Raw genomic sequence first — 72,089 nt, forward strand, 5'->3', positions numbered from 1 at the left:
CCAAGCAACAGTGGCAGCAAACTCCTCAGCTGATGGGGTGTGCAGCTCGGGAATAGTTAGGGAGACGCCCTAAGCATGTCAGCATTGGCCATCCCCATCCGGTATAAGGCTTGCATCTGGGGTTCCAGGAGCTGAAGGTGGTCGAGCTTGGCCTCCAAAGCCTGCAACCGCATGTCAATAGTGGGTGTTGCCTCGGGCTCGGGCTCTGGCTCAGGCTCTGTGTGAGATCCAGGAAATTCATAAAAATTAATAATTAATAGAGTATAAGAAATGAGGGGTTGAGACTACCATAAGAGAGTTCTTTGATAAATCCTAAACAAGAAACAACGTTAACCTAAGTGGTTTAGAGCACTTGATTATGTTGAGGGGACTTGGGTTCAAGTCCTGAGTATGTCATTAGTAGATTTATTTAATTCTGTTTTATTTTACAATTATATCGTGAACGTGAAAGCATGATTTAGGTTCATACGAATATGTGAATTAACAGGAATCATGTGATAGTTTGTTGGTGTGCATGTGTTTGATGGGTAGGAAGGATATGGGTTCGAATCTCGGCTAGAGTGAATATTATCCTTATGTTTTACTATTTTGCCAAGTGGTTAAATGATCTAGAAATTGTAGAAATTCTCTGGAAATCAAAAAGGTAGCAGTTTAGGTGTAGTAATGGCTATTAAACTTTAAATTTAAATTAATTTCATTTTTATAATTTTTTATTTATTTTGGGCTGAATTGGTGAGAGGGGGAGGAGTGAGTGAGAAAACAAAGAGTCATATTGTGTGGCTAGGGAGTTTTGAGAAATTGCAATCCAGAGAGGGAATTAGAGTGGAGGCGAGGAGGGGAGCTTTGGGAAACAAGGAAGAATTCATTTGGAATTGTTGAAGCTAAAACACCAGGTAAGGGGAGCTGATTTGCTTGTCTTTGAAATTGCTGTGTGATTATTCATCTCTGTGATTATTTATCTGCGTGACGATGCTTCCATGTTAACGTCACATATGCGTGCTGTGGTTGTTGGATAGAAATCGCATGCCATGATGTGTTGGACTCATCTTGTGTCTCTATCTGTCAAACATGAATCAATTTACCAGAAATATATGTTTTCTTTAATTTTGGGTATTTGATTGCACATACTATTTTATTCGGCAACAATTGATATGCTTCTGAATCTATACGATTTCATAAATTCAAATGCTAACTTATTTTTCCTCTCATTAACAAAAGTAATGTTCATTCCTTTTTTTTCTCTTTCTTTCTTGTCACGTTCCCTCAATCTGGGCAAGGATTTTGTTAAACACAAAAAATCAATCATGAATTTCATGTGAAGGACGGGAAAAATACTTTTCTATGCTATAAGAATTTGGAGTTTTGGGGGATTGTTCATTTGATCAAAGTTTGCAGAATTATTATATATATTGAGTATATCAAAGTTAAAACTTCATGAATTCGTATAGGGTTTTGATTGCAATGATTTCTCATGGATTTTAAATTGTATAACCTATTAGTTTCTGGAAATGGTGAAAAGTTGGGGTTATCGGGTTTGGGAGTGAAAAGAAAATTTAGTTATATTTTTTAATGTCAGGTGTGGATAATGAAAATTATATACATATATATATATATATATATATATATATATATATATATATATTAATTAATTATTGGATGTAAATCTTATGTGGGATAATAGGTAGTGAATATGCTATCATGTGGCAGGTAAACTTTCTATGTATGTGAAAGTGCAAGGCAATGGGTACAATTATATAAATATTATTTTAGTATATTAGTAGTCAGGGTTGCCTAGTTATCAATAGTTAATAGGATGTATATATAATTCATAGGCTTTTAGTATACTGAGTGTTGTTAATTCACATCAATTAAGTTGACTTAATTTTGAAACAATATATAAAGTATATAAAAGTTAAAGTTTATCTTTAATTTATACGTATGGCTTGTTTTGGATTTGTAGTAAAAGTGCAGATTTTTTATTTTGTGATGCTTGATAGTTTAATTACGTGTAAAGGGCAAAGAAAAATTCGGGTTCAGTAGTTTTATAGATCAGGATAGTGCATAAGAAATATGTCCTTATAGTTTTTTTATTACTGTTTATTTGGAGGGAGGTATAAGATTTTAATAATTATAAAAGTAACCAAGGTATATAATGTATATGCAATGATGGAAACTTAAAGTATTTAAATACTATTATGTGGACTACATCGGGTTAGATGCAGTGAGTATTAAAATGTGTAATTCCTAAAAGTTAAAGATTATGCCTTATTAGGCGATGATTGCGACTTTATTTAAACTATCGAGTATGATTAACTCTTGAATAAACTCAAGTGTTAGCATATTCTCAATTGTGAATGTATACCTCTATGTATGAATAATTGATTTATGAGATAAGTGCTATGATTTTTGGAAGTGCCTAGCGCTTGACGGCGAGAGGTTTTTGCCAAGCGGTCTGCAACGTAATTTTGGATGGCAGTGCCTAGGCAACGCCAGGAAATAGCGTGCGAACAATATATTATTTTGTAGCATTTTACATCGATGGTCTTGAGGGTTTGGTCAGGGACATGCTGGATTAGTTACGAGCGGGGAGGTTCGTAACGGAGATTTGAGATGCGTGATTGATGCAGGCGGGGAGGTCCGTATCTGTTGTACTCTTGTGTGGGGATACGAGCGGGGAGGTTCGTATGTTCCATGCTCACACTTGAGGCTACTATGAGTGGGGAGGTTCATAGTAGGTGTTCACGCATGTTGGACTACGAGCGGGCAGGTTCGTAGAGTTGGACTACGGGCGGGGAGGTCCGTAGAGTTGGACCACGAGCGGGTAGGTTCGTGGGAGCATGATAATCCCTAGGACCAAGGTTGTGAATGGATATTTCTCATATAGGTTATGAGATTAGGGTATAATGTTATAAAAAGGTCAATAAACTAAAATTGACTAAGTTAGATTGGGTGAGGGTCAATTCTTATTATCTTATTATTTGTATAATTTTTCTTTCTCAGCTCACCCTTGCTTGTTTGTGTGTTTGTGTTTGGCGATGATCACGTGACTTGTTACGTGGGAGAAGACGTGAATTCAGGTGATCATGCTGATGCTTAGCAACAGAGCGAGGCTACCGATGGGGGATTTTCTTTATGCTATGCTTTCCTACCTTTTGTAATAGACATTATGATGTTTTATCCATTATGAACTTGTAATAAAGATGAGACAGTACAAATGGATTATAGCGAGACAAGTTTGAAATTTCCCGCGCTTGGGAATTTATCGAAATGTCTGATTTTCTTAAAGTATATTTTGTGAAAAATCAGTTTTATCTAGTAATATCCATCTGGGGTGTTACACTCTGCATGTGGCTGATGGCGCCTCCTGGGTCTGGGAGCAACTGAGCAGAACCTCTGAAAATATGAAAAGTCCAGGTCCTGCGTTGCTTTCTCCAACGGGGGTACAGAAATATCCACCCTTGCCAGGCTGCAAAGATGGGTGATGAGAAAGGGATGGCCAAGAGCGGCTTTGCCAGCGGTGTTGGCACACCGGTGGATCTCATTTGCAATAAACTGCCCTACATCCATCACCCGACCTGTCAGGATAGTGTATAAAATGGTGGCTCGTCCCTCCGTAAGATCAGACACATGGGAGCACGGGGAGATGTTGACGTGCACAAATGCTGACCAGAAGCGGGCCAAGGGGTGAAGGGAACCTCTCTGAATCGTGCCCTGTGAAATCCTTCACCCGCCAAGCAGAGTGCTTGGATCAGCTCTCCAGGCGCCACGCCCTCATCATCCAACACTGAAAACTGGCACTCCACATCATCAGCCAGCTGGGTGCCCAAAAACTCGTTGATCGTGTCAGCATCAAAGGGCACCCTTTTCCCCCGCACATAGCTGAGAAAGGTGGGAGTTGTTGAGGTGGTAACCTTGGCATTAGCATAGAATTCTTTTACCAAGGTTACACTAAAAGTGCTAGGGTAGCTACCCAGCCTTTCCCAGCCACGCCTGATCAACTCCAGCTAAAATTCGTTGACCTCCCCGGGCTTGAGAATCACTTTCCTCTCTGCCACCAACTTTCGTTGCATGACCACTTGGAAGCGGTCCTCATTATCCTTTGTGAGGAAGTAGTGAGAGTAAATTCTCTCCTTTCGCTTTTGCCCTTTTGAAGGGTTGCCAACGATGGTCTTCATTCTTTTGGGATTTGAGGAGGATGCCATCTGCAAAATAAACATTGGTACAAAGAGGCAATTTAAAGTTAGCATTGGAGTGAGGGATTCAATCAAAAAGAGAGTTAATTGCATCTAAAGACTAAACTAGAACAACAAAATGTCAAGTCATTCAGATGCAAAAACCATTGTAGCATTGGTGCCTCATAACCCAAGCTAAAATCACAAGAAAAGCAAAGAAAGAGGCCAAAAACAGGGGCCACCGCCTGGCCCCTCAAAAATGACCGCCAGGCGCCAGCTCGAACCAGCGAGCTCTGCAAGGCGCCACCGCCTGGCGGTAAAACAGGCCAAATTGGCCACCGCCAGGCGGTACATAACAGGCCAGCCATGGATTGTGGTCAACAAGCACAGAACAGCAGGGGATTATCACAATGACAGCCCAAAAACAACAAGCACGAGTTTATCATCACAAAAAGCAATATAAACAACAAGTATCAAAGCAAGGGAACCCTAATCTAGTCAACCAACAATTAGATTATTAATCAAAACGAGCATGACAGTGCGAAAATGCAATAAACAAGACAACATTACTTGGGTGGAATGCAAGAAGTGTTGAAGCGTGAAGAGTGGTGGATGGCGAGAGCAAAGTTGAGTGGTGGGAGTAGATGTGCATGGCGAGAGTGTGGCGGCAGTGTGACTGGGAGTGATGAGAACAGCTGCGCCTAGCGGGATCAATGGTGAATTGTGAGTGAGGGTTAGGGTTTAAATTTTAGAGAGATTGGGTAATTAGAGAGTGAGAGTGAGAGTTAGGGTTTTGAGAGGGGTGAGGAATGAGAGTGAGGACTGGATAGCGGCGCCAGGCGTGGGTATATGTGAGAATTAGGTTAGCCAAAACAGATTTAAAATGCCCAAGCCCGTGCTGCACAACGATACCGCTTGGCGGTAGGTCACTGGCCGCCAAGCGGTATACCAGTAAAATGCCACTGACGCTGTTTTCTGGTGTGGCGCCAGGCGGGCGCTAGGGGGCCGCCAGGCGGCTAGCTCCAGGAATGCTCCTAGGGGCTGAATTTTTCGCTGTCGCCAGGCGGGAGAGTAGTGACCGCCAGGCGGTTAGGCTACAGTGGTGAAATTTCATGTTTTTGGCTATTGGTTGGGTTGGTTTTAACTCAATTGTGCTCCCACCAACCTTTCACTCTTGCACACATACTTTTTCAAGCTTTTCAACTTCAAACCAATCATTCACACTCAAGCAAAACATTCAATTCACTTAACAAATGCACAACTTAATTTAAGACATGATTTCACTACACAACTATGCTACTCCTATTCTCACAAACAACCAACTTTACACTACCACAATCTATGATGCATAAAGGTTAAACTCCATCCAAAATGCAACAACAAGCACATGCTATCACATCCTAAAACTAAACATGCTTAACAACATTCTAGGCTATGCTTCCACAAATTCACAAATGCATGCAACAAAATTAGCACAAAGTTCAAATATCAAATCAAACACAATAATCTATGCTAACACACTTCACACATGCATAAAAACACAAAGCTATCTTAAAAACGAAATTTAAAAGCTAGAATGAGTTTAGAGCACTGGGTTGCCTCCTAGGAAGCGCTTGTTTAACGTCACGAGCCTGATGGATAAGGCGCTTAAGCTTTGTTGTTGCTTTCGGTGTGCTCCTTCCCAACCTCACACCTATACAACTTCAATTGATCACTAGTCACCAATTTAGTCCTTCTAGAATAAGGAGCTTCAATTTCAATCCTTCCATCAACTTTGATGTCTCTAATAATCCACAACCTTGCCCATTTTGACTTGAATCTTCTAGGAGAAATCTTCAACTGTTCCTTTCTCATCACAATTGGTTGGCCAGGTCTAAGTCCATTAGTCCCCATCAAAGAGTGGTGGTGAACTAGAGCATCATCTTTCTCTTCCCTCTCTTCATTCACCTTCGCAAAGAAACAATTGGAGCACTTTTCAAGCAACTTTGAAGCTTGCCAAGGTCTACTAGTCACAGATAAGACTTCATTGACGACCTTAAGACTAGTTTGTTCATCAGTCGATTCTTGCACAGCTTCAAGAACATTGAATGTCACCTCCTCATCTTGGTCTTTCAATTTTAGCGTTCCATCATCCACATTGATAACAACCTTTGCTGTCTTCATGAATGGCCTCCCAAGAATGAGTGGTACCCCTTCATCTTTCTCCATTTCCATCACCACAAAATCAACTGGGAATTTAAGATTATCTATTTACACCACCACATCTTCCACCACACCATAGGGGTATTTGACGGAGCTGTCTGCTAGCTGCAAGGTCATCCTTGTTGGCTTGGCTTCGAGACCACCAATCTTTTTAAGCATAGATAGGGGCATAAGATTAATGCTAGCCCCTAAGTCAACAAGAGCTTTCCCCATATCTTGATTTCCAATGGTGCAGGGGATGGTGAAGCTACCCGGATCCTTGAATTTTGGAGGAAGATTTTTCTGAATTATGGCACTACAATTCCCTTGCACTTCAACAGTTTCCTCTTCTATGTACTTCTTCTTTTTGCCAAGGAATTCCTTCATGAACTTTGCATAAGAAGGTATTTGTTGCAGTGCTTCAAAAAAGGGAATCTTGATCTCAAGCTGCTTGAATATGTCTTTGAAGCGAGCTAATTGTCTCTCTTTCTCTTTTCTTGAAGGATTTTGAGGATAGGGAAGGGGTTTCACAACAACTTTTTCTTTTTGTCTTTTCTCTTTATCCTTCTCTTCACTTTTATTCTTTTCTTCTTCTACAACAATCTCCTCATCAACTTCTTCCTTTTGAATCTCTTCTTCATTCTTTCTCTTTTCTCTAGCCTCCACCTTTTCTTTAGAACCTAGTCCAACCTCTTTTCCGCTTCTAGTGAAGATGGCCTTACATTGCTCTTTGGGGTTGGCTTCGGTGTTGGCGGAAAAAGAACTTCCTTGTTGATCATCCAATTGCTTGGCTAATTGCCCCACTTGCACCTCCAAGTTTTTTATTGATGCATTAGTGTTCTTTTGATTTTGAATTGACATCTGCAAGAACTGTTGCATCATGTCCTCAAGCTTTGAGGTTCTGTCAGTCAAAAAGGGATGTTGGTAAGTTTGTTGATGTGGGGGCCTATTGGAAGGTCCTGCTTGGCCCATGTTTTGGTGAGGTTTCCATCCTTGATTATAGTTCCCTGGTCGGCCTTGATTGCCCATATAACTAACTTCCTCTTGAGATGTGCTTGGCATAGCACATTGCCCATTGGTATGGTTTCCTCCACTTAACTCACAACTTTGCACTTGTTGGAGTTGAGCTATAGAGGCATTTTGAAGCTCTTGAGGAAGTTGTGACAGTTTCTTCATGAGGGTCTCCAGCTGCTGAGTCATAATCTTGTTTTGAGCCAATAGAGCATCTTGAGATTGAAGCTCTAGAATACCCTTCTTTTGAGAATGGGCTCTCTCAGTATAAGCTTCATTATCATTAGCTGCCATGATCTCTATTAACTCATAAGCTTCCTCTGGCGTCTTCCACTTGATACTCCCACCAGCAGAGGCATCTAACATCAACCTTGACTGGGATTTAAGGCCTGCTAAGAAAAAAGTAAGTTGTGTAGGTTGATCAAACCCATAAATGGGAGTTTTCCTCAGCAATCCCTTGAATCTATCCCATGCTTGGCCTAAGGACTCATCCATATCTTGTTGAAATGCCAAGATTTCTTGTTTTCCCTTATTAACCTTGGATTGGGGAAAATATTTGCTCAAGAACTTTGCAACCACATCATCCCAGTTAGTGAGGCTATTTTCAGGAAAGGAATTCAACCAGGCTTTTGCAGGTTCTGCTAGTGAGAATGGGAAGAGACTCAGGCGTATGGCTTCATCAAGAACTTGATGGATCTTCACAGTATTGCATATCTCCAAGAATGTGGCCAGATGAGTGTAGGGATTCTCATGAGACAGGCCATTGAACTGATTACTCTACACCAGATGAATGAGAGCTGGTTTCATCTCCATGTTGGTGGCATTGACGTTTGGCCTAGCAATACTGTTGAAGTTGATATGGCCTGTGAACGCTGCATAATCTTCCAAAGTGCGTCTTTCACGACCTCTACCATCCCCATTAGGATTTTCAGTCATTTCTTCATCTGGAAAAGAGTCAAGATTCTGAGAAGTAGACGGAAGAGTGTCTGAAGTAGAAGAGTGATGAGCAACTTGTTGTGCTTGAGCTCGTCTTCTCCTTGTGGCACTATTGTTTTTGCGGGCAGTTTTCTCTATCTCGGGATCAACAAGGAGTGGTTCTGAAGATGCAGTCCTCCTTATACGGATCCTACCCTGCATAAACTATAGAACAACCACAAAAACAAGCTCAAACTGCAAGTTAGCCCAAATAATGTGTATCTATAAGTAAACCGAAAGCAATAAATATGAACAAAAGAATTTAATCTAAATAAGTCAAAAATCACACAAAAGTCTAGTATTAGACACGGGTCCCCGGCAGTGGCGCCAAAAACTTGTTAGGACTTTGGCAAGTGTACCAAGTCGCGCAAGTAGTAACTGGTATCGTTTCCCAATAGACTCGTGTATACTAAATATTTGCGTAATTAGTGACTAATTTAAACTAATGAATGAATTCATAATTTGGGTTTTTGTATGCAAGGAAGTAAATATTTCATAAATAATTAAAATTGAACTTGGATGTTTGAAGACTCTAGAAAATGGTAAAGACTAGAAATGCAATGGATTGATATTGTTGGAGTTAGACTTCACCTACTTCATTCTCATGTATTTTACACATTAAAACTCTTCTCCATTAATTACTAATGTCAACCCACAAGTTTACTCAAACTCTAATCCCTTAGTTGAATGAGCCTAGGTTTCCTTATTTAGAGTCAATTCCTTGAATCCCTAAATAAACAAATTCGCTTTACAAATTAGGGTTTAAGACAACTAATGGGTCAAGTTTCATTCCTAGATACGAGTTCCATTAGGTATCTTGTTCCAATTCAAGGTTTCAAGAGATATTTTCCAATACCTAATGACCCAAATATCATGCAATGAATGGGTAAAACAAAGCAAGCTTTACATAAACAAGATACTAGAAATCAATGGAAGAAGCATATATATATTCAAACCATTCGAAAATACAATGAAAATTCAGTGGCTACATCTAACCCCAACAAAAATGGGTTTAGCTCTCCATTGTCATGGAGAGCTCAAGCTTACAAAATGGAAATGGAAGAGGGAGGAGACACAAAGAGGAAGATGGAGTTGTTCCCACAAGCCCTAGCAGACCTCCAAGCGCTCCAAGACGTGTTGTTCGAGCTCCCAAAATGCCCAAGATCCTTTTCCCCTCGCGAAAACAGAAGAAAAAGAGCCAACTTGCCACATCAGCGAACACTGACGCTTGGCGGAAGGGTCTCACCGCCAGGCACAAGCCACCAAACAGGGGGCAAGTCTTCCCGCTACCGCCCGGCGGTGACCAAGTGCTGCCAGGCGGTGACTAACAGTAGCGCTTGTCTGGCGCTTGGCTGGCGCGTGGCTGGCGGTCTGTTCCGCCTGGCGCTGGCTTCGCGTCGCCAAGCGCTTTCTGTTGACATTTTTCTTCTTCTCTTTGCTATTCCAGGTCACTCATTAGTCTGGACTTTTGGAACAAAGCTTCCCATCTACAAAAAGGACACAAAAATGGGGATTAGTGGTATATTTAGATCAATGTAACCCACAATGTATTTATTTACAAAAGTAAGGTAAAATTGAGGATTAAGTAGGTTAAAAGCTTTGTAAGAGATGATTTTGCTAATGAAATATAGCTTGGATAATGGTAAAAATTAACATTATCAGCATCATCACACAACCCTTATAGTAAAGTATTTAGATCATACAAGCAAGCCACACATCAGTGAGCCATTCAACAACAACATCAGACCTGCCCGCAGCCTCGCTCAAGCTAGCAGGGCTTGCCCAGGCGAGAGGGACCCTCTCGCCCAGGTGAATCCCATCTCGCCTAGGCGAGGGCGCGACAAGGGAGCAATGGGTTGTACGACGTCTCGCTCAGGCGAGACCCTTCTCGCCTAAGCGAGATTGCACCTCGCTTAAAATGAAGCCAAGTCGCGTGAGCGACCATTCGTGCAGAAGTTTTTGGGCGAGCCCCCTGTTAGTCTCGCCTAGGCGAGGCATGCTCGCTTGGGCAAGAAAACTAGTGCCCGCCACTGTTCATACACACAACAAATACACATACACCCAAACCCAACAGCCGAACGACATTCTTATCACATCACAGCAGCATATAAACCACAGAATCATACAATAGCAGTAGAACAAGCAGAAAAACGATATAGACAAATGGACCCTAGCTTCCCTTACCTTGAACTAGCTAGAACAGGGGTTCGACTCCAATAGTGGGATGCAACAGTACCTGGAAGGGATGAGCGAGCTGGAACAGAACCACGAAACAAGTCTTAACATCAACTTACAACGAAACTCTAACTGGAAAAGTGAACAATGAAAGGAAAAAGGGCGTATGAGTCGCAGAGTACCTACATGAATCAAGAAGATGAACTGAGCTCGCTTGATTGAGATAGAGTAAACCCTAGCAGAACTTCTGGGGAGAGGTTAGGGGCTTGACGGCTGCGATTTTTGTGAATGAAGAGAAGATATTAGTCTATGGCAGACTTAGGGTATGGTTCCCCCTTTTTGGGTCAGCCCTAGGCCCAACCAACTTTGGGACAACCCTTAAGGATTTAGGCAGAAATAAATGGGCCTTACATTTGTTATGCATTAATATCATTCTAATCAATTACAAATATTTCTTTTACAAAGTTTTTAGACGAATAATTTTAAAAATGTCACCATATTTTAAAAGGTTTTACTCTTTTTTTTAAATCATGTTAAATGATTTCAAAAAAAAAAATTCACCGGTGAAATATGTCTATTATGAAATTTTATTAAAATAATATGATCGTGTATTAAAAAAAAAGAAAAATCTGAACAAATAAATATGTATTGATGTTTTAGAAAAGAAATATATATTGACATTTTGAATTTTATTTTTATTTTCAATTGGTGTAAAAATAATAGAATTTACTATGAAAAACAAAATTTGTTTTAAAAAAACTGTAAATGTTGATGTAAAGATTATGAAAATGTATATTTAGATTATCTTGTTGTTATACCTAAGCGAACTAAGGCAACTATACGCACAAGCCCCCCTAGACATAGCCTCACAAATAAAAATTAGTACGCAGGTAACCAATCAAGCAGAACCATATGGCTGCAAAGGGCAATACATAATAAGTCGATGATTCCAAACTTAGAATGTCGCAAACAGGGTCCTTAGTATCAACAAACGCCAAAGATGGCAAGACATAATTAATAACTCTATAAATACGCGTGGACCCCAGCAATTAAGAGGTACAGTTTCATTAATTCCCTAATCTGAGATTTGACTTTTGAGAAACTCTTTGCTGACTTGATCGTCGGAACTCTCTCCGCATGTAACCCCTAAAGGTCCAGACCATCAACGTTGGAAGATGACATGTATACAAGCCAAGAAGAAATCGGCTTGAGAGGTAAAAGATTAATGTAAGACATTATTTGTATTCCCTAGTATCTCTTACTTCTTATCTAGAGGGACATTAATGAATAGTAATCTAATAGTCAAACAGATGTTACAGGATATTTTTAACAAATATTTCTATAAATTATAATAAAAATTAAATTTAAAATGCAGAGGCACAGGTAGAGAACGATGATGGGTGGGTAGTGATGAATGACTTCACAGATCCTAACAGCCACAACATTAAATGTGCTAATGCAGAAGTGAGTGGACCAACACCAAATTTAAATTTAATAACACCCTTTTTACTACTGGATTAAACACATGTAACCAATTTAAAAGAGACGTTAATAATTATAAATTATAATTGAATTTTATATACAGATTTTTTTTATTATACTTGAAACAAAATACATCGATACGTATTGTAGTAAATCGATTATTTACTGAAAAGGTTAAAAATGTGTAATAAAATTTATTTGATTTAACACAATTAAGGTTTATATTTTCTCAAATAAAATGCACAAAAAAAATTGTGTGATCAAAGTTGTGGTAGAAAAATATGTCTAAAGAATCTGGGTGAACTCTGCAAAAATAGAACAAATCAAATAATTGATAGTGAAAATAGAAAACCGTATGAAGGAAGAGAGGTATAAAAATTTTCCGATTAAAACAAAGCTAAGGACAAAGAAAAATAATCAAGATAAGTATATTTTTTTTAATTGTTTAATAAAGACTTAATTATGTCTTCGGTCTTTAATAAATTTGAGAATTTTCCACTGAGACTTTAATAGAATTGTGAGTCTTTTCTCAAAATTTTATATCTTTTTCAATTGAATTTATGTTGTTATATTTATATGTTGATTATATAATATGACAATTATCTTACACTATCACTTTATTTAAATATCGTCACATAATACTTGATTACAAAGAATATTCATAAAGAATGTATTCCAGTGACAGAATTTGGATAAAAATTGTAGGGGTGCCAAATTAAATTTTTTTATATATAAATTATTCTTATTAATTAAATAAATGAACTTTTCATTTTCTCTACTTAAATTATTTGTTCACATCGATTCACGGATGTACTTCTCAATTTCTAATATTTTTGCTTTCTATTCCAATTTAAGACTATTCAACTAATTTATTATGAGTAACAAAATTTGTAACGCAACCTAGATACATTCATAAAATTTACAAATTTAAACTGAAAATACAAAATCCCTAAATTTCATAATTTATAATTATACTAATATGAGGAAAATTATAATCAAGGTTCATGCCAATTTCATAAAAGAATTCTTAAAATCTTGATAGGGTTCATACTAATTCGGAAAAAACTTAAGTTGGGAAAAACATCTTAATAGAAATTACAGAATCATATACATAAATCATAATAGAATTTTAATCTTGATTTATGAGATATATTGTAATAATACATTCCTCAATCTATTTGTTCTTTAATCTCTTCCCCTATTATCTTTTTATCTTTCTTTTTACTTTCATACTTTCTTGATAATTTACTAAAAAAAACCTTATGTACAAAAGCAAAAATCCTATTATTTTTTATTAACGAACATCCATCAAATTGATTTTTATTTTATTTTTAAAAAAATAAAAATACATAAATAAATAATATATATAAATAAAATGATAAAAAATTTTCAAAACTTAATATATATATATATATATATAATATAATATAATAATATGGTTAAAATACTCCCTTTATCCATGTTTTTGTTGAAAAATCTCAAATAGGTCCTAAGATTTTTTTTAGTCTCAATTAGGTCCATATTTTTGAAAATGTGTAACAATTAGGCCCATTCCGTTAGTATGACATTAACGGTGTTAAGGATGTACCACGTGTCAGCTCCACATTTTTTGATTTTTTTTTTAAATTTTTAAAATTTTTTTTTAAAATTTTTTTTAAATTTTAAATTTTTTTTGAAAATTATTCATGCCACGTGTCACGTCAGTAAGGTGACACGTGTCAAATTATTGTCTGAATCTCAATTTGGTTCATATATTTGTTATTTTTATTACATTTCAGTGCATTGTTTAAATATATTTATTTTAACCTTTTACAAAATTGTTTTCAAATTTTATATTTAAATTTATAAAATATTTTTTTAGTCTCAATTAGGTCCATACTTTTGAAAATGTGTAACAATTAGGCCCATTCCGTTAGTATGATGTTAACGGTGTTAAGGATGTGCCACGTGTCAGCTCCATATTTTTTTTATTTTTTTTAATTTTTTTAATTTTTTTTAATTTTTTTTTTATTTTAAATTTTTTTTTGAAAATTATTCATGTCATGTGTCACGTCAATATTGTGTCATGTGTCACGTCAGTAAGGTGACACGTGTCAAATTATTGTCTAAATCTCAATTTGGTCCATATATTTGTTATTTTTATTACATTTGAGTCCATTTTTTAAAAAAGTTTTAAATATATTTATTTTAACCTTTTACAAAATTGTTTTAAAATTTTATATTTAAATTTATAAATTTCTTATTTTTAAACCAAGTCTAACATTTGTATATAAATTATTTAAAACAATTTTGTAACAAGTTAAAATAAATATTTTAAAATTTTAAAACAAAATATAAAATAAACTTAATATTATTAAAATGTTTGATAAAAATATCATCATAAAATTTATATTAAATTTAAATTTGATATCAATTTGGAGAAGATGAAATTGAAAATTAAAAAAATAGACTGAAATATAATTAGAATAACAAATATATGGACCAAATTGATATTCAAACAATGACTTGACACGTGTCACCTTACTGACTTGACACGTGGCACAATATTGATATGACACGTGGCATAAATAATTTTTGAAAAAAAATTTAAAAATTTAAAAAAAATTTAAACAAAATTTAAAAAAATCAAAAAAAATCAAAAATTCAAAAAAATGAGGAGCTGACACGTGGCATATCCTTAACATGGTTAACACCATACTAACGGAATGAGCCTAATTGTTACACATTTTCAAAAATATGGACTTAATTGAGACTAAAAAAAATCTTAGACCTATTTGAGATTTTTCAACAAAAACATGGATCAAGGGAGTATTTTAACCTAATAATATTATATATATATATATATATAATTTTAAAATATATATTACATATAAAAAAATAAAATTAAAGAGTTTGGGGGAGCCATGGCTCCCTTAGTCACATGCATGTTCTGCCAATGAATGTATTGTATTTAAAAATTATTCTTAAAGTGTATTAAAATTATAAAATATAAAATATAAAATTAGATAATTAGATGATTATAAAATTATGAAATTATAAAATATAAAATATGAAATATAATTTTATAATTCCATAGTTTTATATTTTTGTAACTATCTAATTTTATAATTTTATTCAATAATTTTGTAATTTTATAATGTTATAATTTTGTAATTTTGTAATTTTGAAAATTTTTAAATTTTTAAATTTTTAATTTTTTAATTTTATAATCTTATAATTTTATTTTTTTGTTTAATAATTTTATAATGTTTGAATAATTTTTGATAAATACATATTGGAGTTCCTCACAATGATGGTCATGATGTTGTTTTGTAATAAAGTATAATGTGATTAACAGAAATATCTGATGTAGAGATTGATTAAAAAGTTTTAAAATTTTAAAACTCAACAAGAAAAGTATAAAGATAAACAAGGATAAAAAGACGGTTGGGACAAATATGATGAAGAGATGTGTTCATAGCATTTCAATTCTGTAAACATTTATTTAAGTCCGTATTTTGATCTTAAAAATTTGATGCGAACTTATGAAATTTTATGAGTCATATTACAATATAATTATAGTATGAAATATTATGGATGTTGAGATTTTTGAGGGATTGTGAAAAATATAAGAGATAATATTATATATATATATATATATATATATATATATATATATATATATATATGATAGATATAAGAGATATATGTTATAAGAGGAACTTGTTATTTTATTTTATTCATATACTCTCTCTATATATAACAAAAATGTAACAAAATATAAGTAATTGGTTTGGATGAAGTTGAAGTAGACCAAAGCATGTTACCTTCAACTAATTAGAAAATGTTATCAACCTTGATGTCAATGTGAGTGAGTTGAAAGATTCTCCTTGTTTATCATCAGTTATAAATCAAGCTAAGGCACTTTTTACCTTTTGTCGTATTTGACAAAATGATCAATCAACAATCACACGTGAATGAATTGAAAATAATCGTAAAATAACTTTATGTGTTTTTTTTTTGTAAAAATAAAATTACAAAATTATTGATCCGAGAATTTTTTCTTTCTAAATAAGAATTTATGTCCGATGCAAATTTAAATGAATGCGAACTTAAGCGAATATGTAACCTAATTTAAAAGATTTAATATTACTCGTGCTTATATCCAATTAGAGATTCAGAATCAAAATTGAGATGAATTTAAATAATACTGACATCACAAGTTTTATTTATTACTCCTACAAATGATATTTTTTTATGACCAAATACCATCATATATATATATATATATATATATATATATTATAGATAATTACTTATATAACTATTTTTTAATTATTTTATAGGTTAACAAATTTTTGCAACAATAAAAAAAAGTGAGCATACATGCTATGTTTTTTAATTATTTTATAGGTTAACAATGTTTTGCAACAATAAAAAAAAAGTGAGCATACAAGCTATTACATAAAGCATATATTTTTACTAATATATACAAAGATGATTTAATATTAAACATTATAATAAAAAATGTTGTTCTTAAATAATATATTTAAATATAAATAATGATTACAATCGTGCATTTTAGAAAATTGGAAGTATGAATTCGTGCAAAAAAATATAAGATAACGATAAGTTTGAGAAAATAAAAAGAAAGAAAGAAAAACACATTTCTCCAAAAGAAAAATTGTTAATAATTTTTTTTTTAATAAATTCACTCAACTGGATGTAATGATCGTTATTGGACGTGAGATTTCGAAATTCATTGAATGTACTAATTCCTTATATATATATATATATATATATATATATATATATATATATATTGAGTTGACTTGGACAATTATACAATGTGTAAGGTTGAACGGGTATCAAGGAGTAATGAACGTTTGACCCCTTTTCAATAAACAAACGTAATCTTTTTAACTTTATTTTCATTCAACCAACCAATAATTGAGGGAGACTATTTTCTTAATATCATTCATTTTTAAAATAAAACTAGTTATACACCATTGTGCTATTTAGCTAAAATTAAACAACTATTGTTTTAAAGTTTAATTACAATTTCAATGCTATAATATAGTTGGTGTATATTTGTGGAGTTTTTTATATTTTTAAGTGTTTGATTTTAGTGCTGAAAATATCAATTATTACGTAAGAAAGATTAAATAGGCTAAACAATAGCCAACTAGAAACAAATTAACTAATTAGATTAATAGACACCAGTGCAGTATGGGCCTTTGGCCCCGGTTATTTTTATCATTCTGCCTCAATTTTAGAATCGAGGCATATTGGAATGAGGCCAAAAGAGATGTTTTTTGGCCTCGGTTATCACCCGAGGCCTCATGCTCCGGTTGCAGAAGGACCGGAGCCATAGGTTCACAGTATTATTTTTTAATTAAAAATTTTGCATCATCAAAACTGGAGCCAGTTCGTTGTGTGGGTCATTCAAGTTTTCTTTCTTTCCTACGTGCTCGGGCAATACTATAAACACCACTTTCCTACGTGCTCGGGCAATACTATAAACACCAAATATTCTGATAATGGCAGCAAGTCCAGACATGTTCGGCAACAATTCCCTGTGAGTCTCCTTGATCCCATAATCAATCTCCAATTCTTGAAAAAGTAAAAGCCACTCAAAGAATCAATGTAAAACTAAACTTCCAAAACACTAAGCCAGGGGTGTAGAACAAGGAGAGTATTTTTCGAAAACCACAAGCACCAACCATCACAACTCAAACACCTCCTTCATCAGCTAAGGAACCCTACAATACAAAACCGAATAATGCAGCATTACCAATTGATTAACACCTTAGAAAATTATCCACCCATCAGAAAGAAGACCATAACCCTCAAGAACAACAATAAAGTCAACTCCTTTTTTACAGAACATGATGACCAAGACAAAAAAGAAAAACAAAAAAAAAATGAAAACTTTCGGAGATCAGCAAAACTTTTGCAACGTTTCAAACCAGGGACCCGCCGAGGGCCTGGCGCTGCTCGATGTCGCGGAGAATGATGAACTCTTCGTCTTTTGAAACAAGGGTTTGGTCGATGAACACGTCTTCGTCCACAAAGTCCTCTTCCTGAGTCATTAAGGCTTGCTTCGACGGTAGAGGTTGTGGCGCCATTGTCGACGTCGTGCGCTTTCTTGAGGCGTTGTTGCTCATTCGAATCGGAAGAGAGAGAGAGAGAGAGAGAGAGAGAGAGAGAGAGAGAGAGAGCGACGAGTGTAGTGTGGTCGGAGGCGAGAAGCGACGGTGCCGGAGCAGCGCAGTGGCACCACAATGTGGTTGCAGAGCTTCGCGTGGTGGTGGGTGGCTGGAGCAGTAGGTTGCAGAGAGAGAGAGAGAGGAGAAATGCAGCGAGGGGAAGAAGAAGAGAGATTCGCGAATTTTAAGCCCTAATTAAACTATATGGCCTCGGTTCAATTAATAACCGAGGCATATAGCCCTATTTGGCCCCGGTTCAGTGCCACCCGAGGCCAAAGACGTAACAACTAGTGGCATTTTTGAAATATCCAGCCACGTTTTTGGCTTCGGGTCTCTGGAACCGAAGCATATAACCCTCTTTTGGCACCAGTTTTTTTTTTAACCGAAGCATATAACCGTCTTTTGCTTCGGGTTTTCGTTGAACCGAGACATAAAAGTTGTCTGAAATTGCAAAAATGTCACCGCGCCATTATATGCTTCGGTTCCTGGCCAACCGAGACATATAAGGCGAGGTAAAAAGCAAAATCTGCACTAGTGAGATCACTAAAGTAATTGTGAGACTAATTACTTTAAATGGGTGGATGAAAATGGAGTAATTAATTAATTGCACAACACATATGTAAAAAGCATAATTTATACCTTTGTGTACAAAGGGATACTTTATTTTGGTACTAATTGTCATTTTAATCGAAAAAAAATTGTATTTGAAGAAATATAGACTCTTTTAATTCTAGTTATCAACTAACAAATATGTTTACCAAGTCATTCGGAGACCTAAATTTAAGAATGACAATGTGGGGCGAGTCATGCGGGATGGCCGGTAAGAAAAAAGTGTGGGAAGGGTCGAGCATTTTAGCCCGTTAGTCCACCAAGGTCTGTCCTACATAAGGATGTCAACGAGACAGGTAGTTTACGAGTAGTAGCTCCCATATACCTTATTAGCTGGATAAATACACGTCCTATATTCGTACCCATATTCGTGAGGGTATATGTTACACGGGTATCCACATATTTTTTTAGTATCCACTGGTAGCTGCGGGTATATACAAAAAAAATAATATTTAATAACATACTTTAATCATAAATTCAAATAAAAATACAATGCATAACATTCATAAATTTCAAACAAAGTACAAATAACCCATTTAAATAGTCCTGAGTGACAATTTACAAAAAAAATGAAGATTTTTTAAAACCACCGATAAAAAATAATCCATTCAAAATCAATGTGTTAATGTTTTAATCATGTTTTTATATTTATTTTTTAATTTAAATTAGAATATAGCAGGTACGAGTATCCATGAGTATTGATACTATGATACCCGTCCCCATCCTGTTAACATGCGGGTATAAAAAAAATACCTATACCTGTTATCCGCGAGTATCCATTTACAATATTTATTTCCTACCCGTTATGGGTTTTATTCGTGAATACCTACAGGTACGGATTTGTTTGACATCCCTAATCCTACATAACCTGCAGCCCGCATGCACCAACAACGGATTGTCCCGCATTTGGCTCGCATAGTCCGCATTAACTTAATTTTCTAAAATCAAGCATAACAAGTTGTGTGTTTCTTCAAATCAACTTATTTATTCATGTTTCTTCTCCGGTCCATCCAAATGTAGCTTGTTCATTCCCATTCATCCAAAAATATCCCATATTCGCGTTTTTTCCTTATTTCTGTCCAATTCAAAGTTATTTCTATTTTCAATAGACTTGTACTTAAAAATTACAAATTATAAAATTGTGAATATTACTTATTTTAAGAAATTGACTTACATAAATTATTATTACTACTAATTGAAGTAAATAAAAAAAAAAGTTATTAAAATTTTTATGCGAACCGCGAGTCAAATGTTATGCGGTGGAAAAGAGAAATTAGGCCGCATTGTCATTTTTACCTAAAATTGATTATATGTTTAACAACTTTAATATATATAATTTATATGTATTATAGCCTAAAGGGAAGTCTTAAATATTCACAATTCAATTTATTATATTTATATTATTAAAGAGGTTAGATAACCAGCTTAGACCCATCTTTTTATATTTTCTTATTTATAAATACATAACCATATGTACTTCATATACATTAAATTTAATTTATGTCTCTTTCTTTTTTATTTCAGCATAACTGATATAAAATTTTATCTCATCATCAACCTTAGAACAAACTTAATCGTTACTTGTACCCTATAAATAAAACATAATATTATCATTTATAATAAAAATATACATATTTTCTTTTCTTGAAAAAAAAAAAGTTATAATTATATAAATATAATATAAGGGATAAATGTGAAATAGTTATAAAAAAAATTGAAATATTAAATGTTTGCAATAGAAATAAGTTATGGAACTAAAAATCAAACAAAATTAATATAATTTTTATTATGTAATAAATTAAAAGTATTTTAGTAATTTAATAAAGAGTCAAATATAAAAAAGAGATAAGTATTATCAAATGAGAACAAATTTAAATATACAAAATTTGTTATCAATATCAAATACAAATCGAAATTCTCTATTAAGTTTTTTTTGTGTTGTTGTCTGCCACTCATGTTGGTATATTAAATTTATTTCTAATATATTTTAAAACATCAAATTTTGTATTTCTTAGTACTGTTTAAAGCACAACAAAAAAATAATATTGAAGAATTTAACGAAAAATGTAAATTACGTAATATATTTTGAAACAATAAAATTAGTGTTAATTGGTATATTTTGATAGCACAACGATAAAAACGATAAAACGGTACATAAAAGTCTAGAGCAAAATCCAAATATTTTAGAATGAAAGCACATCTGACTAAGAAAAGAGAGTGATAGAGATAAGATAGGATTGCAAATGAAGGAAGAAGTCAAGAATAAAGTTTCCTATTGTGAGAATTGGTAGATAGAAGTTTGAAATGAGACTTGGTGGTGGAACTCATAGGAATTCAAGAATAGACCATACATGTACAATTACAAGAACACATCAAAATGAAAATATTATGAACAATAAAATAATCACTTTCTCCAAACACTCAATTACATAATACTTTTTTTTTTTTTTTGCTCTTTTAAGAACCAAACAAACAACTATTACCTATATTTGGAAGATTACTATTAAAAGTTGAACACTTAAGAGAAGATAAAATGGCTTTCTAAGGTGTTTCTCTTCATTGATGATCAATGCACAGTGATAACTGTATAACAAATTAAAAGAATACCTCCATACAAGTGACATCATCTTATAGCCCTTTTTATTCAATGACATCATCTTGGTTTAGAGAAATTTAAATAAAATAATATTAAAAATACAAAATAATTTATCATAAAATTCTTATGCCAATTTTAATTTTTTCTGGGCTTTGTAGACCCTACCTGTCACTTTTTTTAATTAAAGATGTATGCATTTAACAAACACGAAAGTTCCTGCAAATCACGGAAGGGAAGTCAATTTATTATTGACTATTTGTGTAATTGCATTATATAATTCCTGATTATTTTATTTCTATTTTCAGCGATAAATTTGTTAACTTCGTAAGGGTATATTTTATATATATATATATATATATATATATATATATATATATATATATATATATATATATATATATATATATATATATATATATATATATATATATATATATGGCAGCAGGGTTTGCACTAATGAAACAAATAATACTTCAGTATTATTTTAATGCTATTTGAAAATTTTCTAAATATATATAAATGGAGAAGATAGAGTAAATAATAAAAAGACACATTTGAGAAATAATATGAAGTCAGTTTAAAAATAATAATAATAATATAAAATATATAAAAAGAAGGAAGAGGCAAATATGAAGTATGCTAAAACTGTGTGCTGAAGAGCAGTAGAAAGACCATTTGGTGGTTTCAGTCAAGCGTGATCTTCTGGCTATTAATTATGGAATATCCTATAATTCAAAAACATATTTAAATGTGGAGAATTTTCAAAAGTTAAATGCACTCATTTTCAATGTGTTGATATGGTAAAAATTATCATATTAATAATATATTAAAATTAGCTACAACAAAATTAAAACATTTTACTTGTGAAAATATGTATTCACTTTTATGATAATACAAATAAAATAATAATAATAATTATTATATAATTATAAAATGAATTAAATAATTTTTGTAACTTTATTATAATTTTTTATTTACCTAGGTATTTTTATAGTTAAAATGATAAAATTAATAAAATATTTATTTTAATTTTTAACTTTTTTATTTAAAGGATAAAATTGGAAAACAAATATGAACATAAAAATAGAAATCCCTCTGTATATAAATATAAATAAATTGACGAAGCATCTAATAAATTTTGTATTATACCGATTTAACCCATATTATAGACAAAATATTAAAAAATAGTTTTAAATAAGAAATTAAAAATAAAATACATTTTAAAATTTAAGTCATATTAATGAAATTAATTTTAATTTAAATATAATAATAATAATTTAATACATTTGTATGTATGTATTTATATGACATTCTAAACTTAGTTAGCATCAACCGTTCGGAAAAGTCTTTACAGGCAATTTTAAAACTTTTCCAATAAAATGAGAGAAGGAATTTTTTGTGTTATTGAAACAATTAATTACAAAATATGCGATGCTTAAAGAATTTTTGAATCAAGTTTATAATTCATAATAGAGCTCTTAATCTAACTTAATTGTTTTTTTAACATAATAAAAAACTTAGTTAACTCAAACTCACAGGTGCTAGGAAAAACTATTCCAGCATTAGAATAATCCCAAGTTGTTTAGAGGATTGGTTAGTAAATTGCCTATGAAATGCATGAGTGCATGTCAAGTGGACTTTTCTTTCTTTCTTTTTTGTTCATAACAAAAGTTGACCTGGGTATTCTGGTTTACAGATTGAATAAATAAATAATTAATAATATTAATAATATATACTCACATATAGTGTCAGAAATTTGTACTGTTATATAATGAACTTATGGGTTTTTTTTCTTATGGCTATCATAAACTTTTTAATAAGAATAATATTTGGGAAAAAAATTCACCCTTTTTAAACTCTTGCAAATTTAATTCATTCCCATGTGTTACACAGAATATGAGATGATTTCATGCGGCAAGTCCATATTCTTTATTTATAACTTTAATCATGTGTAAAGAAACTAACCCTTTAATGTTTATATATGTTAGAAAATTAGCTAATTAAATTTACTGTAGAGCGTTTATCTTATAAACATGATATAGCAAAGGAATTCAAAAAAAAAAAAAAAAACTCACATACAAAGAATGTGATTCAATTAAAGTGTTAATGAATTTCAAAACTTATATACAAGAAAGAATCACTAAATCACATATTACAATTTCAGTTAATTTTTTTTTTCTCAATATTACAGCTTAAATGTTACTAAACGAAGAAGACACATGAATAATGTTTCTCACACTACATGGTTTACGACTTAACAAACACTAATAAATTAGGATCTAATGAGACCATTTGTTGCATATTAACAACAGACACTCTGATACTGATCATATAATCTATGAATCTTTGATCAAGATTTTAATGAGTCATTTTTTCCATCATATTTTAATTAAGATTTGTGGGTAAGAGGTATTTGGGATCAACTATATGACCGGTCGCTGAACTTGCACAAAAAATATAGGGAACCAAATTAGATTTATTATATATAATTTTTTTAATTAGAAAAAAGTTCTACATCTTTTCTCTTCATTATCTCTGCTTAAAATAAACACACAGTAGAATTTTAAAAAAATATTACTATCATTTACTATTATATCATGCTATTATTTCATGTTACCAAACTATGAATACCATTTTAAATAAGTCATTCGTGCCTTATCAATTTGATTTTGTGGTATTGTCAAATTCGAGGTCGTTTTCTCCGAATTGCATTGTAATGAATTTTTAAATTCATTATATTATAACTCTAAGAACTTTATATATTTGTTTTTTATTGTCTTGAATTCTTAGTTCTCATGAAATTTTTCAAGTTTAGTTAACGTAAATGCATTTTTTTTAATCTTTATCACAAACCTACTCTTTAAAAAAAATCAATTTTTTTACTTCAATCTCAATCTGTGTTTTCCAACCTTTATTTTTCAATCTATCTCTTTGTATTTATTTCTCTTCACACATTTTCATGATAATTTACATGATGAAAAGATCTTATAACCAGATAAAAAAGTCCTAATCTCTTTTATAAATCAATGTCTCCATTAAATTTTTTTATTTTATCTTTTATTATAATTTTTCATAATATAAACTTAATATAAATAATATATAAATATAATTTTAAAAAATATAAATATATATAAAAAAAAACAAAAAACAAAAATTGGGAGAGTCACACTGTCACCACATAGTTTCGCACCTGTATATGACAAAAGATAAAATAAGAGAAAAACTAACATATTATAAGAAAAAAATTAAATCAATTTGTTTGCCTTTTATATATATATATTTTATTTTTTGGTGTAGTGCTTTATTTGTATTTAAATATGGTTATAAATTCTTATTAAAAAAGGAAAAAATTTAAAAGTTATATTTCAATATTTATTGAGAATAAAACTAAACATTTAAAAAATTCTTAATGAATTAGAATAATTATCTTCAATGAGAACATATTAATAAGTGTATTTTTGGGAATTTTTCTTGATCTTTTATTTCTTTCAATATATTCTTTTCATTTTCATAAAAAAAAATTATCTTTATTTTAAATAAAGTCTTTAATATATATATATATATATATATATTATTTATATGAGATAAATACTAATCTTATTCATTTCAAATATTAAAATACATGCGCTTGAATAGTATATAATGATTATAAAATGTGTGTTTCTCATTGTAAATATAACACTTTAAAGAAAATATCATTCACCTAACTATAAAATTATATATATGGATATCATTTTAATGATCATCATATTTATATTTTTCTATGATTTCATTATTTGTAATTCTCTTGTATGGTAAATAATATATTTATCATTAAAATTAAAATGAAACGAGAAGTAAATTGTACCATTGAGAACACCTCGACACTATAGAGTGACATCATGTTGATTGAGAAATCAAGATTACACTATAATCTCAGTTAAAGACATAAAATATAGGATTAAGATGACAAAGAGATCAAGGTACATTATAATTAGTATTGTTGGTGAGGTAACTATTACTTAATCATTCCACATTTGTTACTTATTCACATAGTTGACTTGAGCATCAAAGTATTTTAGTATGCATGAGCTTCGTCCGAACGTCGGAGATAATCTTTGTCTTGTGGGATTTATTTCAGGGTATATCTTTGTCTTGTAAAAACAAAAATATTGATTAAATTTCAAATTACATGAAATGTTGTAAGTTTGACTTTTTAAGTTGAACTATTGGATTGATAACATATTTTTCACAATTATTAGTAAACGTATGCTTTCATTAAATTTGACGGTAAGATCATTTTTTATAAATTATATCATTACATTAGCGGCAATAGTTAACAATGTTACTCTTAGCTGAATTAAATAAAGTATATTTGATAACATTTTAATGTAAATGGTAACATTTTTCAAAATTCAAATAATTAATAAAGGGAATATGGTGGAAATCAATACGCAAGTTTAATATATATATATATATATATATATATATATATATATATATATATATATATATATATATATATATATATATATATATATATCTTTACAAATCAGCAATGATGCGAAACTCTGAAATTTTTGTTAAAGGAAATCTTACATTTCTAAATTTACATTGTCAATTGAATCTCTCTTAATATTTGGGAGACAAGCATAGTGTTAATGTACGAGTAGATTATTATAGAGCGAAAATTCCATGTAAATTCCATCGCGGGTCCGGTGTGTGAAACTTTAATGTTAATACAACACAAAGCTACTTAACAATGTTAGCTTCTATATATATGAAACAAAAAAAAAACATAGTTTAAATCCAATTAAATTATTGTTCGTTGTTCATGTATAGCACACATTTGAGACAACGAAAGTTATAATTTAAATGGAGACATATTATTATAAACATGTGTGTGTGCATACATATAAAAAAAAAATAGACAACAGAAAAGGAATACCATGAAGCGTAACATTTTTTGATGTAAAAAGTAACGAAAATTATATATTATAGTGTCGAAGAGAAGAACAGTAAAAGAAGTGAATTTATGATTAAAGGATAGTTCCAAGAACGTAGGAATTAAGAATCGCAGCATAGTGTACGCTGAGAAGAAAATTTCCAAGTTGGGTCTAAAGCCTAGAAAATTCATCTAAAGGGGTCCGAAAGTAATCGTTTCAATGGGGCAATGGGGTCTTCGTCTAGACCAAAAGAAAAGATCATAAAGTTTGAAATTCCAAGTAGCTACAATTGTTAACGACCAACGACCAAGTCATCGTTTCCACACATTCCACCCTTTTTTTCATCGCCGTGTAAATGGAAACGCATATGCATGTTCTCTTTATATTCTTGCTTCCATTTTTCCTTTCAACAAGTGTCACCACCACAGCACCTACGTAGAAGCTTAGTACGAAGCTTGCACTTTCGGGAACATATATAAGTATTATTATCACACTTTTCTTTATATTTTCAATTTTCACCGCATGAGAAACAGCTAGAAACAATGGAAGAGGTAATTAACTCCATTCGACGCGCTTCTGAATTGGTTCAAAAGCTTGAACAAGACCTACCCAACTTGGCGAACCAACCAGGGACGCTGTCCCTGTCCATTGATCAGATAACTGAGGCTTTCACAGCTGCCAAGGAAAAGCTGTTGCTGATTTCCCGACACACCCAAACCTCGGAATCTCCTCCAATGTTGCTTCATGAAACGACACCCCAGCAGCCTCAGATGGATGCTACTCTAATGCAGGAGTGGTTAAGGTCTAGTCATGCACTAACCATTGATCAGTTGTTTCAAATGCAACGTGCTGCTGCAATGGGAGGGAGAGAGGTCGAAGATTCAGAGAGAACCATTGGATCTGAAGGAGATCAAGCCCAAGGAATCCACGCATCTTCTTCACGACCACGAAGAAGGTATCTATCTATCTATATCTTTTTAACAGTAATCACTTTTAACAAACTTTAACAACACTAACTGAAATTTCTTAAAATACATTTCATTTTTTGACTGAAAGATGAGATATGAAATAAGCGTGTTCAATAGGAGGGGACTACAGAAAGGTATTTATGGAGAGGTGTTTAGGACCCTCCTCGTACCAATAACAGATCACTTACAGATAAAGTTACCCACAATAATTAAATCAAAAAGAAAACAAAAGTACAGTAGTGGAGGGTTTTAGGTTTTTCCAGCTATAGCGATAAGCTTTAGTTTATGAATCTTAATGGGGGTGGCTCAAAAAGTAGAAGGAAACTTTCCAAGCTCTTTCTTGGTAATTAGGCAACGACTCACACAGACATCATATCAGCTACATTGTTGGTTAATTAACAACAGTAAAAAAACATGTTTTACAAAGTAGTTTCTCGGACATTATATGATTATGTCTCTAATTATACACATTAACTAGAAGCAGGGAAGCAAATCAAGAGAAGAAGAAAATTCTGGTTCCTGCCCCACAGTTTGGGAACACAGAGATGCCACCGGAGGATGGTTTCACTTGGAGGAAATATGGGCAGAAAGAAATACTTGGATCCAAATACCCGAGGTATGGTTGGTAGTGGTATAGATATAATTACACGTCTTCATCAATGCAACTTATATCAAGGGTATCGGGTCTTTTAGCTTACCTGTTAATATATATGACTATTTCTTCTTTCCTAATATTTTTTGTACTCTGAACTATCATAATGGAACAAAATAAAACGAAAACAATGTACCTGCCAACTTTGAAATGGCCAAAGCCCCATAAATAACCTCTTCTTCATTATAATCTTCTCAACTTATATACTATCTGTGCTAACTAGTAGTCATAAACAAATCCACTGCATATTGATTTTGACAGATGTGGTTCCCATGCAAAGCATTTTTTTCGTCTGCGCCGTAACTGCTAAACATTCTTAACTTTTTTTCATGCCACACCTCCCTTCATTCTGAGATTCTTTTTTTCTCCAGTTAGAAAAGTCACCACCAATATTTATATATATTATATGTGTGTACATGAAGTAACGCGTCCACACTGTCCCGCACAATGAATAACTGGCGGTTGAGGGATTTCATGACATTTAATTCACGGCTTGTAGTGACCACTTCATAAGCAATTGATATATGAAGACAAAAATTTCTTTTTCTCTTCTACGCATCTGTGAACCACAAGAAAGAAAGTCACATTGAAAATGCTTTCATTGCTTGATGAACCATGGAATCTTGTTTGGTTGGTAGTATCTTATGATACCAAGAAAGAGTTAAATTAATAATTGCAGCGATTGCTATGTGCTGTTCTTTTTTCCTGATTGGAAATGGTTCTTTCTTTGATCCTTGGCAGGAGTTACTACAGATGCACACATCAGAAGTTATATGAATGCCAAGCCAAGAAGATGGTGCAAAGACTTGATCATAATGCTGACATATTTGAGGTAACATACAGAGGGAAACACACATGCCACATGTCCTCCACAGCACCATCGTCGGTTCCTCCAGAACATATTTTGGTGGACATGACACAAAATAGTAACGCCATTTCCTCTCAGTTGTCTCCGTCAGTGAATCTCAGCCTCCATCCCGCTAGTGCCGGCGCCGCCACCACTAGTGGCAGGGGCGGTGCCTCCGCCTCAAGATACGGTGGTGATTATCCCGTGGTGGATATGGCTGATGCTATGTTCAACTCTGGTAGCAGCAGCGGCAACAACAGCATGGAATTTCTCTTCTCTCCCACCGAAGATAAAACTGATGCAAATTGAAAACAGGAAGAGGTGAACATTACTTTGGCTTCTGAAAAAAGCCTAATATTACATTATAGGAAGGAAGCAGATTTATATAATCTTACTTATTATTTTATAATTTGGCTAATCCAATTATATAATCAGTGAATAATGAATCAATTCTATAACTTCAGTGGTGAGTTATTCAACAAAAAAGATTTTGAATTTTTTCTTTTTCTTTAACTTTTCTCATATTTTTCTCAATTTTTTTCTCAGATTTTTTTTTTCGTCTAACTTATCTCATATTCTTTTCTCTTTTACATATCTATTTTCATCTTGGCTTATGTATGTTTGTGCTCTTTCAAATATATATTTATTTAACTTTTCGCAAAAAATAAATTCATTTTTTCTTTAAATATAATCTTTTAACATCTAAATTTTGACGATTTTCTCGTATAATTTAAGATGACATTATGTATAATTTAAGATGATATTTTGTAAGTGTTTTCCATTTTTAATTTTTTTACTTTTTTATTCTAAAATCATTTAAATGATACTATCTCCTATTATAAAAAAAATTATTAAAATTTAATTATCAAAATATCATTATTATTTATAATAAAAAATTGTATTATTTTCATCATCCGTTGATGATACGCTGTTATAAATCATAATGTAATAAACTACAAATGTTATGTATTACAGACATTACGTTTTTGTCTACCACTCGTGACATAGAGACCATATTGTAAAGGGAGAACAAATTTATTTAAATTAACATTCTAATTAATTTAAAATATTACGTCGTTTATCGATAAAAGTTAAAATATGTTGTCAATGTAAATTAGTTGTAATTGTTTTCCATATCATCAACAATAGTTGAAAAATTAAGATGAAAACAAAGTTTTTTTTCCAAGGTTTAAACGTATAAATGACCTCTATAATACTTTTGTTTATTGGTTTTCGTTTTCAGAATTTCTTTCGTTTTAATCTGTGTAATATAATATGTCATTTTTTTATCCACGTAACTACGCCTTTCATGAGGTGACATCATTTTGTTTTTATGACATGACTCTTTATCAATCACATAATCGTTTAACAGCAAAATAATAATAATAATAATAATAATAATAATAATAATAATAATAATTATAATAATAATAGAAGGAGTAAAATTTATATTATATATAGAAATCAAAATATCAAAATCATAGAGATATATTCGGAACTAGAAAAACATTTATCACTTTTCCCTTCATCTATATTTCCTTTCACCATACAACTCAAAATTGTATGGATGGTTTAACCCTTTTTTTTCTTGAGCAGGATAATAAAATATGTAACACACTATAAATTCTTTCATATCTCCCAAGTGTTTTTCTGCTAAACTTTTATAAATATTTACAAAAAAAAAAAAAAAACTTCTTTGATTTTGACGAGAATTTTGAAGGTTTTACCAAAATATTTTGCGGAAAAGTCTCACCAATATTTTAGTGATAACATGAAGAAAAGCAAAATCATTTAGTTGATTAGATACTTACAACTCTTTTCTTTTACAACTTTTATGTGACAATTTTCCCTAAAAACAATTGTACTTTTGTATAACGGAACGGTGATGTTAGGAATACTGGACATAAGATGTTCGTTTTGATTTTGAATACCACAAATTTTATAAAAAAGAAAAATTGATAGATAAGAACATGAATGTTTATAAAAGAAAAAAATATATACATTAAGACAAAAATAAATACTCTTCTTTTTTTGTGTAGTTTAAGTTTGCTCCTTCGTTTCGCCGCCCATTATATATCTGCCATTGCAATCAATATGTCATTTCCCTGTCATCAATCAGCAGCCACGTAACCAATTTCATCACCACCCTATCAAAGGAAAGAGACTTGTTTTTCTCCTCTTTAAAGTGTTTCTAATTTTTTATATTTTCAATTATATTTATTATGTTATTTATATATTTAGATATTTACATTTTATAACTTTTACTTCTTCTTGCAGTATTATTAGTTTGCATTACTGAAACTTGACCGTGATGATAAAAAATTATATGTAGTTTAAATTTTCAGACAATTCAGTTTAAAAGACTTGGTTTGGATTTTTTTTTTACTTAAAATCAAATCAAGTCGAATCGCATAATTTTTATGTTTAGTTATGATGTATTTGTGTAAAAAAAAAAAAAAAAAAAAACAACCAAGAGTTTGACATGTTAGGTGTGCACTTATGAATGGTGGAAGTGGTATAACCATATTGTACTTTTGTTTTATTATAGTAATATTGATTGCACTTTAAAAAAACTATTTTTTCTTTTGTTTGAATTATGTGAGAATAATGATAAACATGTAGTGTATAAGATTATTGGATCTTAACTTATTCGTCAAACAAAACAAGTTAAAACACAAACATACGTCACTAACTACTTAGGAGAGGGCAGTGATATTTTGCTTCATATACTCGTAAGTAAGTACAATTTTTAAAAATTATCGATCAATTATTTAAGTATTTTACCAATATAATATACAATTTTTATAATATCATTGTATGATCAACGTTGTATACACTAAGTATACGTGGAATGTATAAGTGATCTGATTTTGTTAAAATTATTATCAAATATTTAAAACAAAATTATTTTGTTCTTCCTCGTTTTATTTATTCTCTCTTAATTGTGTCTCTCTAATTCATCATTTTTATTTTAAAATATTGTTAGATACAAGAAATCTACCACATATTTTACGCAAATAGTATATTAATAATGAAATTCAACTCATTGTTAACACATTATACTTACATAGTTTGACCTTTATGTAATGTTTTGTGTTATGCATATGTAATTCATATATAATATTTTGAAAGGCAAACTAAACACAAGCACAAAAGCTTAAGTGGGTGTTTGTAAAAGTGTATTTAGTGGCATTAATGTATACACATTTTTTGTTCACTTATATATGCTAATTAATTGTGTTAATTTTATTCGTACTTAACTGAGATATAATAAACAAACAAATTAGATGTTATGCATGTAATTAACTATGCTACAATATCTCTTACATCAAATAAATATAAAAGACAAATTAACACATATCTAAGAAAATTATTAATAAACAAAGCAAGCAAAAAGATATGAAAAGTTTAACGTAATAAAATATATAGTTTTTGATGAAACTATTGGTCTATTTCAATATAATATATATTTTTCAATATTTAAAGGATATATATTTATTTATTGTCTAATGTCCATGAAGCGTCAATTTTGGGGTAGGTCCTTGTTTTGGTTTTAGGGAAGGAGGTTTATGGGAGATGGAAGTAGAATGAAAAACAAAATGTTTAACACTACAAAATATCCATTTTTGGTTTTGCTAGCTAATTACCTACATCTCTCCTCTTGTTTGTTTGATTATGTATATTCCACCCATTAATTACCTTCTCCATACTCCAATGTTCTTCCACTTCAATTATTGGCCACACTTTGTGCCCACTTGCTAAATCTTCCTATTGTGTTCAACGTCACAGTAACCAGACTAAGTTACAACATTCTCATGTTTTGCATAGCAAAATCCTATACTTAATTTCATAACCCGTTACAATTTATATATGTTCATCACACTGAGTTCAAAGGCTCATGCATGCATGGCATTGCCTAAGAAGATAAAAAAAAACTGCACAAGAGTGCAGCATCCACAGTAGTTGATTGATTCCGTCCATTTTTAAAGCACATAGAAATGGACTTGTCTACCTTACACAAAAATAGAAAGAGAATTAAATAACTCCATTTAAAATGATTGGTATGATTCTTATTTGTTTCAAAATGATGTATTATTATATGCACCAATCATTTTAGATGGAGCTGTTCAATCTCATCTTTTAGTTTGGTAAGTTAGAGAAGCCTTTGACAAAGACATACATCACATTTGATGACATGTGAGAATGATCTAAGGTTATTCTCTCCATGGTACACGAAACTTGGAAGATGCAAAATCTAAAATATTCAATCTCATCAACGCATGGTTAAGATTCCACAAGGTAACTGAAGCATCAAAATTCATGTCCAAACTCCGAGAGCAAGTTCATGAATGCATCTGATATTTTCAACGCAGGCTTGTCATTGGACAGTTCAAAATCCTTCAAATCAGACCACAGGTTGGCATCTGTAAGATCACTGGGGTCAGTCTCATCATTGAGACATTCTTGTTTAACAATTGGGCTTTGTGACCTCATCGGAGGACATTCATGTTGCTGTTCTTCATTTGGAACATTCAAGTCTTCATGGGAATTCTCAAGAAATGAGTCCCAGGTTTCAGAACATGTCACCATTTGTGGAGCCTTGAGGCTGTCTTTGCATGTGTGAAACCCAATGTACGTAATATTGTACATATCAGGATTCTCTTCTAACCGTTGCACTTGTTTTGTGGCTTTGCAACCTTGTTCATACTTCCTGGTGCATCTGAAGTAACTCCTGACAATAATTTATCAATAAATGTGAGTTAATTAGAACACAAGTTTTGTGCAACAAAAATACAATTCAACTCATTCTACCCATGAAAGTTTAAACACTAGTAAGCTTGAGTGTCCTAAGTAGTAGTCTCAGTGTACAGCAAAGTTTCCTCATTCGGGTTTTTCTGCATTAATTTCCTATAGTTGCGTGATTGAGTTCAGTTTCTACATTTTGCATGATCATTTAAACAACACAGAAAAGAATGTACTTCTAGCATTCCCAATTAAGGTGTTTTTTTAAGATGATATTTCTACATAGATCACTCTCTTGCTCAAACTAGAAGCTGAAAGGAACCAAAAATAGAAAAAGAAAATGAATAGTGCTGCAATTTTTGCTCGAATTGAACGAGTGAGTATCTTTGCCTGGTTCAGGAAGAAGGAAAAATCACTGTGCAAGAAAATGGAAAACAATGATTACCTAGGAAACTGAGAATTTAGAATATCCTTTTGTCCGTACTTTCTCCACGCACGATTATCATCAATAGTGTGGGAAACTATGGTCCATGTCTGTTCCGTCTTCCTGCCCACCAATTCAAGAAATACCGTGCATGTTATTTCGTGTAATAATACAACATATTGCTGTGAATACGAATATCTAAAGAAAAATAGCCATATTCCTCATTGCTTTATTTTAAAAAAATATATATATTAGCCTTTTTTATGTAAATATGAAGTTAAGTATATAAGAAAAAGAAAACTTGATGTGAAATAATTTTATTGTTCCATACGATCATATCAAGGTAGGCAACTACCACTAAGCTAAAATAAAGGAACCCACTTGAAGCACACAGTAATCAAATCAAAGAATGAGAACTAAAATATTCCAAAAGTCCAATAGTTAACTTAACCTCAAAGCTTTAATTTTCTTTTTTTCTTTTTTCCATCAAGAAAGACTAGCTTTACTCATATGAAGAATGCGACTATAACAAGGACTCTGTCCGTACAGTTCCCAATTCACCAAATCCTCTCAGTACCACCTCCCTAATCACTGACAAAACAGCCTTTCTTGACTGAGAAATCCAAACAGTATAATTCATTATGGATAAGCTTTGTGTAAGGTTTTTAGTATTGTAAAAGATAAAGAAAAAAACAAAACAAAAGAACTTTTTGAGTAAACTAAAATTAGTTGATGAATAAATAAAAATCAGTGTGTTAACTATAAACAATTAAAAATCTGAGATAAAAATAGATCACAGAAGCGAAACGAGAAAGAGTGAAAGTAAGACCTTCGTTTGTAGGAACCTCTGCGATCCTTTGCGAGGGGCAACGATCTCTTTCTACTCTCAGTTGAATCCTCAGACCTGGGATCAATGCTTGCAACCTGCGACGCATCTTCCCCAGAAATCAGGAGATTCTGAGCAACCTCGTCTTCACCCCTTGCAGGCTGAGAAGAAGTCAACATAGAAAGAGTTTGAGCGAAAGATCTCTGCACATTGGTGACTAGTTCCTTAGCTGCAACAGACCCATCTGGGCCAACAGGGTTCTGAAGCAGAAACTTGAGCTGAGTGGCATGGTCGAGACCCAGAAGAAGCTCTGTGATGACCCTTTTGTTCATGGGTGAGGAAGGTGTGATTGGTATTGGGTGTGTTGTTGGTGGGTAAGGATGTGTATTGTTATATATTTGAGAGGAAATTTAGGATTAGGGAAGAGTGGGTTTGGAGAGAAGGAAGAAAAGGGTGGGGTTTTGCGAGGAAAGAGAGATAGCAGTGAAAGGAAAATGTTGAGAAGGGAGGGGGTGATGTTGAAGGATCATGGAAGAGAAAAATTTTCCACAGATAATAACTTGCTTTGCTTACAAAGCTAAACATGACGTTGTTCTTCTGATGCAAGCCTGACACTGCATAATTTTCTTTTTTTTTTCTTTTCCTTCAAAATTAAAACTTCCACCACTTGGACCTGACAACTGTTCTTATTTTTCTTAATTCAAAAAAAGAAAAAGGTCACTGTTTGTAGTACACAACCACGCTGCTCCTTTTAATGCTTATTAAATTATTCACTATTTGTTGTTTTATCAGTTTACCTTTGTAAAAATAACAGTAACTTTTACTTATTTATAATTATCTCCGTGAGAAAGAAATAATAAATAATAATATTATTAATAGAAATATTATTATTATATTTATAAAAATAATTAACGGTGGGTTGAGAAACTGCTATATAGTTCTTAAATTTTATAACTTTTGTTTTTATTGAGATGAAATCATATTGCAAGAAGTACCCGCACTAAGGTCTCTTTCTATTATGAGAACATCAAAAATATTAGTAATGAATATTTATCGTTAAAGAATCGAAATAATATATTTAAAATTTATTAAATTATATTTTATATAAATATCATTTTAAATAAATATTTTTAATTTTTATTTATTTATTAAATATTTTTATATTTGATTATATCTTTTATATAATATTTTAAAAAAGTTAATATCAAATTTGTCGTTTATTATTTTTTAACCTTAAAAAACGATTCTTTTTAATTGAATAATTACATTATTATTATTATTATGTTTCAAATTATGTAAAAGGTTAAATTTTTTTATTTCTGTGAGTAGTTTTCATTTTCTTTTTAAAAAAAAAAATTATTAGTTTATTCTTCATTGTAAGGCCTATTATTTCTCTGTCCTTTTATTTTAAGGGCTATCCAATTTATTGGGCCTAAGAGCTGGTCCAAAAAGGGGAATTCATACCTAATCTGTCCTAACCCTAACAATTCTGCTCATTTTCGAAAAACAGACCCTCTTCCCCTTAGAGTTGTTGTCGTCTATCCCTCTGTTAGGGTTTCGAAGGTTAATCATATTCCAGTTCAGCTCCATCTCGTTTCTGCTCATGTAAGTGCTCTTCAACTCATAGATTTTCCTTCCCTGGTTTAGTTTCGTAGTCATTGTTAGGGTTCCGTAATAAACCCACTTCTGCTCACTGTTTTCCAGCTCTGAATTTGTTCCTAGAGCTACCTGTGCTCCACGGTTTAGGTGTCGAGGTTTTCGTATAGCATTGTCCAGGTAAGGGAAGCTAGACCCTACTGTGTTTTCCGTGAACTCTACTTATTTTACGAGTATTTGATGATTGAATGGACTGTATGGAAATATGAGCGGTTGAAAACGCCTGTTTGAACTATTTGGGTGTGTGTGGGTGGTTGTTACTCGAGAGAACAGTGGTAAGCACTGTTTTTCTTGCCCAAGCGAGCCTGCCTCGCCTAGGCGAGATTAACAGAGGCTCGCCCAGGTTATTCCACGCGAATAGTCGCTCAGGCGACCAGCTCTGCTTTTGAGCGAGCGTCTCGCTCAGGCGAGGAGAGTCTCACCCAAGCGAGAATGCGCAGAAGCCACTATACCTGTATGTCGAGCTCTCGCCTAGGCGAATGGAGCTTGCCTGAGCGAGACCCTTCAGCCTGAGCAAAGAGTTGGGCGAGAGTGCGTTCTAGTTTGGTGTTTTTCCCTGTTCTTGGATGTTTGGCATGTAATTGATTGGATTATTGTATAATGGCATGAGGGGGATGAATATGCATGAGTGGGAGGGTGTATGGGTTGTGAATGACAAACTTGGATAATTCTTGGCATGTAATGAGCATGAGATGGTTGGTTATGAAAGTGGCATGATAATGAGATGAGTTAAAATTCCATATTCATGGATGGAGTATGAGGAGTTGGTATGGGTTTGACCTGGAATATAAGAGAGGTTGATTATAAAGGTTGACATGAGATGTATATGCGTGATAAATATATTACTTGGTTGTTTGAATATGTTTGGTATGTGGTCAATACGTAATTCCTTGGAATCTTTAGGTGAGATTTCAGGGTCGTGCTTCAGTGGTCGGGACGTAATTCCATGACCCATGTTAGTGGAAATTCATGGTGGTGCCCCATCTATATAATTTGGTAAGGATTCAAGGTAAGGTTGCATCCTGACACTCTAAGAAGTCAGTTAGTCTCACTTAGAGCGGACTGACTCTTGTGGTGAGAGTAGCAGGAGGCCTGAAACTCATTAAGGGCTAACCTTGTGTGTGGAGGATTGAAACATCGTAACACTTGTAATACTTAGCTCGGGGGTGAGCAGGGTAATTCACCACAAGTGCAAGCATCCGCTGAATCCGACTAGATTATATGTATCCGGATGAGTCGAGTCAGAGTCTTAGTGTATTGATTGGAAAGTCATTACATGCTTGGATGATGTATGTATATTTGACTATGAAGGTATGTCTGATTGCATGATAAAACTACTTTTGGCTCTAGCTTATCCTTTTGTTTGTTTGTTGTATGTTCTGTATGTGTGGTTCTCTCTTTTTACGATGATCATCAATTTATTGATGTGAGCAGATGTGAGAAACACCCGTGGCCAACATAGAGGTGATGGTTCCGCTGCGTAGCCCATCTGAGCCGGATTCTACTACTTTGGGCTCTTATTATAGGGTTATGGCCCATGTATTTACTTGATTTTTAAATTAAATTTTGGTGTACTGTTAAACTTTGTATTTTGGTTAGTTTTGGCATCGTGGTGTGCCTTAAGTATTGTAAGGGGTTGTGCTTATGCTCCAAGACCGCGCTACTACCTTATCCTGTGTCACGTTTCCTTTAATTTGAATTATTGATTAAATGGGACGTTACATTCATTAATTTATTTTTTTTAGTTTAAAATTGAAAAGTAATTTATTATAGAAAATTTCAAAACTTACTAAAAAAACTATATAAAAATTAAGTTATAATTAAAAAAAATTATGAAAAACTATATAATATATATTTTTCTTCTAATTTATTAAAAAGTAATATACAAAGACTCATAAGATAAAAACTATTAATTATTAAATAAATATTTCATTGTAATTTGATCAAAAATATTTATTTTTTTTAAAATAAAAAAAATGAGAGCAAACATAGTGAATTTGTGATTAACTTTTTCTTTTCTCCAAAAATAAAAAGAAACAAAATAAGTGGAGTGAAAAATAAATATAATATATAACAAAATTTAAAAGATAATACGAAAAAAAATTAAAAAAAAATCTTAATATATAATTTTATTCTTTATTATATTTCATGTTAAATTTTATTTTTTATTAACATTAAATATTGTATTTCATGAAAAAAAAAATAAAAAGAAAGACCAAACTTAATTTTCATTTGTTGTTTTTAATATATGTTACATATAATTTAAAATTTTTAGAAAACTTTGAAAATTATATACATTGAAAATTCAATATATAATTTTCCAAATTTACAAGTTATTTGTTCCTAAAATTCTGTGTGGGGAAAAACAAATTGTTAGCAACATTATTTTTCTAATTTTATAGATTCATATAATTATTTATAATAAATAACTTTCTTAAAAAATAATATTTTTATAAAATCGCGTGAATATAAATTTGAAAAATATATTTAATTTAATATTTGTAAATTAATTAAGAGTAAAAAAATTAAAAAGATAAGTTAAATATATTGTGATTATGGTATTATAAAAATTATCTTAATTCAATACTATAATTATGGTTATTTTTTGTAAAAATAATTTGATAGGTGTATATTTATTTGGTAAAATAATTTATGAAAAAATAGTGTTTTAGTAAGTTAGAAAAATAAAATAATAATATGATTGTAGGTAAAAATATTTTATTGTAGTTGAAAATATTTGAAAAAAAAATAGTGTAAAGTTAAAAATTAGAAAATATTAAACCTTTATGTTTATTAATAAAAAATATTAAAGAAGTATAGAATTTTTTAAAAAGGTTTTATTTAAAAAATATATATAAATTTCGAATATATCAAAATATACAAATTTTTAATAAAATTTTATATAAAATTTAAAATACAAAAGGTATAAATGTCAAAAGTTCAAATTTAAATTCAAAATTAAATTAGATTAGGCAATTATTTGTTGAAGTTATTAGTTGTTTAAATTAAATTTCGTAATTAGAACAAATAAATTACTCAGTAGTTTATTTTTCTAAATAAAACACTAACTTGTTTTTAAATTAAAATTTTATTACCAAGTAATTTATATTTTCTAATTACTAATTTTAGTTTAACTAACTAATAACTTCAACAATAATTTTTTAATTTCAATTTCAATTTAAATTTGAATTTTTGAATTTTATACCTTTTGTATTTTAGTTTTTTTATAAAAACTATTAAGAATTTTCATATTTTTCTATATTTTAAATTTATATATTTTTTCTAAATAAAACAATTCTTGAAAAACTTATACAATATTTTCTTTAAATAATTTTTTTTATAAATAAACTAAATATTTTACATTCATATTAATAATTCTTAACTTTACATGAAATTATTTTTTTAAATATTTTCACCTACAATATTATTATTTAATTTTATTTTTCTAACTTATTACGTTCAAACAATTCTACGTATATTATTTTAACAAAATATACATTTATCAACATTTATTTTAAAAAAAAAAACCATAATTACAATATTTTATTATGATATTTTTTTATTTTCCTAATTGTAATATATTTAAATTATCTTATTTATTATATTCACTTTTTTAATTTTTTATTCTTAATTAATTTGTAAATATTAAATTAAATATATTTTAAAATTTATATTCACATAATTTATGAAAAAATATAAATTTTTTGTAATGTAATTTATTATAAATAAATTTACAAATATATAAAACTAGAAAAAAAATGTTGCTAAGAATTTGTTCCTGATAAACCAAAATTTCAGCTTTGTAAAATTAGATAAAGCACGATAAAATTTAGTCTTTCACAAAAAAGAAAGTGTAGTACAATAAAAAGGTCTGGTTTGGGAAAAATTTTGTGATATTCTCTCTACTCATGCCAATAAAATTCAAAAGTGATTTATAGCAGGAAATTATGAATGGATACCGCAAGTCTTATGGGAAGGAGCAAGAACAATAATCAGAAATTAAGGAGAGAAAATATTACAAAAATACTCTTAAGTAATGACTAATTTTAGTGATAATATGTTTAATGATCAATTTAGATATCACTTTCTTAATTATAGACAAATTTAAAACCTAATTTCTTTCATAGCCAAAACTTTCCTAAGTAATATTAGTGACCAATTCATGATAAAAACAATTATAGTTACCAATTTAGAGATCAATTATAATTTTTTTAAACTTTTTTATTACCAATAATTTTTAGTTTAAAAAATTGTACCTAACTTATCAATGTAGTGACTAATTATTATTTTTCATTAGTGACAAAAAATATATTTAAAGATTAATTTAGAGATCAATTTCTGTAAACATTCGCTTAAATCGGCACTCGTTTAAGTCCACATCCCGCCTAAATCCATATTTGAAAAGATAAAATTCCCGAATCAATAATTTTGTGGCTTTATTTTCAAAAATAAATCTCAAAAAGTCATTTGACTTAATATTTTCACACACACATATACATATATGTGTGCGTGTTTATTCATATTATGTATAATATGAATAAAATAAAATAACAAGTTCTTCCTTTTGTAACATATCTTTTATATCTATCATATATTTTATATCTCTCATATTTTTAAAATTTTTTAACACTCATAATATTTCATACTATAATATGACTATTAAAATTTCATAAATTCGCATCCCAATTAAGTCTGCATCAAACTCTCAAGATCAAAATGTGGACTTTAGTGAATGTTTACTATAATTAGAAACCAATTCCTTTGGTGATCAAAATCTTGGTAGTTAATCTTAATGATCAATTTAGAAACCAATTTCTTTGGTGGTAAAATCTTAGTAGTTAATCTTAATGATCAATTTAGAAACCAATTCATAATAGAAACTATTTTAGTTACCAATAATGTATAGTTTATGAATTGATATCTAACTTGGTCACTATAGTGACTAATTATTTTTTGTCATAATTCATGGATTTTCACTAGTGAAAAGTATTCTAATTTTATTAAAAAATAAAATTAATTTGTTTATAATTTTAAAATTTAGAATATTTTAAATAATATTTTGTTAATTTTGTTAATATATTTAAAATATATTCTTTTAAACTTTCTCTCTTTTAAATTTTCTCCGTATTCAAAGCAATAAACCATTAGATTAGATGCGATTTTATTTTATTTTCTCCTCAAAATTAGGCCCATTTTTTTTAAAGGGAGACCTATTTCTTTTCTACTAAACAGTTATAACTTTATAAGAAATTAATATATTTTGATAAATATTCTTCCTGGCAAACATATCTAAGCATATTGAAAACCCCTCACCAAAAAAAGTTCCTTCTAACTTTTACACTCTTTATTGTGTATACAATAGTCACGCTAAGTTAAAATATATACCTCAGTTTGACAGCAACATATGAATATGCTATTTTTAAATTTATTGTTAGTGCAGTGTTCTTAATAAATTAACTTCTATTAAAAAGGATTATTAATAATAGCTAACCCAACAAAATATGGTTAATAAATGAAAGATGAAATAGAATGCATTTTTGAATATTGGTTGCATGCTTTATAATTTAATAAAGATAAATATATATAATTTTTTATTAAATAATTGTAATTAATTTTATATTTTGTTATCATTAGTTATGCTATCTATAAGAAATGTTTACTAATTTTATTAATAATTAATTTTTTTAGGATATCTTGGCTTATAATTCTTCTATAGACTTTTATTTCACACCTTTCAGTTTATAATATTCAAACTATATTTAAAAAAAGAAATCAATTCTAATCTACTCAAATTGTCTATATGTTAGTGTAATTTTTAAGGTAATACAATGAGTTAGGACATTGAGCTAGTTGGCTCAACCTAACAATCCATTTACCTCATCAATTCAATAGATTAGTTGATTAATCTTTTTTTTTTCAAAAGAATAAAAAAAAATTGAATGTTTAAATCTAAGATTTTTATTATATAAGTTTTTTTTTCGCCTTAAATCATCAAATATATGTTCGTTATTGTAAATAGGGATGGCAACGGGGCGGGACGGGCACGAGTTTCACTATCCCATACCCATCTCCGTAAAAAAAATTCATCCTCATCCACATATCCAAATCCAACGGGTATTAAACTTTTGACCCATCCCCATCCCCACCGGTAACGGGTATAATCTCGTACCCATACCCATACCCATTTTCTTACTACTTCAATATTAATTTTAATTAATTTTTATAAAATAATAAAAATTTTATGATAAAGGAAACATAATATTATCAAATATTCAATATTAGAATGATGATTGTTTCTTCCATATCAAATACTTTAAAATAAATTATAATTGTTTACATTTTATATAATAATACCAAATAAAATTTCATGAGAGCTAAAACAATTATTAAATTTGCAAATATTAATGAAACATAATTGATAAAATTTAAAAATATTTTTAAAAAAATATAAAAGAAAAACAAATATTCAAATTAAAATATATTTTAAATGTTTGTTTACTTCAATCTTTTAAATTCTAATAAATCTTTTTTTATACACTAATAAAAGTTATAATACATCATTTGATCAAAATGATACAAAGAACATAATTGATATTTTAAATGTTTGTTTACTTCAATCTTTTAAATTCTAATAAATATCTTTTTTATACACTAATAAAAGTCATAATACATCATTTGATCAAAATGATACAAAAAACAAATAATAATCATAATAAAAGTTTAAAATAAATTATAATTGTTTACATTTTAAATTATAATACCAAATAAAGTTTCATGAGAACCAACACATTTATTAAATTTACAAACATTAATGAAACCTAGTTGATAATATTTAAAAATATTTTTTAAAAAGTATAAGTGAAAAACAAATACTCAAATTAAAATATATTTTAAATGTTTGTTTACTTCAATCTTTTAAATTCTAATGAATATCTTTTTTATATACTAATAAAAGTTATAATACATCATTTGATCAAAATGATACAAAGAACAAATAATAATCATAATAAAAGTTTAAAATAAATTATAATTATTTACATTTTAGATTATAATACCAAATAAAATTTCATGAGAACCAACACATTTATTAAATTTACAAACATTAATGAAACCTAGTTGATGAAATTTAAAAATACTTTTAAAAAAATATAAAAGGAAACAAATATTCAAATTAAAATATATTTTAAATGTTTGTTTACTTCAATATTTTAAATTCTAATGAATCTCTTTTTTATACACTAATAAAAGTTATAATACATTACTTAATCAAAATGATGATACAAAGAACAAATAATAATCATAATAATAAAATTTTAACATAGATCTTGTATCTTTTGAACTTCAATTATGTTGGATGGTGATAAAAAAATATTAATGACAATTACATTAAATTTTTATATTGTAGTAAATAAAAGTTATTTATATAATTATAGTGAAAAAATTACAGTATGATTGATAATGAGTTAAAAAATAAAAAATAATTAAATAAAATATATCGAAATAGTATTATACATAATGAAAATAAACAAGAAATAAAAATATTAAAAAATTAACAAATGTTTACAAACAATTTGAGAGACTATTGAAAGAAATCGCACAAAAGAAAACAAATGTATAATTAAGGGTATGATAAGTTGAAAAATATCTTACAGATCTAAGAAAACTTTTCAAATATCAACATATATACTCAGTAGTTGAGAAATAACAAAAAATGTTTTAGTGAAATAAAAAATTTATTCAAATGAAACAAAAACTAATAATAAGAATAATAAGTAAATGATTTTTTTTTATATTACCTAGTAAACGAAATGTTTGTGCTATTAAATACTTAAATTGAGAGTATTGAACATTTTCATGTGAAAGAAAAATATACATTAAATAAAAATATTAAAAAATAATAGAAATATTCAAATGTGAGACATAAATTTTTTTAATTAACATACATATTTTGAACATAATTACATAAAGATCATGATAAGATGAAAAATATAATTGAAATGCAAATGAGTTTCATGACAACCCAAATAATTAGAATAAATAAAAAATAATATATATATATATATATATATATATATATATATGGTTATTTAATTAATTAGGAATATTTTAATAATTTAAACGGGAACGGGTAATATGGCGGGGATATGTACATCCCCATACCCATCCCCATACCCAATTGAAAAAGTCTGGGATTCCCCATACCCATACTCATACCCAGTCAATGCGGGGATTCCCCGTCAAAACGGGGACGGGTTCGGACAATACCCACGAGGACGAATTTATTTGCCATCTCTAATTGTAAACCTCATATCATGTTATAGTGACGGGGAAATTTAGACTAAATAATTAATATATGGTAGTGTTACTTAATTAATTTTGTTAATTTAAATTATTTTTATTAAAATAATTAACTTTTCTTTCTTTTTTCTTTTTTTCTTGACAATCTAGTTCAACAATCAATCTTTTAAAAGAGGAAGTCAAAATAAGTCAGATTGACAAGTGTTGTCAATCCTATGGACAAAGATCTTTGTAATTGAATGACGCATCGATTATTTTTCAAAAGCAATACCTTTAGTTATAGTTTACATGTTCTTACAAAAAGATTAATGAATAATTGACATAAAATTTGTGTCTCCTAATTCGATTTGAGAACATAAGTATTGATGGATGTCAAGTTTCACTAGACTATTTTAGCTTTAAATAATGGTAATTTTTTACAATACAAATTACATTACAAACTATTATTTTTTAACTAATTTCCTTAAATGGTATAAATTATAATATTATTGTTCAAATATAAAAGAAAGACTTAGTAAGAATTAAGATGTATTGAATTTATTCAATAATAAGTTATTAAGTGAAATTTAATTTGTATTTGAAACTTATTAAAATAAAGTTTTAAAGCGTTTTATCCAGTGAATTAAATTTAATATTATATTACAATATCATGTAATCAACTCATAAATCACACAAAATATTTCTCTAAATATTCATTCAATCTTAAATGGATATTAAGACTGGCAAAACGGATCAGTCCGGTTTATTTTAACCCGACCCGACGTTGGCCCGCCAAAAATGGATAGGGTCAAGTTGGCCTGCCAATTATAAACAAATTGAAATTTAGGATCAGACCTACAGGAACACGAATTGATAGATTGGCGGGTTAGCGGGCCGGCCCGCTAGCTTTGATTTTTTTTATCGTTTTATTTCATGGTCCAATTGTGAGGCCCAATTTCTCTCGCTTTCTCCCCATTTCATTTTTCATTTCTCTCTCTCTCGACACTCACTTCACTCATCTTATCTCCTATCCAAAATCAACTATCATTTCTTCACACCATCATCCTCTCCCAAACCTTTATCTTTTCCATCTTCAATCCAAAAATCCCTTAGGGTTTCTTCTTCTTCATCCACTTAAGGGATTCTCCCCTATTCTTCAAGGTTTCTTCTTCTTACATATCAAAACATGAACCATAGTCTCACTTCAGCCACCTATTGCCACTACTTTTGGGATTTGTCACCACCGGTTGGGATCGCCACCATGCCACTATGTTGTTTCCGCACTACGTCATCATTGTCGCTGAAGATTTCGTAGGCGGTGCCCTTCCCACATTAGTGTTTTGATTTCGAAACAAGAATATTAATACTGAGTAGCTTTGTGAAAGAGAGGGTTCAATCTTCCACAATGAAGACGACGAAGGTGGCAAGGTCGTGAACTCCACCTATGCTTACTAGAAAGAGAGGGTTCAGTCTTCCACTGATTCTTAACTTCCTCAGCCCATACTCTATTTTCTCTTTGGCTTTTAATGTATTTTTGTTGTTCTCCCTTTTCTCTTATTTATGTCCTAATTCGTGATATGTTAATTGATTATTTGTAATTGAGTGCTTAATTGATTGTTGCTAATTGATTATTGATTGTTGCTAATTGATTGTTGTGAATTGATTGAAAATTTAAGTTATTTTTAGTGATTAATTTCAATTCAATTTGAACTGCACTAGACCTTCATGCTCAATTTTTTTTTTAACAAAACACTTAGGTTGCGGGCTGGCTCGACTTAACTGCGGGTTGGCTTGTCAGGTTAATAGGATGAGCGGGCCGAGCTGGATTAGGTTTACAAGTTGAAAAATTTGTCCCGACCTTATTTTTTTAGGCAGGCTGGCGGGTTGGCCCGTCGAATCTGACCCATTTTGCCATCCTTAATTGATATAATGATATCAAAAGTAAAATAGAATAACTTATACTACTATCACAAAAACAACTTGACGAAATTTGAATATATTGTTAAGTTGAAAAATTCAAATTTAAATAACTTAGAAAAAAAATGATATTGGAACATATATATTATAAATTTTCAATGTTTAGAATTCAAATTAAAAATACCAATGTTTATAAATATAAAGAAATTATACTCCAGTCATTTACAACATCTAAATTTTAGAAATGTTAAATAACTTAGAACAATATTCCTCTTTTATTTGCTAATCAATATATAGAATTTTTATTGTATCGTAACACACCCGATGAACGTATCAACGATCTTACAAATTTGGCATCTACAACTTTAAAATTTTGTTCCTTGCTATAATTCGGTTTTTTCACACTTCCTCCTCTTGTTATAGTGAACGATGCTTCATTTTCAAAAATGTCCCTTACCGAATGAAAATCCCATCTATCTTCATTTGTATCATTTTTCTTTCTCCAAGTCACCTGCACGTAATAAACAATTAGCATAACGCTACTCAAGTGATTGATTATCGATTAAATATGAAATAGTTAGAATGAAAAATCTAAAATGTATTACCTCCTTATTTCCTATTGTTGGTGCTACAAAGAGATTAGCTTCACTTTTGAGACTAGGTTCCATGCTTCCACCAATAGCATATTGAAGCCATCCTTGATAAAGATTGTTGGCAACATGTGCATATCCATGACGAATCCTAGAAGGTTATTTTGTTTGTTAATAAGAGAAAATAGTATTGCATACTTTTACTTTGTGTATTTTTAGTACTTAGTTTAGCAATTACTTACCTTGGCATACGTTGATTGCAATTAGGTCCAAAATGGTTGTACACTACTGTAACCTTCATATTCTTGTCTCTCACATATCCATCATCATGTCCAAGAAGCATAACTTTATCTTGGTTTTTGAACCAATTATTGGATATAGTCACATCAGTAGAACCTCGTGTTACATCTAGCAAACCATCTTGACAATCATACAATGTATTATGGTCAATCCAGATCTTTGAAGCAGTAACCAATCTTATTGCATCTCCGTCTACATGACCTAAAGGGATTACCTTTCCTTTAGGTCCCATTACAATCCCAGGGGCTTGAGGTTTACAATGATGAACTCGAATGTTATGAATGATTATGTTCGTGGCCTATAGTAAAAAAAGTAAAGTTTCATAAAACTTGGTAGCTCATGAAAATAATTTTGTAATTCTTTATTATCATGTAGGAAAATTAATTATTAGTAAGTAAATATTACCTTAAAGATCATTAGACATGCATTATTAGCAATGTCGACATTAACACCTCGACCATCAATAGTGGTAAAACTACTAATGAGAAGAGGTTTCTCTAATGTGATAATCATGTCTTTTTGAAATGTGATCCACACTTTACCTTGAATAATAGAAGTTCCATATCTCAAGGTGTTGGGTTTGGGGTTTATAGGATCATCACTAGAGTCCGTAACTTTATAATAAATAAGGTCATTACCGATGTTATTTATCATCTTGCCAGCATAGCCTACAGAACATGTGGCCAATTGAGATCGATGTCTCATCCATTTAGGGTTTGGTCTCCAACATCGATCAATAACATTCATTTTCAAACCGTTTATCTTTGATTGTTTTGCAAAACTAAGGTGTGAAATAAAAAAGAAAACCATAAGAGCAAAAAATAAGTGTTGGGGTTTGGAAAAGGCCATGATGAAGAATATTTGTTCTCAACGAATGGAAAGTGAAGAGAAAATCAATGGATGAAAAAGAGAATGGTAACTTTCTAATACTTTTATATGAAGGTGTGGTATAAGGAAAGAATTATATATAGGCAGGAATTTTATAAGAGTTAGTTTAAGTTGTTTTTCAAACTATGGCCAAAAGAGTGTTGCTTGCAAAACAAATGCTATGAATAGAAATAAATGATCAAGATGTTTAAGTAGTTTTAAATCTTAATCTATTACCTAAATTTGTTTGAGAAGAAAAATTGAAATATTAACACACTATAACAATATTGCTCTTAATAAATGAAATTTAATTTAAATTTAATAAATAGTAACCTAAATTTAACCTAACATAACATGGATTGTGTGTACAATTTTAATATCATAAAAAAGAGTTCTATTTATCCACCTAAATAAAAAGATAATGCATAGATAATTTAAGTAATATTGTGAATACCCTTAAAATTAAATATTTTTGTAAATATTGTTTAAATACCCATGAAATTTAAATAATATATTGACAACTTAGTTTTGAGAATTGGCTACATTTATTATTAATATAAATTAAATTATTTAAAAAACTTAATCCATGAATTATTAATTTCACGTGACAACTTTTAGTTTTGAGAAAACTAACAAAATTTCCAATCATACATGTGATTACTTATTTTTATATTATTGGTTGTTTCATGATTAAGCTTTTTATATGAGTTTTAGCTCCTTCGTTTAAGACAAAACACCTTCATCCAACCAATTCAAATAGAAAAAGAAATTGAAATACATCGGAGAGTGATATGATTCTCCGCCTTAGAGTTTCTTGATTTTCTTGCTTGAAGTCTTCTAACATTACCCGAACACCATTTAATGTGCCATTGAGGAAGACTTTGCATAAACACTTCATCAAGCTTTATATATCCGTCTTAGTTCACTTTTTTTTATGCATAAAAGAGGATATTATGGATATAAGATTGTAAATATTGTTAAAGAAGAATAACATATAAGTCTTGACATTTGTGAAACCACATATGCATAGTAGGATTACACTTTAAAAAAGTGAAAAACTTGTCTTTTTCAGGATATTCTCTAAACAATTAGGCAATTATTAGTGTTAGAAATTTAAGTGTGGGTTCATGAGTTTTTTATTGTGTATAGATGAATAAGATGAGCAATATATATAGAAAAAAAACTCACAAACTAATTATCTTAATATTTTGTATTAGATGTCTGATTAGGTCTTTTATATATAGGTGACTAATGGTTCGAGATTCGTAATGATCTCAAACTCCAAAGTTTCATACCAATTATTCACTCTAGGAATCCAACAATTAGAAACATTTTGATCAATGGAAATTGATATAAATAGGTAAGGACATTTTGAGTTTACCTTCTCATTAGTGGAAGACTCAAAATAAGTTCTTATAATGTAACTTCTTGGGATCTTTAGTTCATAGTCTTTTTCTTGTTTATTTTGGACACCATATTTTCTACCAAACACTCAATGTCATTTGTATTGTAGGTTTGTTGCAAGAATATTGGTATCCTTGTATTAAATTTTCCATTATCGATGACGTTAGTGTTCCTTTATCTCTTAATGATTACATTGTCAAGTGCTCAAGTAGGTTATATGTTGGGGGTTTTGTAGATCTCGTTATAGATCACTCCCTTGGATATTATTGATGGATTATTAAAGAAAGAGTTAAGAATGAGTTGCAATGAAAATTTTATTCTCTTAAATGACAAGTCAAGTGGATGATAAAATTAGCAAGATAGTAAACTTGAATTTCAAAATGTAAGCCATAAACTGCAACAAAAAAATAAAATTTTAGAATTATAAGAAAATACAATAAATTTATTCACTATAAGACATTAGGAAATAAATGTTCCAACAAGTGCATTATAACTTAGATAATAAGCTAAGTTATAAGTGTGTGACTCCTAATGACAGTATAAAGTGCTTCGTAGGATCATTATAAGCATTATTAAAAGGGATGTCTCTTTCTCACCTATTTCTTTTAGTTTACTTAACATTTTCTCTTGTGTTTAGCTATTTTGACCTTTATTTACATGTTTGTTTTATAGGTTTACTTTTGGTACCTTTCCTTTTGAGGTTGTCACCTTTTGAAGTGAAAAAGAGCTTGGAAGGGGCGTCTAGGCCAATGGGATTGAGTGCTACACCCATATTTTTTAAGAAAAGCACCCTTGTTTGTAGTGATGATAAGAGTTTGGGCTTGAGGCACACTTGTTGGGATGCCACATGAGAGTGAAGTAGGAAACATATTTACCTTCTAGAAGACTTGGATGATGACTCTTACCTTTGGAGAGCATGGAGCCGAACAATTCACCCAAATCTAAGCTGCCCTAGCTTCTAGATGACTATCTTTTGCATTTGCAAAGAGGCCCTTAACCATGCCTATATAAGGGAACCTCCTTAACACTTGTAAAGGGTTTATCAATTGAGAATTTATGAGCATTTGTTTAGTCGTGAAGTTACTCTCTTCTTGAGTGCCTTTACCTCGTAGTGTCATCTTGAGTTCTTGGCTCAAGTGACAACAACACCACTCATCTTTAGTTGGATCATCCCTCAAGTGGTATGTCATCCCTCCCCTATCATATTCGCTTCTTTCCATAATTGATTTTGAAATTTCTTTTCCTTTATATTATTTCTTATTATTTTCATGCCTACTATCACTCTCTATTGTTATTATTTGTTTTCCAATGAATTACTTTGTCACATGAGAGGACTTAGTTTCCTAAATTCTAACTCTATTCTAAGTGAATGTTATGACAAATGTAAATCTCTAAGTGTAATAAAACATGAGTCTTCTGAAAATAAAGTCAATTGTTTATGTTGATGTAATGTCAATACTTTTTATATATGAGATGATCATTTGGACTAAAAGATGTTAGACACATTATTCTTTGAATAATTTTTTTATATAAAAATTTCATTCTAACACCTTACATGAAACTAAATTTTGAAATATAATAATTTAATTTATAACAATATAATAAAAAAATATCAACCTAATTTTAATACTATACTTTGAATTAATTAAAAAAAAAACAAGATTCATTAGAGATCAATTACTTTCTCTAAATCAATACACACGTTTTTCAAAATTGGATAATCCTTATTTTTCCTTTTTTTTATTACTTAAAACTATTTTTGTTTTATAAAAAATGTAAATCATGATTACAATAGAAACAATCTAAATAACAACACCATTAGAAAGTAACGTTGATAGGAAAAAAAAATATTTTTGTTATTAATTTTTTTATTTTTTATTAAGAAGTTATAATTATAGGGAAAAAATATTTACGTAGTTATCTTGTAAATTGTTTTGGCTTGTTATTTTACTTTTTTTTTTCGATTCTTATATTTTTGTCGGATAATATATAATATTAGCTTAAATTTACCTAAATCTGATTGAGATTGGTTCACCAAGAAATAAAAAAGAACCCCAAATTAGTATTATTACAAGTTTAAACGACCGAGTAAGCGTGTAAGCGTTGTAATTGAGAATAAATTAAAATCATATAAGAATGTAATATTGGAATGTACTCAATTATAATTAAATGGTTTATATATATATTTTTAATTAAACTATATATTTATTTCATTTTTATATTTTATAAAAAAATATAAATTATCATTCTAATCAATGATAGATGAGAATATTTTTTATGTGACAAACAAAACTTTATCAGATTATAATATAAATTTCACGTAGATTAGATAAAACATGAGTTTTAGAATTAATTTAAAAAAATACTTCACCCTAATTAAAATAGGGAGGATTAAAATTATCTGTTTGTGATTAATAATTAACTCAAATGATGTAGTTAAAATATAAAAATACTAGAACTACTAAATTAATATATCTGAAGAAAAAAAGAACTAATTAAACCTAAACTTCATCATCCAATAACCATTTAACGAAAAAACTTGACCTAACTGTTACAGTTTATATCATCAAAGAAACTATGAAAGAACAATATACAACAGACAAATACATAGAACCTTTAAAAACATCAATTACTATGTGGGGGCAATTATTCATGTCATTTTTTTAGTTCAGGTTTATCCATCTTTTGATCAATTATATTTCACACGCTAAGTCAACCAATTGTGTCATCTATTATATATAATATATAATGTTATCTCCTCCAAAAATATCTTCTCATCTTTTTTAACAGCTTATATGGAGATGCTGATTAAACTATTCTATTGACAAATTGGAATCTGAGTTGGCCATGATTGAGGGAAAAAAAAAAGGTGAATTCAATTTTTAAACAATTTTTTTACCAAACTATGAGGAGATAAACCAAAAAGGAAAACTTCTAAACCGAATTAAAAAAAAAAATAATCATCGTTCAAAAATGCAATGTAAATTTATATTTACAAAAATGAATAACTATTTTTTGTAAAAAAAGTGTATTACTATGGTTGAAACCTAATAAATTTGTAACCTAATTATGATTACAAGGATAAAATATATTAATTTAAAAGAATTAAAATTGCAACTTAAATTGCATATTTACACATACCATGATGTATAAAAATTCTATCTTCAACTTTCTATCACCTAATATATATTAGTTTAGGTGACTTTAATTAACAATTCAAAATTATTATTTTTGCTTGAGCAAAAAATATTAATTTGTTTAAAAATAGAATCAAAAGAGGTTGATATTCAATTCATTTTTTTTTTGAACAAAAATAAGATTGAAAGTAAGGTTTGAATCTTTATTCTACGCTTAAATGAAAAAAAAAAAAACAGAAAATCAAACTCATATAGTAAAACAAATCAATTTTCAAATATTTTATCCAATGTCGTTTTACAAAATACAATTTTCAAACAGTTCAAAATTATCAATAAAGTCCATAATTTATTCATACATTATCGTTTGTTCATTTTAATTCAACCTTTCATATTCAAACTCATTACATACTTTTATCGGTATTAAGCTTGTAATTAAGATCGAATATTTTGCTTTGAATAACTACAATTCCAACCAATTTGTCTCAAATGCAATAATTTAATAAAAAAAAATTGATAACATGTAATAAATTTTATTCAAAATTTCATTCAATCAAGCCCTACAAATCTCATATCAAACTCAAACATTATAAATATGTTCAAACAATACAACTTTGAATAATATTGAAGATCCTATAATTTGTTATTTTTATATCCAAATAATTTATCATAATTCCGTCAAAAATATAAATAATTTTCCATGTAATTTGTAAAACCCTCTTTTATTCTGCCCTAATTTTTAAAGGGTTTCCCCTAATCTTATGGGCCTAAGGGCTGACCCATAGGGTGTCCAAGGCCCCTAAGGCAGTCAAACCCCTTTCACTTTTGTTATTCTTACAGAAACAGTACTCTCACACTCTCCTTTACCCCACAGAGGCTCTGCTAGGGTTTAGCCCCAATCTTGGTCAAGCTAGCTCTAAACTCAGCTCGTCTTCACTTCTTAGATATGCTCTTGAGGCTGTCGGTCCCGTTGGTTTAGGAGTCAAAGTCCAATATTAGCTCCTTTCCAGGTAAGGGAAGCTAGGATTTTTTGTTATGCTTTTATAAATAATGTGCCTGTTTTGGTTCTGTTGGGTGCTCTTGATGATTTGATGTGCTTTTGATGGTGTGAAAATAATTTATGTATTGTTTATGGATGGGATTTTGGCTTGGCATGCGTGAGAGCAGGTGAGATATGCTATGCTCGCCTAAGCGAGCTATTTTTCGTCCAAACGAGAAGCTCTCGCCTAAGCGAGGAGCTCTCGCCTAAGTGAGAATGGCAGTAACTCGCATCCTTTAGTTTCGAATGCTCACTTGAGCGAAGGCCTCTCGCTTGAGCGAGATGGGCTAGCTTGAGCGAGAGCTCGAAGTGCTCTCTCTGTTTTCAATCTCGCTTAAGCGAAAGCTTTTCGATTGAGCGAGAGACCCCTGTCGCCTGAGCGAGAGCTCCTTAGCTTGGGCGAGATTGACGGTAGAGTTGTTTAAATACTTGTATGCTCCCATGATTGATTTGTTTACCCTATTAAAGCATGAAAATATGATGCCAACATTTTATGTAACGAGTTTGTGCTTTCTTTAGTTTTTGTTGTTTGGGATTTTGTGTTCTTACATGTTGAAACCAGTGAAAAGCTGTTAGTTTAGCTTAAGCGAGAGATTTTAGCTTAAGCGAGATCAGTCTAGCTTAAGCGAGACCAGTCTAGCTTAAGCGAGAATTGCTGTAGAATTTTAATTCCTTACTTTAACTTGAACTTGTGGATTGATTCAATTACTTTTAAAATCATGAATTGGGCGAATGGGTATGAGTAGAATGGTTTATGGTATGTGGTTGATAAGTTTAACATGACCTTGGCATGTGGCATGTATGAGATAGTTGGTAATTAAAGTGGCATGTATGAGATAGTTGGTAATTAAAGTGGCATGGTATTGGTATGAGATGAAATTCTATATTCATGGTTTGGGAAGGATGAGTTGGTATTGATTATACATTCGAATATGAATGAGTATGGTTTATAAAGGTTGGTCTGAGATTATTTGCATGATAAATATTATTCGATTGTTTGAGCATGATTGGTCGAGGGTCAATGCATAATTCCTTGAGATCTCTAGGTGGGATTTCAAGGTCGTGCTTTAGTGGTCGAGACGTAATTCCATGGCCCCTGTTAATGGGTGTCCATGGTGGTGCCCCATTTGTATAATTTGGTAAGGATTCAAGGTAAGGTTGCATCCTGACACTCTAAGGAGTCAGTTAGTCTCACTTAGAGCGAACTGACTCTTGTGGTGAGAGTAGCTGGAGGCCTGAAACTCACTAAGGGCTAACCTTGTGTGTGAGGGATTGATTCATTGTAACACTTGAAACACATAGGTCGAGGATGAGCAACTCGGGGGTGAGTAGAGGTATCCACCACAAGTGCAAGCATCCGCTGAATCTGACCAGATTATATGTATTCGGATGAGTCGAGTCGAGTCTTAGTGTATTGATTGGAAGGTCATAACATGCTTGGATGATGTATGTATATTGGACTGTGAAAGTATATCTGATTGCATGATAAAACTAATTTTGGCTCTAGCTTACCCTTCTGTTGTTTGTTGTATGTTCTATGGTGTGGTCTTTTCTTTTGCAATGATCATCAAGTTGATGTGAGTAGAGGTGAGAACTCCCCGTAATCATCAGGGTGATGGAGGTTTCGCTGCATAGTCTGCTTGGACTAGATCTAGGTTTACTTGGACTTTCCTTTAGGGCTATGGCCCGTGTACCGCTGGTCTTTAGGCTTAAAATTCTAAATGTTGATGATTTATATTTTATACTTTGTTATAGCATCGTAGTGTGTCATTTTCTTATTCGGGTTTTCTCTTTGTGAGGAGTAGTGTCTACACTTCAGGACTTTGTTTCTAATACTATTTTGCGTGACGTTCCTTTAATTAGCGTTGTTAATTAAATGGGGTGTTAGATAATTCCTTACTCCATATTATGTTTTTGTCTAAACAAGAAATCCTTTACTTAGAACAAAATATCCAAAAATAAATAAATTAACATAAAATTTAACTAAATTGAGAAACACTTTTTTTTAAGATATACTTGATTTAAAAATTTGATGATTTAGAAATAATTTCTAATTCTCCATATTCTAAAGAAAAATAATTAAGATAAAATTTAAAAAAGAAACAAAAAGAAAAAAAAAACTAAGAGGAGAACGTCACAATAACAAGTCTACCTACTAATGATAAACTTAAATATATATATATATATATATATATATATATATATATATGAATTTCATATATTATAAAATTAATCTATACTGACAGATTAAGTTAAAGGAACTACAAACTCGCCCTATATTTAATTTGAATATACATATTTTCTATTAGCATTGAAATCAATGATTTTGCAAAACAAATAAAAACTTATATTTATATTTTTTTTTAAACACTAACAACTTAAAAAAAAAAAGTCATAAATAAAACCTGACTATAAAGAAGCATTATAATAATGAAAAAGATGACAGTGATAAAGATGGGAAATATAAATATCTAAACCACTCTCAGTATTTAATGTGAGTGACGAAGTAAAGCATAGATGTATGAGAATTTGGCATAGTTTGCATAGAAATGTGAAGAAAATTGGACGATTGGACTTCCAGAAGAAGTGGTAAAATTTGGGGTTCAAAAACTCCTTAATTTATTATTTTTGTGATCCTATCCACAGCACGTGAATCCACAGAGTGCACAATTAGTTGGTCAAGCACATCACATTTGAATATTCTCTTCTTTTTCCTTCTTTCTATTCATTTCTAAGAGCTACCATGTTGAAACTAGTTGTTTATCATGAACTTTTTTTATTTTAATTTTAAATTTATTTCAACTTTAATTTTTCATATAAATGTTCTTAACAAAAATTATGGACATTGATTGGTATGAAGTAACCCGTGATTATTTTGTAAAATAATATTAATTTGTAACACGAGACACTCTTACAAGTCGTATAAGTAATGAGTATTTAAACATTTTTTAATATTTTATCAAATATAATTTTTAATACAAAAATAATTGTTATTTAATCTATAATTAACACATATTCTTATTTTTACTGCATCAATTAAATTATCCATAAATTTTACACTCACTTTCTTTCACTTTTCACTCTCTTCTTTTTTAATTTAAGCAATCTTATTTCTCGTTAAAAGGACTGTTCTTTAAATTATTATATATTTATATAAATTGAATGGGCCAACTTACGTCACTTAGCCCAATCAAAAGATAGAATAGAAACAAACTTTGTTAAACCACGATCTTTCTGTTGATCAAAATAAAAACCATAGTTTCTCTTATTGAAAAAAGAAAAACATTTGATAACGGTTGGTTAAAGGACTAATCTTAAATATACTATCGTATCATCCTTTTTCGTTTTCTAATTAAAAATGATAGTTCAATAACCCAGGTTGCTATAGATGACAATATGCATATGGAAGCATGAACCCTTTAGCATTTTCCTATCCCAATTCAATCACATACAATGTTAAGTATGTCATCAAGTATTAATTTTTTTATTAAGGATGATTAGTGGTTATAAAATATAAATTTGAAGAAAGTCAAATGATTATTAGAAGTTGTATAAGATGTTTTGTTTTTATCACGTGTTGTTTCGATAGTTTGTGTGTTGGTGTTTAATAAAATATAAATAAGAGAAAATCAGAAGAAAAATATTTTTATGAAAGTACGAGCATGAGAGTCATTTACGTAAGTGAATTATGCTTGAATATAAAGGAAAAATTTAATCACAAAAAATCATAATAGAAAATATAATAAAAAATTATAAAAGAAAACTGAAAAATGATATCAAAGATATCTAATATCTTTTTCAAAATGAATATGAAGATTATGAAAATACAATTTAAAAGTAATAGTTTTGGAAGATAGTGAGATATAAAGAATGTAGAAAACCTAGAGAGATTGGTTGAAGAACTTAAAGAGATCGGTTCGAAAATATTAAATGATTGTTCGAGAAAATAAAATTAATAAAAAATAATAAAAAAACTCTTAAATGATAAAGTACAATAATAATTATTAATTATAAAAGTTGATAAGTTAAAATTATAATAAATTGAGTATATATTTAACCAAACATTAAATTAATTATAACTACAACAGTTGATTTTGTAGTCAACCCTTCTAATTATATTGGATTCTAATACATGACATGGTTCATACGAGTCACATCCTTAAGCAAAATAACTAATAATTTTAACAAAAGATTACGCGTCCACTAAATTTTGTTTCGAGTTTCTTATCAATTATTTTATAAATCCAAATCAATTTTAAGTTTAAATCTACCAAGTAAGTTTTGCATTATGTAGACGTAAACTTTTCTTTCATAAAATTCAAAATGGATGGTTTGATTCTTACATATTATTTAGACTTCACTAACCACCTAATATATATATATATATATATATATATAACAATTATTATAAAAATAATACATATATTATAAATATAAAATTGTGATTAAAGAAATATGTAAATTTTAGTGCAATGCGTTTTTCTTTTATTATTATACCAAATATGTTAAGCTTTACTTTTCTTGTAGGTTAAATGAAACAAAAAAAACCTAGTTAGTAATTAAATATTATTTAATAAGGTGAAATGTTTCATCTTATAAAGAATAATTGTGTATCATTTAGAATTGATTGAAATCGAAGGTGCGCTTCTAGGGTTCCCTTTCGCAGTTGAGATTTGAGAATTGAGATTCGAGAAAATGGCCGGTTTACCAGCGAGACTCCGTATACAACCCGCCGACGTCAAAGCCGCCGCCATGTGGGGCGTGGCTGCCGCCACCGGCGGTCTCTACCTCGTTCAGGTTAGCATCCTTGTTCTCCCTCCGTTAGTTCGACTTTCATTTATTTTTTAGTTTCTGGCTTCCGAATTTGCATTCATGTCAAGGATTTGCGCACTCTGCCTTGTTTGGCTCCTGACATTTGGCGACTTTAAATACTGATCTGAAATTTTGTTATCGAATTCTTTTGTTTTCTTTGTTTTTTTTTTTTGTTTTTTTTTTTTTTATCAAAACTCATATTTGGATTGCCTTGTATCTCCGATGATTTTTGGAGCGTTTTTTAAGTATCTCCGATGTAGCTGTCTGAAGGGTTGCTTCAACGATCACGTGTTTGAGTTTGGCTAATGTATTTTTATTTGCAATCTCGTGGTAAATTGTGTCAACATTTGGGTATCTGTTTGTGTAACGGTATTGTGCATTCTTAACTTTGAGGTATTTTGTTTGATTTGTTAAATCTCAGGCTGTGAAAAATTCAGGGGTGAGATTTTGAAGTCAATTTCAGTTTATTGTCCTCATTAAATGAAGTTTTTCTGAAGAGAAATTAAGGAATGAAATTCATGTACTCAAACATTATATATGAAAAAAGGAAGAATGAAATGAAGAAAGAAAAAATGAAGTAAAAAAAAAAAAGGATTTTTTCCCTCATTCTTTTTGATTTTCTGTGCTTCCCTCCTCTCCTCTCCTCTGGGGTTGGAATGCAAAGAAAGTGGAACAAATTAGGTTGGCATAACCTCTTATCAGAACTTCATTGGTACAATTGGGAAGATTTTAAGCTCTATTTTAACTATGGCTCTTCTCTTGCTGTAATTTTACTAGGTATACAAGTATTTACATCATAGTTTTATAAAATTTATTGCATGTTTGTTCACCATCCAAATCAATTTTACAGTGTGACACACGGTTTAAATTAATTTTTGGTAAAAATAAGTTTGGGCAAATGTATCAATAACATTTAACAGTTTAAAATTGAAACTATCAAACATTAAAACAATTGAATACTTGGTTTATTCAAGATTGATTCACTTTTCGTCGATATTTAATAATTGACTAGTACAATGTTGTTCGTACATTTTAACTTGCTATTTTTTCTTTATGATGGACCAAATGTGTTTGCTAGGTTTTTTGTTTGTGATGAAGTTAGAAATCTTCTCTGTTACAACTTAAAACTGTAGTCTCAAGTTCCAACAAAACTTGGTTCATATATTCTGCTTTGAATTGGTATCTTATTGAGTTTGTTTCTTTGTCGAATTTGACGTTCTCTTCTCTCCTTGTCACTGTAGAAAAAAATAAAATGAAAATTTTCTCGTCACATATTCCCGTGCTTCATCTTGGAGGATGAAGAGTGTGAAAAACAATGGTGCTTGTGCCAATAAAGTGACCCCAGTTTTTTGAAGATATATTTTCTTGATTGTATTACATGCGTGTCAAATACATTCGATAGAATTATGGACTGATTTTTAGATTCTTACTGCTAAAATTAATGGAGGTACACCTCACTCAGAAAAATGCAGGAATTTGAATATGCATCTAGAGTCCTGCTGAGTCTCGGAACCTCTTGTCCACACGTATTCCCTTTTCCCTTCAAACCATGGCCACCTGCACTGCCTATCCTCCCCCCTACTCTCCTTTCTCTGCTATTTCAAACTTTCCTCTTTTATTTCACTGCTCAACCTTTGATTTTGCTCTTAAGACTTAGTGACATGAATATTCCCTTTATTTTCTATTTTGTCATCCTCACCCTATGATTCTCCTGCATTCCTTCCCTTTCTTGTAGTATATTTTTCTTTTCTTCTTTTCTCCGAATAACCTAACATGATGAGCTAGACATACATAGTTAAATGTGTAGAAAGGACTGTGATAATGTTTCCAATGAATATAGCCCAATAGGACAGTTTGACGGCCTGTTCCAGTGCTCTTTTGGCCAACTCTCTTTAGGATGTTATAAGAAGTTAGCTCAAATATCTTTCCTTACTGTATTAATATCATGCCTATTCATTGGTTTCTCTATTTTGGTATTTTGTGTCTGTTATTTTGCTTATATATGTGTAGTCATATCTGGATTCTGGTTGATTTTGAGTGAATTATGTTGTTTAAATCATTAACAGCCATGGGGATGGTTGAAGAAGACATTCTTGGAGAAGCCACAACCTGAGCAAAAATGAGTTGGCATCTGAGAAGAATGTTTTGAATTTTGGGATCATGTGAAGAATGACTCAAAGAATAATGTCAGTTTCTGCTGAGGTCTTCTAGCACCTGTTTTATGTTATACATTTGGATATTAAATTTTAGTATTCTGTGCTGGTGGTTTTACCAGATTTTTTTGTTTTATATCAACTTCCTTCTTACTCCACCATTTCGAATTTTGTGGCAATAACATTCTCTGCCAAAAAAGATGGTACATTTGGAATTTCTAACCTTTCAATTAAAAAGAACTGGGCACACGAGATTCCTGAATAATCTTCAATGCAGGGTCATTCTATTAAGTTTTAATTTAGATTTCTTGGGTTCCATTGTTTGACATTATTTTAAAGACCTTTTGGTGACTTTTACTCTAATGTAAGCATCTAATGCAAGGATATTTTTTTAGGATAAATTTTTCTTTTATTCTTGTGTGACTCAGGTGTTTTTCATGACTTACAGTGTTGAATTTTATGCCATGTTAAGATACTGCAATGAGGAGGTTTTGAATTTATATGATGAGTGTGGTTTCTCTAATGGAGATACCCTTAGAGGAGTAAAGGTGCCCAAGCCGAAAAGGTGGGAATCATTATTTTTGTTAACGATAGTTAGATTTCTATTTAAAAAAATATAAAAAACTGGTAACTATCTTTTTGTTTTTTTTACCATTTCTGATATATAATTTAATGATTTACATTTATTGTTTTTAGTTTTTCAAATGATTAGTTTTCTTTAGCTAGATATATGACATTTTTTATCGGTTCTGGCATGGTCTTAACGGTATGTTCCGTTGTGAAAATGAATTTGAAGGAGGTGAGAGGATGGATTTGAGAATAAAAGTTTTTATCTTTATTTTAAAAAATTTAAAAGTGAAAGTAGGTGGATTTGAAGGTGAAGTATTTGAATGTTTGTGAGTATTTTGACTGATGAGATCAATTAAAAAAAACTAATAAATTGTACATAAAGATAATCAAATTGGCATCAAAATTAGTATGAAATGATTTTTTGTAAGAGTTATTTTTTTAATTGTTATTCAATAATTTTGAAAAATTAATAATAATAATAAAAAAAATAAAGAATATATCCCATTTTTGGTATAAAAATATATTAATTATTAGTGTGGATAAAAAGTTTGTTGACATTTTATAGTAATTTTTAACATTAATAATAAATCTAAAAGTTATTCTTTTTTATTTTAACAAAATAATTGTTATTCTTAAACATGATTAAAGATTATTGTTGTGATTAATTTAAATATAGCTTTAATTACTCGTAAGGTACTCACTTTCGGTCAAAGTGGTACCTTGCGAAAAAAAGTTGTCAATTTGGTCTCCAAATAAGTGTTTAAGAGCATCGAGCAGGTCCATTCTCATTGACGCCGTAATTAAAGTAGTCTGTTGACACAATTATTTGACACATGGTATACCAATTATTTGTTATATGGGATTTGAAATAAGAAATAGAAATTTTTTAAATGAATTAAAAATTGTTTTAATTTTGAAAGGGCCTTACTCGAGCAAAGGAGAGAAGTGTAGTGAGAAGTGAGAAGCTGGTAGAGGCATATGCGATTTGGGGTTTTCTGCAATCCGAAGTGAAATTGTTCTGAGAAAGTGTGATTGAGATTGTAGAACATTGTATTTTCGATCAAAGGTAAGGTACGTATGTTTAAGCTTAGCCACCCTTCTTCTTCATTATGTTCATCTCACGATTTTAGGGTTTATTGATTGGTATGCGTTTTTTTTGGAATTGGTGTGATGTTATGGTTTAGGGTGTTGTTTTTATATGTGTTTGTTGTTTCAATGTGCCTTTTTAGTAATGCGGTTGGGTCTGTAGTTGTTTAATGAATTTGGTGGTCCACCATTTGTGTGAAAGTGACGGTGTTATAGTTGTGGTCCCCCATTTTAAAGTGTTTGTCGGTGTGTAGGTGGTATTGATTGTAAATTTGGTATTATTGTTTGGGCATTTTTATAGTTAACAGATGGATAAGCCATTTGAAGTTGTCTTCCGCCATGGGGGAAGTTTATAAATGATGGGTCACTGAAATATGTGGGTGAGACCAATACCCTTGCATGTGACCCAGACGGTGGAGCTACTTTGAAATATTATCAATTCTGAAGGAAATGGGATATGTGAACGTGAAGGAGACGTGGTATTCAGTGGGTGGAGGTTCCGTGTTGGAAGGAAGGTTAAAGTTACTAAGTGATGACAAAGGTGCATGCCATATGGTGAATATTGCCATACTATGGGAGATGACTTCTGCCTGTGATGTTTTGCCTCCAACAAAGAGGGTCCTGCCAAGTAGACCGAAAAAGAAATGAAGAATGGAGTCATGGGAATTGAAGAAGAACAACACTTAACTGAGACAAGGTGGTACACGTAAAAAATGTGGGTTATGTAGAGAAGTTGGCCACAAAAGAACTAATTGCCCACATGCTCCTCTTGCACCACAAGAAAGTGCTCCATCTGGAACACAACAAAACACACCACCAGGTTAATACCCTCAAGGAAGTGGCCCTACTCAACCAAGTCAGCCTACTCAACTAATTCAGGCTACTCAAGCAAGTCAACCTACTCAAGTCACAAAGCCAAGTCAAATTACTTCCAGTCAACCAACCCTGCCACCTGAAACACAGAATCACACTCTGCCCACACAAATAAGTCAGACTACTGTAGTCCATCAAACACAGTGAACTACAACAGTACAAACAAAAATTTTCATACAGGAGGGGCCCAATATTGAATCTGTGATTGCCCAATATTATGTCATTTTGAACTTTATTTGTTGTTGTATTTGGGGTATCTTAGAGAACCTTTTGTTATTTGTTGTTGTATTTTGGTTAGCATTATGTATTTTGAACATCAATTTGGTACCCACTTCAATTCGCAACTTTTTTGTTTAGGAGAACAATATTGGGATGCATTTTGGATGAATATCATATTGCCTTATTATGCACAGATTGACATTGTTCTCCAATGTAAATTCAGTTTATGTGCTGCCAACTAAAAATATTTCGGTATTGGGTGCATTTTGGATGAATATTAGATTGCCTTATTATGCACAGATTGTCTGTAATGATCCAGGCAATATATTATTGCAACATGAATCATGATGTCTTGATTTAATGATCCATCCACGTGAAACTTCTTCACCAAATTTACTTACAATGTTCATTCATTACGTAATTATACTTGAAATAAAGTGACACGAAAATTTACTGAAACTCTCAATTAATTCCATAATCAAAATCCATTACAATAACATAAACCAAATACATACTTTCAAACCCACTATACTGCATCCAGTTTACAACAAATCAAAAAAATTTGTACAACTTACAAACAAATATTACATTCACCAAACCCAAAAAACATATAACCCCTGTTAAAAAGTTAACCCTCTCTTCAGACACCATAACTGATTTTTTAAGAGCATAGAATTTTCTCTTTTGTCTTCCTATGGTTGCATCTCTTTCATCCCCATTGTCTTCATTGAACCACTTGAAATAATTGCATCCTTTAGATTCTTCATTGCCACCACTTAGCTGGTTACAGAAAATGAAATCCACAAAATTGCTTACCACAAACAAAGATTATGGAAACCAAAAATTAAAACAATAATTCATACCTTGTAGTTAGGACAACCAAGAAATTGCTTTCCACAATTCTTAACTATTTTAGCAACTCTCAACACTGCAATCTTCCTACAATAGTTGATTGATGTTTCACCCACACCCCTATACGAAACAGTAGGGGAGGAGACACTATTCTTTTGTGATGACCACAAAGAACACGCATAACCCTCACTGCGAGACATTGAAAAATTGATTGGAAACCACCTCTTAAGCTACGAACCACACACCATGAAACCACCTCTTCAGGTCTGAACCAGCAACCAAATGGAGAGGAAGAAGAAGATGCTAACGATATGAGTTAGGGCAAATTCACACTTCACCATTCATTAAATAATTTGTACATGTAACACTGTACAATTTTTTTTTACACATCTTCTTCTTTCAATGACACGTATCCGTTCTACATTACCACATCACCACAATCTTAATGCCGTTTATGAGAATCTAACGGGATGGACTTGATTGATGCACTTAAACTTATTTGGGGACCAAATTGACATCTTTTTTTCGTGGGGTACCAATTTGACACCCTTGACCCAAAGTGGGTACCTTACGAGTAATTAAACCTTAAATATAATTGTGAAAACAATAAGAACAATATTTATCGTATAAAACTATTTTATACAAATGCATATGAAGTTATATAAAGCTACGTTTATCTTTAATTTCAATATAATTACATAAATGATTTAAATTTATTTTTAAGTTAATTAAAATTTCGTAAATAATTCAATCCAAATTTAGATTAATTGTCTAAACTTTTCATACCCATACAAGTCAATCATTAAATAAAACATACAACTTCATAAAAAAAAATTCAAAATCAATTTAAACTATCCATTCCTAACCACTTTAATTTAAATTATTATTACTAGATGACATAATTATACACTTACGAATTAGTATTATATCACCATGTCCAGGTAAGGTTATAATATAACAAAATGGAGGTATATCCAACAAATAACAAATCATGCATTTTTCACTCACCAACAAAGATGATGTAGGAAGAGTTCATACACAATTGCACATTTTGACCTCCTCCACTAGAATAGCAGCAAGATCCACCATTAGAACAACAACACAACAAATGAAACCAATACAAATGAAGAATAATAACATATCCACGAGCTCTAGAACGAGAACAAACCCCCAATCTAGCACCTCTACACATCACCATAAATCAAACCAACACAAGTGAAACACATTACGAGCTCCATTACGAATCAACTCCACCACCTCCATGAGTACAACACGACGTGAGTTCCACGAACGACCCTAATCATACACGAACACAGTGCCAACCACCTCCTATGTTCGTCGTTGAGCAGCTCCTCAAAGCAACAACCACCTCCTATAGGACATAAACACGTTAGAAAGCGACTTGTGAAGCATTGAATCGGTTCCATCAACAAGAGAAGTGATTCCCATTCATTCATGGCATTGTTGGAATCAGTTTCACCCCCCCAAAGGCAATTCCCCTTTCCTCTGTGAAGTAATAGAATTGGTTCCGCCCACCTAGAACTGATTCCCACATTGTTTAAAGCTCAACCATGCATTCGTTCCTTGACTACCATGGAATTTCAGAACATCATGACAACACTTTCCACACTTATGCCTATTGGATCTTCACCATCAACCATGCATCCTAAAAAGCATGATACAATGGTGCATGCACGTGATATGAACTTGTGATTTTAACAAGGGTAATTTGGTCATTTCAATATTATTGCCATCAAATCCCCTCATTGATGCAAAGATTAGAAAAATAGTGCATCTCATAAACTTGTTCCTTCACTTGCTCTCAAATCCCTAAAAACGAACAAGAAAAGTAACCACAAATTCACGTTTCACATTCATCTTGAATAGAAAATCCACCCAAGAGAACACAATCTTAGGAAAAATGAATAAATATTTAGTACATAGATATGAGAAGATAAATTAAGGAAAAAAATTATAATATTATAATATATAAACAAATTAGTCCTTGTTAATATTATAAATAAAAAATGTAATGACAAAATTAATAAATATATCTTAAATAATCAGTTTTAAAAATTTTAAATGCTTTTAAAGTGGATTTTCAAATAATTTTCTAAAATCAAGTTAAACAAAAGGGCCATAATATTTTTTTTATCAGCATAATATATATATATATATATATATATATATATATATATATATATATATGTGTGTGTGTGTGTGTGTGTGTGTGTGTGTGTGTGTGTGTGTGTTGTGTGTGTGTGTGTGTGTGTGTGTGCCCAGGTTTTCTTGGGAAGTGTAGTTAGTCCTTGATCTTGAAGAGCTAACAACGTTTGGATTGGGATGGCATAATCTAGTTTGGTTTGTTTGGCTGTTTGGTTGGAAGAGGTTGGTTGGGTTGATGACCCAATGACTTCTTTTGATTTTTTTCTGGATTGATGACCCAAATTGGGTTGATGACCCAATTTGTTTTGGGGTCTGTGACCCTAATGATTTATTTGGGTCATGTATGGCCAGTTTAATACCTCGGCTTCTTGCCGAAGCTAATACTTCCTTTTTAGGCATGTTCGTCAGCTACCTTTCCCTTGCAAGTATTCACGAGTGAGGTCAGGGAGAGAATTCGAGGTGCCTCTGAGATATTCTATTTCAAAATCAAAAACACTTAAAATTGCTTGCCATCTTGCAAAAAAATGTTTTGATGTTAAGTTTTTAACATCGTTTTGTAAAATGTCTTTTGCAGATTTACAATCGACACGAATTAAAATTTTTTGGTTAAGCAAATCAGATTAAAATTTTGAAACACAAAGAACAATTGCTAAAATTTCTTTCTTAACTGTCGAATAATTCTGCTATGCAAGATTCCAATGTTTAAAAGTATAAGCAATTACTTGTTCTTTTTGATCAATTCTTTGTTTAAGAATACCTCCATATCCTAAATCAGAAGCATCTGTTTCAACAATTTTGAAAGCTTGGGGAATTGGTAAATAAAGACAAGGTAGTTCTTTGACCAAGGTTTTGACTTTTCGAACAGCTTGAGTATGTTCAACTGTCCAAGAGGGAGGAACTTTCTTAAGACGATCATGCAAAGGTTTGATTATGTTATTGATATTTGGAATAAAATCCCATATATATATATATATATATATATATATATATATATATATATATATATGATACTCAGGGTCTCAACTCATGTACAAGAATTCTTGATTTTGCATATGCAATCATGTATATGTGTTTGTATCACAATTCATTAAAAATAATGAAAGCTCACAAAATAAGACATTGGTGTACTCCCTTGCATATACAAAATAGTAGGGTGGCCTATGGCTATTAGTTTTTTCTACCAAAGTTCATACCAGCTGATACTCCATTGGTAACTGATAAGTGTCAAGAATAAGTAATTTTTCTATTTGAAATTAACACTTATCATGTATCAAATGATGTTATTTGTGTATAATACAACCCTCCTTAGCTTAAGATACAAAATGAGGTATGAAAAGTTGGAGTTTTATTGAATTGTAATGATATTTTTCTGTTTTATGGCGAATATAAGAGAAAATATCAATTATGCAACTAAGCCACATTCACTGGTGTTTAGACATGGAAGTAGAAAAGACAAAACAACATATTTTGACTTTCTGACCGAGCACAACAAATTGGAGCTAAGCCTCATGAGAAAACCTTCTTTGCAAGGAAATCTAGAGCACAAATCCATGAGGCTGGACAATCAAGAATCCCTCCCAAGAGGGAAAGGTCAAGCGCTAAGCACCATGACAAGGGGCTAAGCTAAGAAGAAAACCTAATTGTGAAGAAACCCTTGTGGCTGAGCACCAAAAGTTGGATTGAACACCACCCAAAAATTTCTATAAATAAAGACCTCATGTCGTCATTATAGGCATTGGGTGGAGTGTTAGAAATGTAGCAGTAGGAGAGAATATGGTCTATGAGGCTCGAGGGAGATGCTCTTAGTGTAAATCTTATGTATATATGCTATTTGAATTACATTGTAATATTCTCTAAGTAGTTGAACTCCCTTGTGTCTAGGTTTGATGTAATCAATTTTGATTTTATACACTTTTACTTCTTGGGTATTTATCTTTGCCTTCATTCAATTGTTTGTGGTTTAATTTATGCTTAATGATAACTTTATCACTCATTTATTTAACTAGTTTGGATTGAGTTGGGAAACTGGTCTCAAATTGTGGTCCAATCAAATCATCATACGTGTACTAGTGCTTTCATTGTACCTAGAGGGGATGCTGGATGAAAAAATCTTGCACATGAAAGTAAGGATTCATTTAATGAGTCTTGCAAATTAAATCAAGGATTCACTCAACCAGGAGTTGAGAAATCACACTAAGTTTGAAATCCTTAGGTTCTAGTGATTCAAGAATGAACCTTGATCTACATAGAAAGAGTACTCCCAAGACATTGAATGATTTGCATAGTAAGTAAACAAGATGATTGTGGTGTAGTAGAATAATATGAGATGAAATCAATTCATAGCCCCTAATTCACTCAATCTATATAATTATTACTATCTATATTTACATATACTTTATCACAATCCAAAAACCTAAACACTAACTATCAATATACTTGCTAAATTCTTATGGATACGACAATTGTTGATACTACTATGCACCAGTGCACTTGCTGGTAAATGGTTGTTAAGAAACAATCATCACCAACTCCAATGACAAAGCATGCTTATGAAATGTTGAGCATGTAGAAAGATTCAATTTGTGTGATATTGTCACCGAAGAGCTTCAACCAATGGTAATCAGTGTACCAATTTTATAGGCATAAAACTATTGCAACTTGTCTAAGCTTCTGTCATCATCATCATCATCATCTGATATTGCATTGCAATATTTTCAACCCAAACCAGAAGAGAAAAAATGAACTAGGTGGCCCGAGTTAATGAACATTTCATAATTATTAATGTCCTAAGTAGTTGATTTAATGCACTCAATTGAACATAGATTCCAGTTAGAGTAAGAGAAATTAACATATTAAATACAATCATTTTCCTTTGATTCCATATGTTCGTATGATTGATATCCACATTCTCTTCCATAATTTATTTCCTTTATTATTACCACTCTTTAAATAGTATTGTTAGAAATACATATTTAATTGAGTATGGTGTTCAAAACATATACTTATCCATGCATTACACATGTTCCAAACTTTCTTTGCAATTTTGCATGTTAGAAAAAGGTGTGATATAGTTTCTTCTTTCAACATGCATAACACACATGCGACACATGCATAATCTCCTAGTTACAATCCTCTCATTCTCAGATTTTTCTTTGTTGTCCCTTACAGAACAATTTAAAAAAATGAGTTGATGGAAACATCTTTATACTCTAAAAAATATTATACATATTAGAATTTGTCCGATATTTAAATTACACAGTTATATGTATGAATCTTTCCATACCCATACATCTCACCTTCTCTCTCTGAATTCGATTTCTTACAATCAAACTAACTACAATTATGTTTTCGGTCCGTCATAATATAAATTTTGAAGTTGTAGAGGTTGTAGGTTTTACTTAAAACCATTAACTATAATATTAAAACAATTACAATCGCCTAATTTTTTTAAAAATTAAAAACATTCATGACCATTGATAAACCCTACCATTTTAAAAAAATTAAATTTTTGTTATATTGCTTGTAAGATAAATTAAAATAGAAAAGCTTCGAGTCTACTCCACCCTGCTTTGACAAAAGAAAGTTCAAAGTTATATTCAATCTTTGAAAAGGATTTTTTTTCATATGTGGATAGTGATTGCAAACACATGCTTTGAGTCACACCAAGGAAAAACACGATATTGGTTTTATATTAATGTTTCGTACCTTTGACCTTTGAGGTTTATGAGTATTGAAAATGAAATTGTCCATCATTATTAACAAAACTATAAAATATATTCAAATTTTGGAAAAGAAAAGACAAAAGCAATGTTTACAAATATACTTAATATTTTAGAAATTTGACTGAAACATGAATATATTTTATCATGTTTTAATGAAGGCTTGTTTTGTAACGTCCCATTTAATTAATGCGCGTAATTAAAGAAACGTCACACAATTATAATATAACCATGCAGTCCTAGAGTTTAAACATAACGCTTTACAAACCAACACACACCGCAATGCCACCAAAATAAAGGAAACATGTTAAACAGTTTACTGGAATCCTAGAGAGATATAAAGGTGGACAAGTCCATGGGTCGTAGCCCTAAAGATAGCCCAAGAAGGACAGAAGGTCCAGCCCAAGAAGGCTAAGCAGCGGATTCGTATCTCCCTTGTTGACCATGGTTACCTCTCGCATCTGCTCCCATCAATAAAATTGATGATCATCGCGAAGATAGAAGAATAACATACAAAGCAACCAACAAGAGAAGGGTAAGCTAGAGCCAACAACATTTTTATCATGCAATCAAATGTACCTTCATAGTTCAGTATACACATATACAATATACATCTATCACCCAAGCATGTTATGACCCTTCAATCAATACACTAAGACCCGACTCATCCGGATACATATAGCTTGGTCGGATTCAGCGAATGCTTGCACTTGTGGTGGATACCTCTACTCACCCCCGAGCTGCTCACCTCCGAGCTAAGTGTTACAATGAATCAATTTTCCTCACACACAAGGTTAGCCCTTAATGAATTTCAGGCCTCCTGCTACTCTTACCACAGGAGTCAGTCCGCTCTAAGTGAGACTAACTGACTCCTTAGAGTGTCAGGATGCAACCTTACCTTGAATCCTTACTAGACCATATAGATGGGGCACCACCATGGACACCCACTTACAGGGGCCATGGAATTACATCCCGACCACTGAAGCGCAACCCTGAAAGTCTCACCTAGAGACTCCAAGGGATTACGCACTGACACGGACCAACATATATAAACAGCCAAGGATTTACACATACATTACACATAAAATTTCATACCAACATCCATAACCAATCCTCATTTCTCACGGTTAAATCAACACCAACTCATCATTACCAATGATGAGTAAAATGCTTCCTCTCATACCAATACCATGGCACTGGTTTACCAACCATCAAGGTCAATTGCTGCTCATGCCAAATTTGTGACCACACGCACATATATATGTATCCAACTTCTCATGTACAACTCATATAGAAATCATGCCAAGCTCACAATCTCCCACAAATAATCCCCTCCCAATCATGCATACTCATTCCCATTAAGTCATCATACAATAACCCATATAAGCATACTTTAAACATCCAAGCACAGAGAGAACAACAACCCGGGACGCATCCTCGCCCAGCTCCTCGCTCAGACTGGAGGGTCTCGCTCAAGCGAGAATGACTCTCGCTCAGGCGAGCTCCCCTCCGCCTAGGCGAGAGCTCGACAAGGAGGACAGTAGCCCTTGCGCAATCTCGCTTAGGCGAGATCCCCTTCGCCTAGGCGAGACATCTGCTCGCTCAAAACGAGTTTTGGTCGCCTGAGTGACAATTGGCGCAGAAAGCCCTAGGTGAGCCTCTGCTTATCTCACATAGGCGA

General features: G+C 31.1%; 3 protein-coding genes across 5 annotated transcripts; 1 reads left to right on the forward strand and 2 right to left on the reverse strand.

The window, feature by feature from the left end:
- The first annotated feature begins 26,589 nt into the window (after positions 1-26,589).
- On the forward strand, positions 26,590-29,252 carry LOC114162951 (WRKY transcription factor 55). Of its 3 annotated transcripts, none has more exons than XM_028046969.1 (3): positions 26,590-27,269; positions 27,767-27,898; positions 28,676-29,252. In XM_028046969.1, exons 1-3 carry the CDS (start codon positions 26,857-26,859, stop codon positions 29,088-29,090), a joined length of 960 nt encoding a protein of 319 aa, XP_027902770.1. In that variant the 5' UTR covers positions 26,590-26,856; the 3' UTR covers positions 29,091-29,252. The 3 variants fall into 3 exon arrangements, with proteins under 3 accessions (XP_027902770.1, XP_027902768.1, XP_027902769.1); XM_028046967.1 differs by having other exon boundaries at positions 26,592-27,269; positions 27,761-27,898; XM_028046968.1 differs by having other exon boundaries at positions 26,592-27,269; positions 27,764-27,898.
- Positions 29,253-32,597: 3,345 nt separating this feature from the next.
- On the reverse strand, positions 32,598-35,303 carry LOC114164744 (probable WRKY transcription factor 70). Its single transcript, XM_028049499.1, has 3 exons — positions 34,778-35,303; positions 33,970-34,071; positions 32,598-33,513 (listed from the first exon to the last, which is right to left on the reverse strand). The coding sequence occupies exons 1-3, from the start codon at positions 35,104-35,106 to the stop codon at positions 33,093-33,095; spliced, it is 852 nt and encodes a 283-aa protein (XP_027905300.1). The 5' UTR covers positions 35,107-35,303; the 3' UTR covers positions 32,598-33,092.
- Positions 35,304-46,910: 11,607 nt separating this feature from the next.
- On the reverse strand, positions 46,911-50,557 carry LOC114163638 (probable pectate lyase 4). The gene is made up of 6 exons (XM_028047938.1): positions 50,473-50,557; positions 48,619-48,673; positions 47,920-48,295; positions 47,457-47,812; positions 47,230-47,365; positions 46,911-47,135 (listed from the first exon to the last, which is right to left on the reverse strand). The coding sequence occupies exons 1-6, from the start codon at positions 50,555-50,557 to the stop codon at positions 46,911-46,913; spliced, it is 1,233 nt and encodes a 410-aa protein (XP_027903739.1).
- Positions 50,558-72,089: the final 21,532 nt, after the last annotated feature.

Source organism: Vigna unguiculata, chromosome 9, assembly GCF_004118075.2.
Source record: "Vigna unguiculata cultivar IT97K-499-35 chromosome 9, ASM411807v1, whole genome shotgun sequence".
Classification (NCBI taxonomy): domain Eukaryota; kingdom Viridiplantae; phylum Streptophyta; class Magnoliopsida; order Fabales; family Fabaceae; genus Vigna; species Vigna unguiculata.

Coding starts and splice junctions, on each gene's coding strand:
- LOC114162951 (XM_028046967.1), top strand. CDS start 26,857: ATGGAAGAGGTAATTAACTCCATTCGACGCGCTTCTGAATTGGTTCAA. Junction 27,270..27,760: donor TCTTCACGACCACGAAGAAG/GTATCTATCTAT, acceptor CACATTAACTAG/AAGCAGGGAAGCAAATCAAG. Junction 27,899..28,675: donor CTTGGATCCAAATACCCGAG/GTATGGTTGGTA, acceptor GATCCTTGGCAG/GAGTTACTACAGATGCACAC.
- LOC114164744 (XM_028049499.1), bottom strand. CDS start 35,106: ATGAACAAAAGGGTCATCACAGAGCTTCTTCTGGGTCTCGACCATGCC. Junction 34,072..34,777: donor AGAGGTTCCTACAAACGAAG/GTCTTACTTTCA, acceptor ATTGGTGGGCAG/GAAGACGGAACAGACATGGA. Junction 33,514..33,969: donor CTAAATTCTCAGTTTCCTAG/GTAATCATTGTT, acceptor AATTATTGTCAG/GAGTTACTTCAGATGCACCA.
- LOC114163638 (XM_028047938.1), bottom strand. CDS start 50,557: ATGGGTGTAGCACTCAATCCCATTGGCCTAGACGCCCCTTCCAAGCTC. Junction 48,674..50,472: donor TGACAACCTCAAAAGGAAAG/GTACCAAAAGTA, acceptor TCATTTATTAAG/AGCAATATTGTTATAGTGTG. Junction 47,813..47,919: donor CATGTCTAATGATCTTTAAG/GTAATATTTACT, acceptor TTTTTACTATAG/GCCACGAACATAATCATTCA.